Source organism: Syzygium oleosum, unplaced genomic scaffold (genome assembly GCF_021117445.2).
Source record: "Syzygium oleosum isolate NSW1041296 unplaced genomic scaffold, Sole_v2.1 Sole_v2.22, whole genome shotgun sequence".
In the NCBI taxonomy this organism is placed as follows: domain Eukaryota; kingdom Viridiplantae; phylum Streptophyta; class Magnoliopsida; order Myrtales; family Myrtaceae; genus Syzygium; species Syzygium oleosum.
In genome coordinates, this window is record NW_026607506.1 from 6,757,242 (window position 1) to 6,829,330 (window position 72,089).

A 72,089-nucleotide genomic window follows, 5' to 3' on the forward strand; every position below is an offset into this window, starting at 1 on the left:
GGCACCTTGCCCTGTATGCCTCAAGTTCTAGCAATAAGAAGAGTAAGAGGTACAAAAATCATAATCATAAAGAAACACATGGAACCATCAATCATTTTGATAGTCTAGGTCCTAAGAAAGCATCATTCAAGAAAGATGGTAACCGTTGCTTCTTTTGTAAGAAGAAGTGTCACATAAAGAAAGACTGCACAAATATAAAACATGGTTGTCTAAGTGTGAGCATGCAGATAATGATTTTTTGACATTTGTTTGTGAATCCAACCTATCAGAAGCCTTATCTAGTTCATGGTGGCTAGATAGTGGTGCATGTTGTATTTACCATATAGAGATTCATAAACCGGAGAAAGCCAAATCATGGTGAATCAAAGCTCACTGTAAGAAACAACAATAAAGTCGACGTAAAGTTCGTGGGATATGTCATTTTAATTCTAGATTCTGGTTTTATTTTGATGTTAAGAAACACATTTTATATTTTTGGACATGTGTGGCTACTCTTTTGAAATAATGAACAATAAAGTTTCTATGTTTTTTAATTCGAATAAGGTTGGGTGCTACAATATGTCTAATGGATTATATATATTGTGTTTAACTCCTAATGATATTTATGTCGCTTATATAGCTGAAAAGGTTATTTCCAAAAGACCTTTACCTAAGGAACATTCTTATGCATTGTGGCATAAACGACTTTGTCATATCTTTAGGGAAAGAGTGGAAAGGCTGAGAAAAGCTAACATCCTGCCTACTCTTAAAAGTGACCTAAAAACTTGCGTAGACTATTATAGGGGTATGATGAGTAAGATAAAGAAAAAAACTGTAGTCCGTAGTTCTGGCCAGTTGGAGGTCATCCACATTGATATTAGTGGACCCTACACGACAACTTTGTGTAGAAATTTGTATTTCATCACATTTATTGACAACTATTACTGATATTGTTATTTGTATTTGATTAAGAAAAAGTTTGAGTCTCTTGACAAGTTCAAGATTTTTCGAACTGAAGTCGAGAAACAGTTGGAAAAAATCATAAATGTTGTCATTATGGAAGACATGGTGATGCTGGACATCTTAAAGGGCCATTTGCCAAATATTCAGAGGATTTTGGGATAGTAGCTCAGATTACTATGCTTGGGAGTCCTGAACAAAATGGTGTGACTGAAAGACGCAATCACACTCTTATGGAAATGATGATGAGTATGATTAGTAAGACCAATTCACTTAATTATGTGGGGTGAAGCTTTGAAAACAACCCTTCACATTCTAAACCGTATGTCTACCAAAGCTGTTCCATTAACTCCTTTTGAGTTATGGACTGGACATAGACCTAGCTTGAACCATCTTAAGGTTTGGGGATCTCCTGCAGAAGTGAGGTTATATAATCTAAAGTTAAGTTTGTTAGACTCCAAAACTATTCAGTGTTACTTCGTATCTTACCTAAAACTCAAAAGGGTGTCGATTTTAGAATTCCAATGAAGGCACAAGAATTGTGAAATCACAGAAAGTGAAATTTCTAGAGTTTGATTTGGCCGAAGAAGATAGCTGCTCACAGACTATTAAGGATAATAGTATGGTGTGGACCATTGTCTTTTTCTATACCTATACAGACGATTGCGGAGCCTCCTATACCATAGACTGAGCCTGTTGAGGTCCATTTTCCTATGGTTGAGGCAGCTCCTGACGGAGTTTCTCAAGCCCTTCAAGTGTAGAATGAGGTTGTAGTAGCTCCACTCAGGAAATCCATTAGGCAAAGATAATCAGCTATACCACCAGACTATATAGTTTATCTAGAAGAGCATGACTATGATATCGGCTGTGTAGTTGATCTAGTGACTTATGCGGATGCTGTTTCTTGACCTCAATCAGATTTGTGGTTGAATACGATGAAAGATGAGATGCAGTATGTGAAACATAATGGTGTTTGTGAGCTTGTTGAATTGCCTAAAGGTCACAAGCCCATCGGCTGCAAATAGGTGTACAAGACTAAAAGGGCCTCCAAAGGAAAAATTGAGAAGTTTAAAGCCAGACTGATAGTTAAGGGTTTTGCTTAGAGAGAATGAGTAGACTCTGAGGCAACATTTTCTCTAGTCTCTTCTAAAGATTTTTTAGAAAAGATCACCGCATTGGTAGCTCATTCTGATGTGAAGTTACACTAGATAGATATTAAAACTATATTTCTGAATGGAGACCTTGATGAGGAGGTCTATATGGTGCAACCCAAAGACTTTGCAGCAGATGATTTAGGTCAGCTTTTATGTATACTTAAAAAGTTAATTTATAGCCTCAAGTAAGTTTCCAGACAATGGTACTTACAATTTCATAGTATTGTCACTTCATTCAATTTTGTTGAGAACAAAGTGTATCAGTGTATATACTTGCAAGGTCTATGGGAGGAAATTTATTTTTCTCGTACTCAATGTAGACGATATATTACTTGCGAGCAGTGATCTTGGATTATTGCATTAGACAAAGCGGATGTTGTCGAAGAATTTTGACATGAGAAACCTTGGTGACACGTTTTTTTGTCCTTGGCTAGGGATTGTTCTCACCGTGTACTTGGTTTGTCTTAGAGGGCATATGTTGATCGTATTTTGGAAAGATTCAGGATGCAGCATTGCAAGCCAGGAATTGTTCCCTATCATTAAGGGGTCATAAACTGAGTCTATCATAGTGTTCTCATTCAGATTTTGAGAAAGCCCAAATGAAGGATGCACGTTATATTAGTACACTTAGAAGTATCACATATGCTCAAGTCTACACCAGAATAGACATTGATTTTGCAACAGGACTTCTAGGTAGATATCGGTAAAATTCAGGACACAATCACTGGGTTACTACCAAGAAGATTTTGAGGTACTTAAAGTGGATAAGAGACTATATGTTGATTTATAAACATGTTCAGAACTTGCAGCTAGTAGGGTGTTCGGATGCAAACTTTGCTGGTGTTAGGATGACATGAAGTCAACAATAGGAAACATTTATATGTTAGCAGGAGGTGCGGTATCATGGAAAAGCGAGAAATATAAATCTGTGTCATCCTCTACCATGCAAGCGGAGTTTATAGCATGCTTTTTGGCCGCTACTCAGGCTATTTGGCTCTGAAACCTCATTAGAGAGCTAACCATATTTGATTTTGTAGATAGACCTATGCAGTTGTATTATGATAGTAACTCTGCAGTGTAACAAGAGACGTCTCAAGGGGTCCAAGCATATAGCGGTCAAGTTTTTTTACCATAAATGAAACAATTCAGAATGGTGATCGAGCAATAGAGCATATTTTCATAGATGATATGGTTGCAGATCAATTAACTAAAGGTCTTTGCCCTTATGTGTTTGAACGACATGTCATTGACATGGGCTTGGGAGTATCATGGGATGTTATTGTTTAGTGAGAGCTGTTTTTTTTTTTCGCTATAATAAAGTTTACATTTGTGTTTGTTACGTTTTGTGACATTTTGATATGTATCAACTCTTTTGCATTCAATAAATTGTTTATAAATGTATTGTTGTCATGTTGAAACAATGAAAATCTTAAGTTATGTGTAAATCTTGAGTAAAGGCTGGGGGCATTCAATTATTAGCCTTAAGGATATGTCTTATTGCACATAAAGTAAAGTTGACTATAATAAGACATGTAGGTTCATTGGAACCATAAATATATTTTCTGGTGACACATCAGGTTTTGTGACACTAAATGAGAGAATGTGGACATGATAAAGGAGACGACACACAAGGTATTACTCTATATAAGGTGTTATCCATTTACCACACTATCATATTGAATCCATATCAATATAGTTAAAAGCACTTGTAATCATGGAAGGCTCTGTGTGTATCCATGATTTGGTGTTTGGGACTTTATGAGATCAGATTGACTGTTAAGAGTAATCTCTAGACCAATATAAAGGTGTGCACATACAATATAGTTTTAATTAATATAGCCCAAGTGGGAGAATGTAACAACTTTTCTAATGTGGGCTACATTAATTAATATTGATAATTACCATTTTATGGGGTTTATCTAATAAAGTAAGATATAAAGATTCTTAATTAGTCTAATATGGGTTTGCCTAGTGTAGGCCAAGTATAGCCTGGCCTGTAATGAAAGGGCTTGTGGCTGAAAATTTTATAAAAAGTGCCCAAGTCTCTCCTCTAATCCTGATGCACAAATTACCTCACATAAGGAATAATTCCTGAACGTTAATTGTGAGGGGCAGTCTCATTGAACTAGTGATATAGAAGGTAATAGAGGAGAAGTACTTGTGCTTAGGATCGTTACTTTTCCGCATTAAGAACGATGAATTTCAAATCGAGTGCACAAATCCCTTTTCTTAATCCTAACTATGGATCTTGGGATGCCGTTTTGATGGCTTACAATATGTTCTTCAAGGTCCTTCCCGGTTCTGCTAGTTTGAATAGTTTCTTACCCTTGAAGAAGATTCGGACCTTCTTATCCAAAAAGTAGAGGCACTCAACCTTGCTTTCGCTTCATTAATAGTAGGAGCCGATTTTACTCACGATCCTTCCAATCCTTATGTTTCATGCTGAAATCGCATATTCACTTTCTACTATCTTGTCCTTTCAAGTATATTGACGACTCTAGTTCTACTCAAATGTTCACCTTCTATAGTCCATCTAAGTCTTCTCCAACTCCTCGTTTTACGACTTGTTCACCTGCTACTCAAGTCCATCTAGCTTTTGGACACCTTCTATGTCCAACACCTTGTTCGTCCTAGCTTTTGATGATCCTATCGAACTTCATCCGCATATTGGCTTGTGCATCTATCAACTGGTTCTACACCATTAATGCAAGTATTAGTATGCTTTTACCGTTTGTCAACTTCAAAACAATACATGCTATTGTGCTTTTCATTTGGAGAGCGAGGCGGGATGCCACATATATGCCAAAGTGCATAAATTGAAGACTAGTTAATGGCCGTGGTGCCCATCAACTAACATCGTTTTCTTTCTCATATTTTTTTGGGAAAATTCCAAATAAAAGTCTGAAGTGCCATCAATTTCTCAAATAAAAGCCTGAAGTGGATCTTATTTCAAATAAGAACATGAAGTGGCCAAATCGTTTTAAGAAGGGCCTAAAGTGGATCTTGTTTTAAATAAGGGTCTGAAGTGGCCATATCAATATCAAAGAAAGGCAAAACCTAGCTAGTCAAACGGCATTTTCGTCCTTTACTTTTTAGAATTTTTCTCTTTTTTTTTCTTTCTTTTTTCTTTCTTTTTTCTTATTCCCACTTCCCTTCTTTGGCCTCAGGCGAGGGCTGCCCTCGCCGAATCTAATGCAGGTGAAGGCGACGTTAGGCGAGGGTCACCTTCGCATGGGCTGGCAAGGCCAGACGAGAGTTGCCCTCACTGGATTTAGCGCAAGTGAGGGTAGCTCTCACTCGCGCCCAGGCGAGGGCGGCCCTCGCTTGAGGTCAGCAACCTCCGCCCGCCATCACTGGCCGGGGAGGGAAGAGGAAAAAAAAAAAGGAAAGTTAAAAAAAATTTACAAAATATACTTATAATTTTTTTACCAAAATACCCCTACCGGAATAGTCACCTATTGGCCGGCTAGCCAAAAGTCTTTATTTGAGACAATTTGACCACTTCATGGTCTTATTTAAAACAAGATCCACTTCAGGCCCTCATTTGAGAAAATGAAGGCACTTCATGCCCTTATTTGAAATTTTCCATTTTTTTTTTATGGAAAGACTATATTGTGCGAAATGTGAAAAAGTTCAGAGACTAAAGTGAACAAAAGAAATGTTCAAGAACGACATTGAACGTCGGCGAAAAGTTTATATGCTACCACGGTATTATCACAGACAGAATACTCGTAGGGTGGATGAGAGAGAATGCCCTAGGTACGTAAAGGTTTCTTGCTTTTGTTTGCAACCACATGCTAGGATAGACTAAGGGGAGGGTTACCGAGAGAGTCGTACCGAGGAAACTCGCACAAATGGAGAATCAAAAAAGTCGACATGTTACCCTGAGAGGATGCTTTTGAGGTGAGAAAACTCTATCAGAGATCTCCAGAATCTAACACCGATCTTATAGTTTTGCATTATTTGTAGCGGTGAAGATGACTGCACGGTATCATATTATGCAAACAAACAAGATATAGACAAAAATTGAGGGCCACCATAAGCTATAATTGACACCTACATCTACCAAAGCAATAGCAAGATTTGAACCCATTTCATGCACTTTATCGTTTTTGTCCGGACAGTTAATTATTATGCTTCAAAAGTTATTGACTACAAACTTGTCAAAGTTATATAAATTAAGGAAATGGTTAATACCACGAAAAATCACAAATTGATATACTTGTGACAAATTTACTTCAAACTAATTTTTTGACCATAAAAAATCTCAAACCGTTACACCCGTGACAAATTTACCCTTCGTTAGTTTCCGTTAAATTTTACTGTCAAATTACTTTGTTAAATGACGTATGATAGTTGACGGATGTACCAGTTTTAGGTTCATAGGTGTACTTGTTTGTATTTTTTGTGGTATTAATCCAATTTAATGGAAACTAATGGAGGGTAAATTTGTTATAAATGTACCAGTTTTTGATTTTTTTGTGGTCAAAAAATTAATTTGAGGTAAATTTGTCACATATGTACTAATTTGGGATTTTTTGTGATCGAAAAATTAGTTTGGGGTAAACTTGTCACAGGTGTATCAATTTGGGGTTTTTCGTGGTATTAACCTTTAAGGAAAATAATGATATATGGGGAAAAATTACTTATTTTTAGTTTTCATGAATTACAAACTCGAGAGAAAGTTACGATACTTGAGGCAAGTTTACTAAGGACAAGAAAATAGAAACTTACGATGAAAAGTAGGCCCTTCAAGGTTTGGAGAACATGAAGTAATTAATTATGTCTGAAGAAAGGTTACTATAACTATCATTTACAGGAGATACGAGAAATTATCATTCTTGAGGACAGTCGCTGATTATCGATACTATCAGCGACTAGAAGTTTGATGAAATTTACTCTACTATTCGATAATAACTAAAGTAAGTGCTAGAAGTTTCGTTTTACAGACCTTATAGATAAATTGTGACCCAATAAAAATAAATTACTAACTATAGGTGCAGCAGAAATTACAAGGAATTCGAGTGAATGACTGAGTGTAAGAGTAAATAATGTGATATTTTATCCCCTTTTTTTGGGCAAGGGCATAGGTGAAGTACTCAGCGTTTACGATTTCGCCCAATAATAAAAATCGTTGGCATTATGGTCCTCAATATAGTGACCCGACATAAGTTTTAGGCATAGACAATAATTTCACATGAATTATTGTGAGATCCGTATGTATGTATGTGACAATGTTCCATTTCCCCTAGGGGAAATATGTCTTCTGTCACCTCATTTCGGGGCAAAAGTCCCTCTTCATCGTGTCCCAAATGAAGGTGTTGTCTTTGTGAAATCAACTCCTTTGTGGCATCCGATGTGTACATCTCTTCGTCTCCTTGTTTGTTCTTTTCTATGTAAGGCCAGCTTTGAACAGCAATAGCCGGACCCGCAGTTGCACGGTGAGCCCCGAATTGAATTAGAATGACGCGACGCGACACGACCGTTGTTGTTCTCTGTTGCAATAATTGGAACACAGTTAAATTGTTGTAAGGACAACGGAAATAAACGGAATTAACAAAGATTTTATAGAGCAAGAGTGTTTGGAAGTGATATGTGAGTGCAAATTGAGCAATCGTAAAGAATGAAAGGAAGGGGGCTAATTTATAGAGTAAATAAAGTATTTGTGTCTTGATAAGTGATCGATCATGACCCAACGGAAACTTTAATTTTTTTTTTATGTCATTTACGGCCTCGATCGGTCAAATTAGGTCACTGGATCAGTGATGTGACTAGATTTTAGGGCTCCAAAAATCCTTGGCCACATGGGCCCAACACTTGGATACGGCCTTCAAAACAAATTTTGGGTCTCGGTCGGCCTATCAGAGCTGTCGCGTCGCGCTTTTCGTACCCTAAATGCACTATGAGGTATTTTCGTTCATTTCTAATGATTAGATGCTATATTAAATGAACGAGGGTCTCTCCCTGACCATACCTCACGAGACAGTGGGTACTTGTTATTTTGTTTTCTATTTAGTCTATGTTTTGTTTTGGAGTTGCCACTAGTCCTTATAGGTCGACTAGAAACATAATCGAGGTATGGGAGAATTACCCCGATTTCTATGAAACAGAGATTACATGGGTAAGGGGACTTGGTTACGCTAACAATTCCGACATCGAGATCCCTAACGCCCTTTCGGTATCTAAAAAGATCCGAAGTGTCTAAACGTGTCATGCGAGTTCACAAGGCCTATTCACTAATTCTAACCATTCTAATTGGAGATAAATCAATCAATAAGGAAATGCGCAATCATTTCAAATCACAAATGGCAATCCTAAAATGGTCTCTAAAATGAAAATCAATCAAAACACCCAAACCCTAGTGAAGCCCTAAAGGCTTGTTCATTCAAAGGATTATGTTATTTTTTAGGATTTTTTTAGGGGTTAAGACCCAAGGGAAGGGGCTAAAGTCCCTTTTAGGGTTTTTTAGGGGTTAAAATCCCTTTTTATCTCTAAACTAAGGAGCCTTCAAAAATACCACTTGAGCACCTCAAAAAATTTAAATTTCACTCAAAGTAGGTGGCCACAGATATTCTAGGTCATTTTGTGAATTTTTGGAAATTTTTATTTTTTAGATTTTTTTTTGAAAATTTTTTATTGAATTTCTCACATTCCCAAAATCCAATTTTTTTAACTTTCTGAAAAAAATTTATGAATTTTTTCGGAATTTTTTCAATTTTTATAGATTTTTTGGATTTTTCAAATTTTTATGAATTTTCTAAATTTTTCAGAATTTTTCAAATTTTTTATGAATTTTCTGGGATTTTCTGATTTTTCTAAAATTTGTATGAAATTTCCTTAATTTTCTGGAATTTTTCTGAAATTTCCTAATTTTCTGAATTTTCTGGATTTTTCTAAAATTTCCTATTTTTCTGATTTTTTCTGATTTTTTTTCTAATTTTCTGAATTTTCTGGGATTTTTTGAAATTTTCTGATTTTTTTTATTTATTTCGCAGGCAAACCAGACCGAACCAATTTAGACCGGTCCAACTTTAGATTGGTCCGACCAAGTCGGATCGGCCTGACTAGTGCCGATGGCGCTCCAGCAGGGATGGTACCAAAACGGCACCATTTCTGCCCTTCTTCATTGGGAGATTGTATCAAACACCTTGTGTGCATTACCATCTATGCCATCCCACTCTCACCGTCACTTTGGCTGCCACTCCGATGACTTTCCGGTCACATTCCGACTACCCTAAACGGTCCTCAACCTTCTCCTAATGGCCCTTTAACCATCCGTACCTATTGGATCATTACTAAACCTCCCCTAGCCATTGATTCACAAGCTGAAACATCATCACCTAAAACAGAGATCATTACCTAAAACTACACTAACATAGCCTATTCTACAACTAAATCAAACCAATGAGCATTCTATTGATTCCAAATCATTCAAACATGAATTCAAACTTAAAAATGATCAAAACGAACTAACTTGGATAAGCTTTTGCCACGGGAGAATGCAATGCGATGATTTATTGGCACCGGCAAGGGAACATTGATGGCCGACTCAATGCAGATCCAAAATCATCGATCCAAAACACACAAATCAAACAAGAAATGGATTAGAGACACAAAGGAGGAACTAATAAGCATCATAAAACCGAACAAGTTTAAAAATCACAAACGAATCAACTCTGAAAGTCCCTTCGGCATTTTGACAAACAAGTAATGTGCATGTGGGAAGCGTTTTTACCTTCGTCGTTGGGGAGCAAAATTGAATTTCTGAACCACGAACAAGTGATGATCTCGTCCCTTGGCACTTTTTCTACCAGCTCACAATCTTGGATTTGTTGAGAAAGTCCTAGATTGGGTAATCTAGGCTACTTTTCACCCGTTCACGATCAGCCTCCTCATTGGAACTTGGAGGGGAAGTCACGGTCAACAGCCAATTCACCGGCGCTCCTCCGGTTAGGGCGGCGCCGAACACTCGATTGCAGGACTTCTACCCTCTCCCTTTCACTGTCTCTCTCTTGTTTTCTCTCTAGCTCCTCTTTCTCCCTCTTGGGAATTTTCTCGAACGCGTTGTGTGCACGAACTCAACTTTTTTTCTGTTTTTCTCCACCTTCCCGAGGCCGTTCCGGGCACTAACCGACTCCCCAGTCGGTTAGATCAGTTGGGGAAGGATAGTTGGAGGCCCCCGGCTGTCTAACCATCCCCAGCACGTGCTGGAATGGGGGGCGGGCCAAACAAGTTTCCAAACTCCTCTTCCGTGCGTGCCCAGACCGGGTGAAGAAGAAGGCCAATCTAGGCCGGGTCGAGTCGGATCCGACCGACCCGAAAGACTCGAATTGGTCTAATTTTACAAATTTGACCTAATTTTGTCCCAATTTCATGATTTTAACCCCAAATTTAGACTCCTTGATACATTTTACCCTATAATATGGATTCAATTTGAATTTTTATTTCAATTAGGCCAAAAATCCCTAAATTTGAATTTGGTTCAATTAGGTTTTTGTTCAATTAAGTGTCCAAATGACCTAATTAGTCAAAATTGAGGCAAAAATTGAATTATCCATGCTCAATTAACCCTAGGGAAGGTATGGGCCTTGATTGAAAATTTTAAATTGAATGCAATCCCCAATTTGGGTCTTAAAATCCCTAATTTTCAATTAATTTTGGGGCTTTTTGATATTTTCATCAAATTATGAAATTGGACTGACCAATGTGCAATTAAAGGTCCCAAAATCAATTATTGTGGAGACACTATAGCCCAAAAATTACTAGAAAGCATTTAATTGGATTTTTGGTTCAATTAGAATATGAAATTGCCCAAACTTGGGGAAAACATATTCCCAATTGAAATTTTGTAAAATTGACATTGTAGGGATAAAATTGGAATTAAAATAAAACTAATCAATATTTTTGTGGAATTTTTTAATTCCATTTGGTATTTTTTTATTTTATTCCTATTTTTATTAAAATAAATTGAGGAAAAATTAAAGAAAAATCTAAAAAAATATATTTTTTGTTTAGAAATAGGTTCCTAAGCATGGCCAAGGTTTCTAATCCTAATTTTGTAATTTTTAGGTAAATTTGAAAAAATGAGTCAAAAATCAGATGTCAACAAGAGCCCATGGGACTTGACACAATCCGCTAGTCTGAGTGTCGAACCGTGCCATGCCCGGGTCGACACAACCTGCTGCCCAACCCTACACGGAGGCGACCGTTTCATGCTTTTTAAATCGAAAAAATGGGTTTCCTGTGGGTCCACATAGATCCCTTTTACTTAGATGATCCAAATCCATCTCAATGTATATATTAGGTTTACCGAATAATTTTCCGGTGCAGAGGTACATCGGCGAGAATGGGGTTAACTAAAGGAAGACCCTTTTCATGCTTTTAAATTCACTCCAATAGAAGTCCAGGACGATTAGCATGCTTAGGGTGGTTGATGTAGGTCGGACTAAATTAGGGTTTGCATCGCCAAACCAAACTAAACCGAAATTCTGTCCTTCTCTGGCCTAAGATCGCTTCGCAAATCGGACCGAATCTTTTTAGGCCGATGCAATTTGGTAACCCATTTTTGCCATTATTTTACTCAACCATGTTAATTTGATTGTTTGATGTGCTATATTAAATCACAAAAGCAAGAGATATGCTTTTAAAATTCTAAACTTTAGTCCATCTAGGAGAATAAGGAAAAACTAGCTCTCTTCCTTGATCACGTACCTAGTTTTTCTGAATTTAATTTGGAATAGATGTATTTTTCTTTATTAGGCTGAATTTTGCAATTTTTAAAATAAATTTCTCTACTTTGTTTAAGTGTGATGGCCGAATAAAAGACTTGACTGTTCAAGCAATAAAAGACTGAATAAAAGAATTTTGCCCGTGGGACGAAAATACCTTGACTTTTAAAATGATCCAAAAAAATTCAACGAAAAATTGACGATGTGTGTACTTATGCGAATATTTATCCCGCTCGTAAGGTTTCACGTGTTCTTTCTCATGGCTTAGGTTATTTCAAATTGAGCCCGGACAATAATTCTCATTCCACTATACAATAATTTGTTCCAAGGGGTGTCAAACGGGTTGGTCGGATCGGGTTTGGGTCGGGTCGAAAATGGTCCAACCTATATTGATCCATTTAACCCGTTTTGACCCATATTCATGTAGTATAAATTTAATAACCCATACCCGACTCGTATTCTAAAAGACTTTAAAATCCAATTTAGAAAAAAACTTGTTTCTTATAACGTTTATATTGCTAAAATGCTTCAATTGAATATAAAATAAGTGAAATTTTTTTATAATTTTAAAAAATAATTTTTTTATATTTTTATATATCTTTATTTTCTTTTTATTTTTATTTTTTAAAAATGAAAATTTTAATTTTTTTCCTTTTTCTTTTTTTTTTCTTTTTCCTTCTTCTTCGGCCGGCCGTCGGCGACCAACCGCAGGTGAGCTCGTCTAGATCGGCAAGCTACGAGCTCAAGCTCGACGATCCGACCGAGCTCGAGCTCGTCCGGCGAGCTCGAGCTCGTCTAGATCGACGAGCTTGAGCTCATCAGATTCCGAGGAGCTCAAGGCTCGTCCGGCGAGCTTCGAGCTTACCGATCTGGACGAGCCTCAAGCTCGCCGGAATCTAGCGAGCTCGAAGCTTGCTTGTGGCCGGCGACCGGCCGGAGAAGAAGGAAATAGAAAAAGAAAAAAATGAAAAGAAAATAAATATTTTAAAAAATTCTATTTAAAAAAATTATTTTTTTAAATGACACTTAAGCTATTTAGCCTACAAGGTTACAAGTTAATAACTTAAATGTGTCAAATATGGGTTGAATATGGGTTTAACAAACCCATATTCAATCCATATTTGACCCATATAAACTTGGGCTTTAATATTGCAAACCTATTTTGACCTGTTTTCAAAATTTCAAATGACCCATATTCAACCTGAGCCCACTAAAAATGAGTTAAAAAATGGGTTTCTGACCCATATTGCCACCTCCCAAGGATACTCACATAGTATCATATGCATGCATCATATTGAGGGTCTTTAAAATCTATTCTAATTTCGAAATGACATCAGGGTGTATTTGTTTCACTGAAAATTTCATAGCAAAAGGAAAACATTTTCCATAGAAACCATTTTCAAGAAATATAGTTAGTTTTCATTTATTTTGTGGTTTAGGAAAAATGATTTCCTTCTTGTTAGAATGGATAGTCATTTTCTTTCAATCTAAACTTATTATTTTTAGTATATGAAAAACGTGTTCCGTAAATTAATTTGTTTTTCCATCCAAAAACCGGAATGTCGATGAACAATTTCTCGAAAAGAGTTTTCTTTCAAACCAACAGACTGAAAACGGATATCTTTTTCAACATATAATGGACCAGCGATCATTAGGAAGTTGATTTTCTTCTGCCCTTTTTTGTGGTATGAACCTAGATTTCTTACTCCTGTGCTGTGCTTCGGGGATTGAGCCCTGCAAGAGTGAGGACAAACCGAAAAGAACATCCGCGCATAATCATGCACATGTTGATAAGATTAGGTGCCTGATCCCCGTATCTGCTTTACTTTAATTCGTGATTTGTTTGGTGATGGTCGGAGCATGGAGGATCATGGTTTGCTGCTTAATGCCATGTCCGGTACATGTGGAAATTTGGATTACTCAAGGAATAACTGTCTTTGTACTAAACTTTTCATGTCCGGATAGAAACTCCAATCTGGAAACTGGATTTTGCAAGAAGGGTTCGATTTTACTATACTCATAGTCAGCCAGTGTGTCGGAGGGAGGAAGAAAGAAAAAAGGAATCTACTTTTATGAAAATGTCCTTAGTCATGGCTTGGAAAGTGTCACGTGAATCGAACATGTTCATCGAAAATTGATGAAGATTTGGTCGGCCGGTAAAAATCAGGGTCTTATTTGAAACTAAGTTGGTTACTTCATAGCTTTATTCGAGACGAAATCCACTCTGAATACTCTTTGAGAAACAGCTCCACTCCGGACCCTTAATTGAAATTTTGCCTAATTATAAACCAAGAAATGTGTGTTTTGTTACCTATGCGTTTTTCTATCGAGTTATCTAGTAAAGATTAGGATTTTAGTATTTTCTCTCTCCCTCTCTCTTGCAAATCCTATAATATTTACATCCCAAGCATATGCGCAACCATATTTACACTATTCTAAAAGAGCAAGTCAATCACGTTTCAAGATTTGATGCGACTAAAAGTCCATGAATATCAAATGCACAATGTGGTATTCTCTCTCTTTTTCATCAGCCTACAAAGAGAAATGAGTGAATATATATATTTTGGTAAGGTAAGAGAAATGAGTGAATATATTCATATTTGAATAATATCACATTTTGCTAGATTATTTTATTCATATGGTCAGTATGGAAAACAAAATATAAGAGTGAAAATGATTACCATAAAAGTGAAAATGAAAAAGAAGCTAACTTTAGTTGGGGATTTTCTTTGATATTGTTTAAAATAAAGATGGAATTGGAAGGAGGTGACATAAAAGGGAAAAGAAATACACAAAAGGGACAAACTTCAAATATATATATATACTTTAATCTGGACAGATAATCAAGATAAATTCAAGTCTGTACCTATCAACACATTTAGTTGGATTAATTGTCAAACTCAAGCCGGTGGATTATGACTAAAATATAGTTGGACCAATGTTAAACTCAGTAAATAACAAGTTATAACTAGAATATTAATAGCTCTGCAGCACATTAATTATCCGATATGAAACTCTTTTCCTATTCCTCTCACAAACATCAACACAATAAAAAAATTTGACGTCCTTATTAGTTATTTTACCTCGTCACCAACATAGCTAGAAAGGGAGGCTTCATTACATAAGAAATAAAATTTAACTTTTTTAATTTTATTATTATTTTCCCCTAAATCCGTGTACTTCTTTACTTTTAGGTAAGCATGCCACTTCTTTGTCTTACAATTTGTTTTTGTGGGTCAAGGCGTTCTTGCAAGATATAGGGTAAGCATGCTCAATAAAAAATTTCAATTTTTAAACATTGTGCGTTTTTTTTTACACGAACGACATCTATCACCATTGATTTGGATGGTTGGTCAAATTATCAGATTATAACTACTCAATCAATAGTATTTTCGTAAATAAAAACTTGCGATTTGACTAATCTCTACGGATGCACGCAAAGCGTGGCCCCTAAAGGTTAATATGAGTAGGTGATGCTATGACACATGATCTGCTGGATTCAAATCAAGCGTTTAACCAACGAAGATAAGTTGTCTTAAAAATGATTATGCAAGTGTACCTTTATAATAAAACTCCAACGGATAGATAATCTACAAACACAAGCACTGTTTCCTCGGATACCCTTTTTTATTTTCTTGGTTTTGGCCATCTCGGATACCTATTTCGACATGACCATTTCACACCAAATCTGCTGGTCAAACGGTGGAGATTCATGGAGACCAACCAGGCGAAACCCTAGGGACTCTGCTTAATAAAGTTAAAGCACTTTCATTAGTTTAATGTATAAATCACCTACTTCGTTAAACTCAACAGTCAAATCTCATTGCAGGCCGCAGGTAATAATACATGGAGCTGAATTCTAGAAGATAGAAGCCAAAGATTGGTCCAATCACCTTGAAAAGCTATTTTAATCCCTTTTTAAGGTCTTTTTAACTTGTCTTAACCCTATACTTTGTCTGGGGGAATCCAACCGCGCCCTGTTCACAGTGCGCATGAAAAGCGTGCCTAGCAGTCAGCCTGTTGGCATGAAAAGAAGAGAATCTTGAATATTTTATCTTCGCCTTGATCATGATAAACCGTGCTCTCGTTGATCATGTTTTGATATATAACTTTTTGGTGTAAAATCAAGAAAAGTGAGTGAACTAGAAATTCATTTTCCATGTAATTTTAATTACTCAACAAGTATCTACTCTTAGGCACAATCCCATTTCATGTCATTGGCGGTTCGTTTTGGCATGCTCGAGCCGTGTTTGTAGTTCGTGTCTACTTGTGTTAGCATAAAACATCATTTTTATCCTAGTAAAAGCCAATTAATTGGTCATGATATAAAAAAAAAAAACGTGTTAATTCGTGTGCACAATAGGAATTTTTCCGTATCGATAAGGTGTCCGAGATTCTTTGAATTAATAAAACGTTGGGGCCAACTTATTAGGTCGTGTCAGAAGGATTTTCTCTCTGTAATTCGTGTTTTGCATGTGAGATGTCTTTATTATGCAAACATTTTCAGTTTTTCATATCATGGATGACAAGAGGTTCCACGTCTTCATCACTAATGAAAATTATCTGTGAGGATGGATGGAAAGCCCAAACCAAAAGGAAAAACTTGAGAAGGTCCAGCTGCATCCAAGCCCAAATGAATCAACTCAGGAGTCATTAATTAAATTAGAATATTATACTCAAATTACACAACCCTTTAATATTACGGGCCCAGAGGAAAATTGATAGATACAGCCCAGTTTTTACTTATTCACAAAAACTCTTAATTTATTATATGTCCATTGATATATTTTTTGGTCCATTTAAATTAGAAAAACTTTATAAACCTACATCTTTAACGTGTACATTTTTTTTATTTTCTCATATACCATATTAACTCAATAAATTTTCACATAATAACTCATAATATTCCATAAAAGAGAGACATTTTTTGTATGATATATTCCTACTTATTTATTAAGAAATGTAAAAGTGTACCAAAAGTCATAACTTTAATCTACTATTTGTGTATTTTTTAGCCTTAAGTAGCAGAATGTTCCAATAAATTTAAAAATGACATATATTTGAACGATTAATTGTGCTGATTCTTAAGGCTAGCCTTCTTTAAATTAGATTAAAACGTCCAAACCAAAATATAGCGATGTGCCTCCACAATTTTCAACACTTAGAGATTGGTTTGATGTTTCGGCCCAGAGAAAAGTCCAAAGTTTCAATTACATCGAACCGGGCTAGAAGCCTACGAGCCTCTCTCTTCGTAGGCAGCATTTCTTCATATGGAGCATCAGCATCATCTTAGAAAGACGAGTCATCCACGCACTAAGGAAGAGATTGCCAAGAAATTACTTCTTTGTGACTAACTAGATCGGTATTACACTTAAAGAAAATTAACCTAAAACATATATCTAATTAGGAGTAAACGTGGCAAAAATGTAAGAGTAACCAATGTCGCGCCGCGCTTTTTTTCGGGGGGCTTTCGGGGGTTTGCGCGCTAAGGAGGTATTTCCATACAAGGGTCTCTCCCAGACCATACCTCACGTGACAGTGGATGGTAATTTTCCTATTTGATCTAAGTTTTCGATTTTGGAGTCGCCACTAGTCATTATTGGTAGGTAGACTAGAAACCTAATCGGGGTACGGGAGAAATACCACAATTCTACGAACCATAGATTCTGAGTACGGAAACTTGATTACGCTAATGATCCCAAATTGAGATCTCTAACGCCCTTTCGGTACCTAAGAACGATACGGTGTCTAACGTGTCATGCAAGTTTCCGAGGCTTACCCACTAATCTTATTCATTCTAATCGCAGGGAAAATCAATCAAGAATTAAATGCATAATCAAGGCCAATCAAACCAAACAATCCTAAATTGTCTCTAAAAATGAAAATCAATCAAAACATCCAAACCTTAGTGAAGCTCTAAAGGCTTGTTCATTTCATGATTTGCGTATTTTTTAGGGTTTTAGGGTTTTTTAGGGATTATAACCCCTGAATTTGAGGTTTTCTAAAAATGCCACTTGGACACTAAAAAAAAAATCAAATTTCACTTTCTAAAGTTGGCCACAGTGTTTTTGAACCATTCTGTGAATTTTTGAATTTTTTGATTTTTTTTTTGGAAATAGAATTTCTGAGAATTTCATTAACTGAGAATTGATTTATATAATTTTCAGAAAATTTTTATGAATTTTCGAATTTTCCAATTTTTTTAGATTTTCTGAATTTTTTTACATTTTTTATTTGTATTTTCTGAATTTTTTTGAATTTTATGAACTTTCTAAAATTTTTGAATTTTTACAAAATTTCTGAAAATTTTTATTTTTCTATGAATTTTCCGAAATTTTTTATGTTTTCCAAATTTTTTCTGAATTTTTATTTATTTTGTTGATTTTTTTTGAATTTTTTGAATTTTTTAAATTTTTTAATGATTTTTTAAATTTTTTTAGATTTTTTTATTGATTTTTTTTATTTTTTAATTTTTATTTGAATTTTCCCGCTGGGATGGTGAACCGGACCGGCCCGGTTCAACCCGGTTCGGTTTGGCCGAATCGGGTTTCGCCGGCGCCGGCGTCGATCACCTCCTCCGGTGGGCACGACGCCAGAAACGGCGCCGTTTTGCCCTTTGTTCTCTGAGGCATTTGGTCGAGCGATTGTTGGGCATGATTTTATATTGAACATTTTCGAGGCCGCCGATTTGAGCTCGTCGCCGACGAGCCTCCGGCAACCTTTTGATTGATTTTCTGATTCTGTGTTTCCCTCTCATCACCATCTATCAACTTCATCTTACAAACTTGTCATTGGATCATCGCCGGCCGGCGAAAAACCGATCGGAAAATGCCAGTCTGCTACTGACCTAAACCATACTCATCAGAAGTTTTAAATCTCAACTTTACTCGCCCTAATCGTCTAAATCGTTCAAAACTATTAACAAAACATCAAACAAGGATCAAGGAAGACTGATTTGGGTGGCCTAAGGCCACGGCGATACTCCGGCGATGCCTCCTGAACTCCGGCGATGCTTCCCGAACTCCGGCGAGGTGGTTTAATGGGCAACCGAGACATTTTATGCATGTTTTCCAATCAAAAATGCAATCAAACAAAGCAAAACACGATTAAAACACGTTTTAGACACCTAATATAATAAAATCATAGAGAAACATGCACGAACAAACCAAAACATTTTTCTGGAATTCTGTAAAAACGTGATCACGAGCGATGTTTACCTACTTCGTTCGAGATTGAAATGTTGTCCTCGGGCTAATCAGTCACTGTGGAAGTCTTCCTTGACACTTGAGCTTCGAGACGATGGCTTTGGACTCGCCGAAGAGACCTTGGATGCTTCTGCCGAGACCGATTTGTAGGCGTTCGTGATCAGCTCCAACTCTGGTTCGCCGGTGAGGAAACTCACCGACGAGACCGATTTACCAATGCTTTTCCGACTGGAAAAGCACTGATCGCTCGGCCTCAGGGAGTTTCTATCCACTTCTCTCGCTAGTTTTTTCTCTTTCACGTCCGTTCTCTCTCTTTTTTCTCTCTGGCATTTCACCGAGCACCCTCCTTTCAATGATCAGTTTTTTCTCTTGTTTTTATTGCTCAATTTCCCGCCCAAAGTTTGTTATTTACCGGCCTTGAATCGGTTAGATCGAATCTCCAATGTCAGCTGGTGATTATCCAGCTGGATTTGGAGTTTAACACGTGCTTAATCGTTCTAGGTAAGTCGGTAAAGTCACGGGTTTGAATCGTTTTTTTTTCTGGGTTTAGAACTTTCTGGGTGAGTTGGGTGAAGAAGAAGACCAACCCGGGTCGGGTCGGGTTGACCCGGTCGACCCGGCGGACCCGAGTTGGTCTAAATTCGCAAATTAAGCTCGATTTTGACCCAATTTTTAAAATTGAATCCTTATCACATTTTGAACCCAAATATGTGATTCTCCCCAATTTTTGTCATAATCATGTCCAAGATTTTCAAATTTTTATACTCGGGTTGGTGAGGTTTTATTCAATTCAATGCCTTAATGACCTGATTAGGCAAAATTAGTGCCAAAATTGAATTACCCACATCAGATTAACCCTAGAAATGATAGTCTCATGGTTCGACAATTTCGAATTGGACACGATTCCCAATTTGGGCTCAAAATTCGTAATTTTCAATTGAATTTTGGGGTTTTCTGATTTATTTAACAAATTGTGCAATTGGAGCAACCATCATGCAATTCAAGGTTCCAGAATCATTTGTTGTGAAGACACTATGACTTAAAAATGACTAGAAAAGATTTAATTGCATTATTGGTTCAATTCGGGTTTGATTTTGCCCAATTTTGGAAAAAAACACATACCCGATTGAGATTTTTTTCAAAATTGATGATGCATTAATAAAATTGGATTTAAAATAAAACTAATGACTATTTTTATGGAATTTTCTGATTCCATTTGCTATTTTTCTTTATTTTTTCACTTATTTTGACTAAAAGAAATTAAAGAAAAATACAGGAAAATGCAAAAAAATTTATTTTTGGTTTAGAAATAGGTTTCTAGGCTTGGCCAAGGTTCCTAATCCTAATTTTAAGATTTTTTGAAAATAGGAAAAAAAAATGAGCTAAAAATCAAGTGTCAACAACCAATAGCAAGTGAATTTTCACCTTGTGCAAGGCCTAAAAACAGAGGTTCAAGTCGAGAAATGTTAGGTGGCTCCAGCCTCTAGCATGACAAGTGATTCGATCGATTCTAGAAAATGAAATCAGAAATTGAATTGGTTCCTAATTTCTTTTGTCAAAAGAAAATTTCATTTATTTGTTAGGATCAAATATGAGAGGAACATAGCTTTCAAGAAAATCAAATCCCGAAGAGCTACAAAAAAGAAAAAACAAATCCCAAAAAACAAAAAGAAAAAAAGAAAAAACAAATCCCAAAAAACAAAAAGAATAGACAGTATTCTATAAGCTTGCTCTCATCCCAAAATAATAGATCTGTCACAACATCAAAAAACAATTGGGGGCTAATCATTGGAGTCATCAATGATAGGCAAACGACGAGACCTTTCCTCCAGAAACTATAACTTGCAGTGCTCTTCTAGTTTCGGCATCCGTAACACCATCACCATACGGAGACGCGACAGCAACAACATGTTGATGGATGCAAAGTTGCTTGGTGCATCGGGTGTATTTGTCTTCAAGTGGGAGATTGTTGGAGGATGAAGCCAAATATTGTTATTAAGGGCTTTTTTGTCTTTTCTATTAATTTTGCTTTTAGGTTAAAAGCTACGCTTTATATATCAGCTATTGATAGAAGTTAGCCGTCAAGCGTTGAGAAGAAAATAGAGAGAAAAGAAAAGAGAGAAGAAAAAAGTGAGTTTTTTTTCTTTGTGAGTGTTCTCAATCTCTTTGTGCTTCGATCTTGAGAGAATATCATAATTGTATTCCTACTTTCTTCGAAATCTAGTGGATTCGCAGAGTGCCTCTGCGCGGAGACGTAGCCCAAGTTTGGGTGAACTTTAATAACAAATTTTCTGGTGTGTTCTTTCGATTCTGTTCTTTTATTATTATATTCTGCTAGTGAGGATCGTTTGTTTGGGTTATTTTCTGGAATTGGTGCACGATTCCCAACATGTGCAACCCCAATTTTCAACACTTACAGATTGGTTTGATGTTTCGGCCCAGAGAAAGTCCAAAGTCTCAATTAGATCGAACTGGGGTAAAAGCCTACGAGCCTCCCTTCATATGCGGCATTTCTTCATATGGAGCATCAGCATCATCTTAGGATTCTATTAGTAATACACATTACGACAATTATACGGTAAGAAATACGGATGGGTATGTATCATCATTTTTCTCAAAAGTATGTGTCGAAAGGTTAGGTGTCATTGTTATAGAATTTGAAAAACTGACAAGACAACTTAAATTTCAAGAAATTATTAAAAGTATCGTTTCTAATATTCTAAATTTGTCACTAGCTTTGTCCCGTTCAATGAGAAATCAAAAGATATCATGCTTATTTATGTTAACTTGATACCATAACATCATATTTTTTTCTAATATAAATTTCAGTTGACATGTTACATCATCAATCAACTAATGGAAAACTACTAAATAAGTTACATATGCGTTTTATACGCTTATAAGTCAGTTTTACTTTTACAAAACAAGTACTTTACCCTAAGTTCATAATACATGTGGGCAACGAAAGTCTTATCGAACACGCCTGTAGGTGCATTATATGCAAAAGCATGAGTATTTTGTGGTAAGGTGGTTTGATAATCCTTTAATCTTTTTTAGCGTGTTGCATCAAATGTTATCATTTGTCAATTTTGCACACCTGATATACCTCAACCTACTTGGTTCTATCAAAGACAAGTGATCCACGCACATATGATGAGATTGCCAAGAAATTACTTCCTTGTGAGTAACTAGACCGTTAACTATGACAAAATTAACCTAAAACATCCAATCTGATTAGGAGTAAATGTGCCAAAAATTTAAGAAAAACCAATGGTAGGTGATTTTTCACTTTTTGCAAGGTCTAAAAAAAAGGTTCAATTTGAGATGCACATGTGAGTTGAGTTAGAGAAGTTACATATCGGAGAATTGGTGTGATATGTAGAACTTAATATATCATAGTTGGCCCATAGCTCACTGGCTTAAACTTTTAAGTAAGTGTGGGTTCAACTGGATATGTTGACTTGCTTGAACCTGGACTCTCCCTTGGCGATCTCTTCAAGCGAAGGTATCGGACTTTTGCTGCGCACTCCCAAAAAATGGTATCATAGTCGATGGTAGATTAGTGGTCCCCTCAATCTGTTTTCATGTTTAGTGAATATCTCGATAATGAATCCGGTGTTCAACGCGGTTTTCAGGCGATGGGCATTGTCACATAGTAGCGCGGTCCCGATGGCAGCCTTCATGGTTCGATCTAGAGAAAGAGACCGAGGATAAAGGTAGGCATTCTTGGAGATCCAAGTTGAGATATGTTAATGCAAAATAATACATAATTAAGGGAAGCAGACCTAACACTGAGCTCACACGTAAGGGAGGAGATTGTTGAGAAGCATGTGAGTTATGTTAGAAAAGTCTCACATCGGAGAATTGGTGTGGTGTAAAGCAATTAATATATCATAGTTAGCCCATAACTCATTAACTTAAATTTCTGAGTAAATGTGAATCTAACTGAATATGCTGATGGGCTTAGACTTGGGCTCTCCTTTAGCGATCTTCTCGAGTGAAAGTATTGACTTCTACTTTCCGCTCCCAACAAGCTCCAGCCTCAAGCATGACAAGTGATTCGATCAAGTCTAGAAAATGAAATCAAAAATTGAATCGGTTACTTTTTTTATTTTTGATCAAAAGAGAATTACATTCATTTGTCAAGATCAAACATGAGAAGAATACAGCTTCCAAGTAAAGCAAATCCCAAAGAGTTGCAAAACAAAGCGAAACCTAGAAAACAAAAGAGTATCGCTCACATTCTATAAGCAAGCTCTCATCCCAAAAGACTAGATTTGTCACAGCATCAAAAAATAATCGGCGACTGATCACTGGAGTCGTCAGTGATGAGCACACCTGAGATTTTCCCCTCTGGAAACTATAGCTATGTGCACCTAATTTCAGCGCCCTCAACACCATCGCCATATGGAGACAATAACAATAGCAACATATGGTGACATCCAAATACTAAAGCTGTTGTCCAACTTCCGAAAAGCGATGAATGATGGGTGGATTTCAGCCTAATTCGAATAAATTTATTATGAAAAAACCAAAAAGAAAGAAAGAAAGTTGAAGCATCAATCTCCTACTTTAGAGGCTTTAAGCTCCAAGGAATAAAATCGAGAACATTTGATTCCCACTTTCACTAGTCTCACTATGTCAAGTAGCCATCACTCTTTTCTTGAGCTCCGTTTACTCCAAAAATGAATATTTCGAAAAATATTTTCCTAAAACTCAATCACTTTTATCGCTTAAAATAATTAATCAATAAATAAATATATTTATTATCAACAATAATTTATAACTAAGTATTTTCATAAATAATAAAAATATTTTTTATTTATTCATTTTTCTAAGCAAGCAAGACTCATTTTTCGCAAAATAAATGAACCTCGATGCATGTCAAGGTTAAAAAACAAACCCATAAAACCTAGGTCTCAAGCCGCTAATTGAGACATGCTTTTTCCTTTTCGGGGCACGACAGTCAGGGGGTCATGTCGTGTGATTTCCTATGAATTTTTTTTTCTGGTCAAATCCTAGGAGCAAGTTTTTTTTTGGTCAAAATCCTAGGAACAAGTTACAACCTTGTCTTTTTCTCTTCTTTTTTCCTGTCATTTTCAAGGAATACTTTCTTTATTTATTCGCGGTGGACCGATACTGTTGTGTTCGTCCAACAAAAAGGAGGAAAATTTTCTTTATTGGGCGTACGCTGTCTCTATTTCTTTAGGCATCTGTCCTCCTTTTCTGCTTCTGAATATTTCCTCTTTGCTAGATACGTGTCTTGGAGTGCTTTGTTCTTTAGATTATAACTTTTTCAAATTTTTAGGGTGAGAAATCGGAATTTTGTTTAATTTTGGACTAGAGTTGAACCCCTTTGATGCACGAGACATCCCAAGAAATGATAAATAAGATAATAAATTTATAACGTCTCTAAAATTCACATATTTTAAATATGTCTTGCAATTTTGGGAATAAAGTTTTCTTTTGAATTATTGTTCAACTACAAATCTTACTCTCTTTTTTTTTTTGATAACCCAGGGAACCCCCGCACGGCCGACAGCCGGGAAGTAAACCCTGGGGGCGACACGTGCTAGCCACCACACACGTGCACCGGTTAAGTTACCCTGCGGCGTCCGGGATTTGAACACTCAACCTTTTGCGAGAGGAAGAGTGCCCTTTCCAACAGCGCCACCCAGGCGGGTGGTCTACAAATCTTACTTTTGACATCCTTTTATCATAAACTAGCGATTCACTTCAAATAAGGATAAAAAAAGATATTCTTGAGTTTTAATCTAGTCATTATGAAAATTGAACTAAACTTTCAACCAAAAAATATTGCACCGGATAAGGTTATCCATATTCTAATATAAAAATAAAATAAAATTCACAACTATGCTAGTACTTTTCAAACTCTTATTTTCTAATTTTTCCATCATATATACATTTTAACTAAATTTTACTTTTAAAAACTTACATGCTGCCTCTTGAGCGTTTAACCTTAAGCATTTTCCTTTTGTTTAACTTTATAAAGGAATTTCTTTCTTAGTAATTAAACACAAATATGGGTCCAACACATTCATAGAAATAACACAAGTGATAACATTCTAAGAGATCATAATTGACAACAGTTATATGTTAAATTGATTAAAGTAATAAACGTAAAAATACCGATACGGTAATAAAACACATAGCTCAAGGTATGTCCACACAAAGCGCACGCTTTTTAATTGATTAATGACTAGACAAGAAACATTTATCTCTCAATATGACTATATATAATTCGTATAAGTATGAATACATGACCGTTGAGAAGATTAAATCTTTTATTTTAAGTGAAATACTAATGTGATAATTCACTTTTGGTGTGTTTTGAAAGATTAATTCACAAAGTTAAATTTGAAATACTTCGCCAGCTAAAATCATTTCAATGATACTCTTTATTATTTTCTCTCAATCGGCAAGAAAAAACATTATTATTTCACTTTTCATTCAATTTATTATGCGGTGCTCTTTCTTGTATGTAATGATAATAAAATATTAATTAAGTCAATTATGTTGAATTCTTTCGCCCCCTCTCCATTAAAACTCTTGAAGAATTTTAAGCATGTGTCATGCTAAGTGCTAATTGAAGAATTTTAGAGGAGTTAAACGGGGATAACAAAATACAAGCCGAAGGACTAAATTGTATGAACTTTCTATGACTCTTAAAATTGAAGGGGCAAAGTGAAACTTCCCATGGAGTTTGAACCTTTCTTTTTAACCTATATTTACATAGTCTTCATCCGGACTTCGAGATGTTAAAATAAGAAAGTATTTCAATCCTGAAAAATAAATACCGAGGAGGGATTGGGGGTATACAGGTAGACCGGTCGCCGGATTGTTAAACAAAGTGTTGTAGCCTGCGCAAGTGAAAACAACCATCTTTGGTGAGGTAAACCTAACCAAACACCAAGGATCCAAGGTCGCCCCGGTAAGGTTAAGAACTACATTGTATTATCTTTTCGAAGTCTGGAGTTTAATTTCATAGTCACGAGAGAATCTAATAATAACAAAACTTTAAATCACATGCTTCATCAGTTGCAGCTCAAGAACTTCTCATATGGTTCCATATGTCTATTAATTTCTTCTGTGAAGATGCAAGACTTATTAGATCGTTCATAAAAAAATAGAGAGGCTCACATAGTGTCCGGATTATGGAAACAGATGTTACATGGTATTTAGTCATGATCCATAAAAAAAATTAAAATAAATAATTCATCACTTTATATAAGAAATCCCAGCCTAATCCGGCGATTTCACATAATATCTTTTTCTGTTTTTTTGTTTGTTTTAAACTTCTTTTGTTTTTGATCTTTTGGGGGCATCAGATGGCCAAATACTATGAACACAGTCCAGGAAACATAGCAAATGAAAAGTCTCTGGATTAGTCAAAGGCCCATCATTTGAGATGCCATGATTGGCTTATCAGCACGCCTCTCTCTCTCTCTCTCTCTCTCTCTCTGATACAAACAATATGATGAGTCCAACATGATTAAATATTTATGCAAAATTTAACCCCACCATCAATTGGAAATAAAAAGTACAAATTCTGTGTCACAAAATTCAACCGAAAAATTTGATCTCATAAGAGAAGTAAAGCCACGTGTATACAAAACCATATGAACGAACAAAAATAAATCGGGATGAAATTAGCTCCGATACCATTTATGTTAAATGGGTCCCAACCCAAAAACATAAGACCTTACAAGTGAGGAGATACGTTTGTTTCCCGAAAAATAAACAAATCGAAAAATATTTTTTTAGAAATGATTCATTATATCGCTTATAAATATGAATAAAAGCAAAAAATTTCATCGTGTACAAAAGTTTTTAGATATAAATTATTTTCGATAATAAAAAAATTTATTGACTAATTATTTTAAGCACTATAAACGATTATATCTAAAAAAATTTAAATAATTTATTTTTCGTGAAATAAATGTAACTTAAATAGCATACAATATTTAAGGCCCAATTCAAAAAAAAAAACCCCAAACTTTACACTTTGTCCCAATTATACCCTGAACTTTTTTTTGTCTCAAGAAAAACCTCAAACTTTTCTCTGAGTTCCAAATCTACCCTACCGTTATAACTCCGTCCAATTAACGTCAGAAAAAAAAAAAAAAAAAAAAAACAGAACAGCAGCTGCGGCGTGGCCAAGCCTTCGCCGGTGGCCGCCGAGAATGAGCGGCGGCCTCGCTCGGGCCTTCCCGAAGGCCGGCGACCCTCGCCGCCCCGGCGAGTCGCCGGCGAGGGCTGTGCCCCGATCTGGGGGCGGGGCGCGACCTCGCCCCGGATCGAGGCGGAGGCCTCGCCGGCGATCTCGCCCGGCCGGCTGAGGGTCGCCGACCCAGAGCGAGGCCTCGCCCGGGCCTCCCGAAGGCGGCGACCTCGCCGGCGGATTGCGTGCCTCCCAACGGGGCGAGGTCGTGCCCTCCCCCAGATCGGGGCCCGCAGCCCTCGCGGCGACTCGCCCGGGCCGCGAGGAGGTCGCCGCCTTCGGGAAGGCCCAGCGAGAGGCCGCCGCTCCTTCCCTATGGCCGTGGCGACGGCCACCTGGCGAAGGCTGCTCGCCACGCCGCACCGCCTTTCTTTTTTTTTTTTTTTTTTTTTCTCGACTTTAATTGGACAGAGTTATAACGGTAGGGTAGATTTGGGACTCGGAGAAAAGTTTGAGATTTTTCTTGAGACAAAAAAAAGTTCAGGGTATAATCGGGACAAAATGTAAAATTTGGGGTTTTTTTTGGAATTAGGTCCAATATTTAATATGCAAGCAAAGTGAATACTCTAGTATCTTGACCATTTCAGCTGCAGGTCAAGAAAGAAAGCTTTAGCGTAGAGGAAAGAGAAGAGGGAAAAGTCAAAGAAAGGTTTTCATCATTTGTGAGCACGAGGACGATGTCTGACAGACTGACACCCCACTTTTTTTCCCGCATAAAGCACCTCCCTCTTTTTTAAATTTGTTGCTCAGAAACAATAATGACCTGAAAGTCATGTTGAATCCCTTTTTATTTTATTTTATTTTATTTTTATAAATATATTCCATTTGGGTGAAAAAAATCCGGTTTCTCATTCAAACTTTTGAACTGCTCCGTTTGAAAAGAAGATGGAAGGCGCGTTATTTTACTCTTCACCAAAGCAAATATTCTTTTCTGCTAAAAATTTTAAGATATATATTTAAATTTTATTTAATTATAATAAAAAAATTATCATATTTATATGTTTGAAATGTATCGGGTTTTTCAGATTTAAAAAGTTAAAGTATTTGCACCGCAAGATTGCATACAATGAAAGTATTTCATGTGATTTTAGGTTTTACGTACAGAAATAAAGTAAAAAACAAAAGTTTATTTAGCCACGTATTACGTCTAGAGATTATGGCTAGGAGAAAATTAAAATATTCTTTTTCGATAAGTAAAGTTTGAATGACATAAGGCTGAAAATAGATAGATAATTATGAAGCTCAAGATATTAACTCCAAAGGGCTAGAGAACTTTCATATAGGTCTACATATGAATAGGATACAGACTAGGTTAATTAGTTTGCAAGACGCTCTAGTTATGTAATTTCAAGCTCAACTTAATCAAAAACTCGAGCTATTTAAACTCATCTTCACAGAAAATTGGAATTAAATTTGAGAAATTAACAAGTTACATTCTGTAAAATAGTTCATAAGTAAATAACATGTCCATATCCTGTCTTTAGAAAACAACAATCCATTTCAACCTCAGATTTTGCACAACCAAACCTTCAAGCCCATTTAGGGAAAATTGAGTTCGTCCTGATTAAGAAGAACTCGAACCTAGCTTGGCTCAATTCAGGTTTTGATTCTCACTTTAGAACTACCATTTGATCCAAGAACTAGACTAACCGAGTTAGTTCCGGGGCTAAAAACGGACCACCCAATCGGTTGTAGTATGGAGCCGCTCCTTATATTGGTCTAAAAATAACACATTTACCTTAGCCATTGGATCCTATCCTCTTTAGATCTTGTGTCCTTATAATCGAGCCTCTAGTTAGTTATGTCCCTCTTATACTTACTATAAATTTTGAAACTAAAAGAAAAAGATAATAATACGAAAAGAATGATCTATTTTAGATAAAATCAGAATTTGATCGATTCAATTCCCAATTTCAAGCTCCCTTGAGTTGATCCTCTCGGACACATTACATGTGAAGTATATCCATTCAGAAGATGCACGATCCTCTTTAACTTTTACGTACGGTAACATCGATTCCATTAGTCTCGACTCACAAATGTGGCTTCCTAATGATAATGGAAGACTATATGAACAATCGATCTACCCAAAAGAGACTTCCAGTCTTCAAAATGAACGAGAAAGCATCAATTTCTTTTCGACAAAAGAACAGAAAAGAGCACAAGAAAAGGGCATCAGGCGAAACAGTGCACAGTGGCTGCCCTTTCGAAAAAAACAAAAAACAAAACACAAAAATTTCCCTTGGTTTCACGTGGTTTGCTGCCACCACGCAAGTGCACGAAGGCTTTTTTTTCCCCTTATTTTCTCGATAATTAAAATATGCTTGTGCCAATTATTCACATTAGCTGTTCATGGAGAATCACAATCATTCACTCCGAAAATTTCCCAAATTTCCCATTAATCAATCAATAAATTGCATAATTTACAAAATTAAAGACAAAAGATCCATATCAATAGCTTCTCGGACCTCATCTTCGCTTGATTCAGCTCGAATTGCAGCTTCTATCGTGCCTCGCCGGACATTGCCTCCGCTCCGGTGCGAACTCGGGACGACTAGGTGGGACGCGGTCTATCTCCACTCGTTTCTTTGCCATCTCCATTAGGAATTCTCATCCGGAGCAACTCTTTCGCATCCGACCCCCCTCTCTCGATCTCGACCCGAATATAATCACATTACAATTATTCCCCCAAAATTAAGGGGAAATAAAAGAGAAAAAAAATATCAAAGTTTCTTAGAGAAAAAAAAAAAGTGTAAACCCCCAACCTCAGCCACCTTTACTCGGTCAACTCGTGTTCCAAACCGGAGCGGGGATATCCTTGCTCGGACCAAGTCGAACCCGGGCCGGAGCTGCCGCATTCCGCTTCGCCGCCATTTCCGAGCACCAGAGCTCGAGGAATGCTCGGCATACAAGTCGTGTTTACTCGAACCGATTTGCGATATCATACGCGACCTGCGATCGCCCGTCGTCCCTGCATGAGCGCCGAGACGACGACGAGGCGATCGTTCGTGGCATCGGTCCCTCGTAAACGCTTTGTATGTCCCTAGCGGGGGATTCACCAGATGGTCTTCTCGGCGAGCCCGTGGAGCAGCGGCCGGGACTCGGGCCAGAAGTCGAGGCGGCCGGCGTGGCAGTAGTGCCGCTGGAAGTCCTCGAGGTTGGCGGACCGGGCGTGGCAGTCGGGCCGGGAGACGAAGCGGAGGACCTCCTCGAAGAAGGACTCGTCGCAGGGGATGGTGAGGGGCCCGTGGTTGGCGAACCCGTACTCCTCCTCCGCCTGGACGAGGAGCTTCCGGAAGATGGGGTGGTTCAGGTGCGTCGCCCGCACCACGAACCGCCGGCACCCCTCCCCCACGCACACTACCACGTGACCCGCCGGCACATCGGACGGGACGCGGGCCCCCCCTCCGATGGCGGTGGCTGCGGAGGACGCCCGCGCCTTGCTCCGCCACCGCCGCAGCATCTGCCGCAGCCTCACGATGTGGCGGATCTTGCTGCATTTCCCGATTCCGGCCGACATTTTCTCCCCCGGAAAGTGATGGAAAGTTCTCTGGTTTTCCCGGGAATCTCGTCTGCAGGAAGGTCTTGCTTCTGGGTCGTCTTCTTCTTCTTCTTCTTCGTCGTCGTCGGATCTGGTTAACGTCGGAGTGATTAGAGAGAGAAATTCGATGAGGGTTTCGTGGAGTGAGAGCGGGAGGGCGTTTTATAAGGGTGGGATTCCGGAATTGCCCTCGAGCTTTGCGGGAAATTACGAGATTCTATGTGGGGTCGGGCCAGTGTCGAAGGGCAGTGATTGGACAGATTATGGGTGGGATTTTGCTTTGGACTAGGACTTCGATTGTTCGTATGCGCATGGAGGAGGTTAAAAAATGATGTGATTTGGTGAGAGGAACACGGTTAATTGCTCCACATTGAATGTGGATTCTATTGTTACTTTGAGAATTCTTCTTGCTATAACGGGAAGAAAATCTACCACGCCTCTTGCTTTTTAGTCACAATCGCAAAGCTTCTGATTTTCGGGTCTCGAATTATTCTGTTCATTAATCTTGTGAGATTTTATAAAATCGCTGCTAATTGTTCGAAAAGTAAGCTATTAAATGAAGGTGTAATTTGATATTTAAATATTCAAACACTGTCCATTATGCTTAGTCGGGACTTTGACTTATTATTGAGCGTGAAAATATATAATAGGGGGGTAAATAAGAGGTTTGGAAAAAAATTTAAACACAAGACCTCCTGCTCTAATATTATGTATCACTATTTGGACAACCCAATGGAAGAAATAACAAAGGTGAAACATGATATGGAGTCAACACATTAGACGAGCTCGGTTGGAACTATTCTGCAATTGACTCCATATCAATTGGGTGGTTTAACGGTTAAATATTGTAACAAATCTCAAAGGCACAATGGAGAGCAAGCATGAGCGTGTGTGGTCTGGTATCGAACTGTAATATCTTACGAAAGAGTCTATGTGGATTCACAATATGAAGACATCAAGAGAATTCGGGGATTTGACTTAGAAAACCAACGATAGAGATTTTCTTCCCCTCCTCAACAAGCGCAAACAAGTCCATGCTTTAGCTATTCACTCGGGGCTCTCGCTCACGTGTTATCTAACTCACGAGATTAGTAGGGTATTTTCATGGGTTATGAGAATTACATTTCCAAAATCGGTTGGCATACCTAATGTAATTTATGCCCTAGGTAGCTTATCATGCAAGAATATCTGCCGTTGGTGGATGTGAATTGGCCGGTTAATCGAGTACATTCATGATCGATAGCGTTGAAAAATCTACATTGGAGTAAATCCACCTACCAAGGACAATAGTTGACCCGACGACCCAAGAGTAATGGTGACGTGACACGTTGGTCGCCACAAAATGTTGGGCGATATGATTTTTTACCTGGTTAATTAGTTGAATTCTCCTGCCCTTCTCTTCTATATTTAGTTCAGATTTCATAATCAGGGTTGAGAAAGTTGGTAACATCTTTAGGTTGATGATGAGTCCTCCTTTTAAGAGAATATAAAGATATTCCCAAAACTAGGGTATGTTAACAAGTTTTCGTTAGCACAGATACAATCTTAGACCTGATTACTAAAAGGGACTGTCAATTCGAACCGTCTTAACATTCGTATAATAATGATTGTGAGTAAATATTTTTCATATATTTTAATTGGTTCTTTAAATTGTCTTTCATATTCCCTTCAACCTTTCATATTTCGGACCATATATAGTGTAGAATAGTTTAATTCCTCGAGGAAAAAAAGAGTTAACATCTTAAAAACTAGAGAATTTCCTTAATTGGATGCTTAACAAGTGCGTATTCTTTAACGAATTGCCTTGATAAAGTACACCTTTTATTATAAGAATTTTGTTAGTAAGTGCCCTTAGGACACTAGTTAAATAACAGATTAAGAAAATTATGTAATTTCCAATGCACTAAGGCTGCGCATGGCAATCATTCTGTGCCCATAATCTGATTCTGGGCAGAAATGATTTTTTTTTATTTTGTGCCCGGAAACAATTTCTAAGCATTTGAAGGCGTTTGGTAACTGTCCAAAATTTTTGTTCTTAGAATAGAAAAAGAACAGAAATGCATTTGATAACTACACAAAATTTCTTTTTATTAATAATATTTTGAATTTTTTAATATTTATTTCTTTTTTTTTCTTTCTTTCCCCTTCTTTCTTGGCCATGGCCGGCCGCCAGCGCCGGCGATCGGCCACAGGCCAGGGCCAGCGAGGGCGTCATGGCCCTCGCTGCCACCCTCGCCGGTGATGACGGTGAGGTTGGCCTCGCCTTGGCTGGGTGAGGCCGCGAGCCGCCCTCGCCCAAGCGGCGAGGGCCACGACGCCCTTGTTGGCCCTAGCCTGTGGCCGGTCGCCGACGGCCAGCAGCCGGTGGCCGACGGCCAGCAGCCGGTGGCTGGTAGGTGGCGGGGCCGAAAAGCAACAACAACCAAAAGAAAAGAAAAAAACCAAGAAGAATCAGTTCTGAAAAAAAATTGTTCCAGAATCAAGAAGCTACTTTTATTCCCAGAATCAGTTTGAGAACAGAAATCCGTTTGTTAAATTTTTTGAACCCGGGCACAATTTTGTTCCCAAACTGATTCTGGGAATAAAAGAACAGAATCAATCACTATTTAGCAAGTTGCCAAACAGGTCCTAAGAGTCCTCGAGCTATGCACAATTATGGCTTTAAAAAATGGATCATTCCAAATCAAGTATACTCAACGAGTACCTACGAGGCACTCATTAATTGCAACCCCTGTTGTAATAACTAAAATGCAATTTGTCCGAGGTGTTGCTCCGTCGAAACATTTTGAAAAATTTTAGGATTTTGTGGCACGAAAGTGTACCCCATACGGTAATTTTGGAATCCCTGCAATCGTCATCCTTGAAAAGTGCGTGCGCTGCCTCAAAAAATAACCTATCTATCCTTGCAATTTTTGCTTCGACGCAAGAGATCATTTCGTAAATTAAGTGTACTCCGTCAAGCCAATTATTTCTTAAGAATGCTCAGAACCATTTTTTGTAATCCTACTAAAAAAACACAAATTTTCATGTAGCTCATACACTGTGGCATCTCACAACTATTTATCTTTTTTTTTTAAAAAAAAATCATCAAAAACCCTAAATTATGTTTACTGTGATACATTTATCCTTCTCTTTTTCTATGACATAAAGAACCTCAAAATATACACACTATGACACATTTATTCTCAACTTTTTCTTATGACATCAAAAATCCTAAACTTGTACTTATGTGACATATTTATCATCCGTCAAGGCTCCTTCAGATGATATTCTAGCCAAAGCGACATCATTTTTATTTCACTTAATCCACGTGGGCGCCGTGTTTACACCGTTTGCCATCTGTCTTCCATGTAGGCATATTCATTGACGGAAGGTAAGTGCATCACACATGTACAAAGATGAAAGTTTTAGTATCACAATTGATATAGTTTGAATTTTTGGGAGGGTTTTTTCTCCTTTCTTTTTTGAAAAAAAAAAAGGAGTGGTAACATATTTGGTGTTCGTTAATGCGCCTCCAACTGTTTGTGCCCTAAAACTACCTGTCTCAACTTCCCACTCTCGGGAAAGGAAGCGCCCGGAGAAGCAGCCGACTATACGTTGAACAAACGACACCGCTGAACACTAGGAAGGATAAGGTCACTTTTATTGACCCCAAAATCATTTAATTAAAAAACAAAACCCCAAAAATAAAATGAATAAATAAATAAATAAATAAAGTTCTATGAACATTTGCTAAATATTTAAATCAGCCGTCAAGGCCTACCTAATCTTAAAAGGGAACAATCAGATAAGAAAACAACAGATTTTGCGCTGTCCTTCCTTGAGGAATTGCCTTTTCTTTATCGCACGGAGTGTGGGAAATTGAAGCTGGAACAAAAACTTAATAAAGAAAAAAGAGAAAGAATAACCCACCACATGCATTGTTGGAATTAGGGTTTTGAAGTGGTTGAGTTGATCTACTCACTTACCCACTAGAATAGTTAACAAGACAACCCAAAAAACAAAAATTGCTAAAACTATTCTTTTATGTATTGATTCTTGTATATAATTTTGGACCGCGATCGCGGTCCAATTTTGTCGGTGAGGGTGAAGGCTCGATTCTTATTAGATGGGATTTTGTACGAATTAGAAACTCCCATATGAAGTTACCTGTTGAGAGTAATCCTTCGTTCCGTCGATGCTCGATGCGATCTCTCAATCCACATCATCAGGATGATCTGCCTATGTTCCTAGAGATAAGTCGTGCCAAAAGTATATTGTTAAAGAATGATGCACAAGATATATTCGGTACAGCCACATGAAGATGGGACATTATGTATTGTTATAATACAAAGTACGCTACAAGCGATACTCTAATATCGATAGTTCAAGTTGGATTAGAGTAAGAGGTTTTGGTTTTAATTTCTTACACCCGTTTTCACGCATTCATGCGCTCCTTTCTTTGTATGCCCCATCTTTCAACAATTGTTCACTCACAGCGACGCAACAGGGTTTACGCTGCATTACCATCAAATCCGTCGTCGCAGGAGGAGGAGTGTGTAGCATGAAATATACTTTACATCTCAACAACGCTATGACCTCCCAAGTAACTGTCGTATTCCAATCAATAAGAAAGTGCTACACGACATACTCATACATCCCAAGTACAGACATAGAAATTTCCTAGTTTCCACGATTTAAAAAGTTTCATGTCGTTTTTTAGGAATATTGTAGCTAATCATTTCTTTATATTTCCCAACTGAAGATGCTTCTGTTTCCTAGAGAGAGAGAGAGAGAGAGAGAGAGAGAGAGAGAAGAAACAAATTTTAGAAAATATTCTTCAGCTTCGCCAAATCTGACCATACCCCATGTGCAGGGATGCCCCATCTCTCTCTTTTTTTAAAGCCCCAAAACAAAATGCCAAAAATTGTTCCCTCCTAACTACAATACTGTCCTACCATAGAGAATCCTACCCAATCAAAGTTCAGTTAATATTTTTACTAATTTCCCTTTTTTTTCCTAATTAGATGAACAGGCATAGGACTTGTGGCACTTAGAAAGGACATCAATCATCAATCATTTTTCATTATTCCCCTACCTTAAAGATCTCCTAGGTCTAATGTCACTACTGTGGAAGAGCATGCTATGGTCAAGATGGGCCAATCACTTCGGGCGGGTCCACGTGCACGTTAGCGACATTGGGGTTCATGTTCATTCCCCTCCCTTGGAAGGGTCAACATAGCATTAGATACCCCACAATTTTTTTTAGGATTTCAAGAGCTCAAAGTAAGTCCAAAGATTGAAAAGAAAACAACAAATAAATAGTAACATAGTAAGTTCCTGTTAGAAACTTCCCCTTCAATTATAACTCAAGTTCAATGCACTTGTGTCTTCATCGCCCGCACTTTGTTTCATTGTATTCATCAACAGACAACATATTTCTTGCTTTGTTGCTATATTGAGATAGTGTTGTAGGAAAGTCTGGGGGAAAAATATGCAGAATTGAGGAGGGCAGTTCCTCATATATTTGAACTGCAGACATTGTCATTTTCAATAGTTTCATTTTTTTTATTCATAAGAGTTTCTCATATAAACTGAAATAAGAACCATGTGTGATGATGGCACTTCATCATGCATATGTTCTAATGTGATGGTCCCATTGATGGTCTCGTATTAATGTGTCTCTCACATTTGATGCCATTGTAAATGCTTGTGCAAGTCTATATCGTGCATAAAAAAAACTTTAGTGGTTAGATGTGTCAAGTTGGATCTTGGACAGTAAGCCGAAATAATCGAGAAAAAGATATGGTGAGTATGTTACGATTTTCACTGAATTTTGTATACTAAAGTAATTAGGCAATTTCTCTATTGGGTACTAAGCCATTCTTTTTGTGTATGCGTGGATTTCAATTATCTCCCTTGAGCATAGAAAAATGCCAAGTGAAAATATTTGTCAAATCGGACGTGGAAAAGGACGTGAATGTTTAGGCTTAAAGTTGAGCTAAATAGAAATATATATTAAAAAAATTAGAAAACAAAAGCATGTGGATTTTTTTTATTCAGTTTCATATTCTTTGAATGGTATCTTCGTTTAATCTTAATGGCTAAGTTAAAATTCCTTAGCATCTCTTCTTATCCTTTTGTTATATTATATTTGAGTTCTAAGAATGAAAGTAAAAGTTTTCGTACAATAACTAATCGATTATGGTTTGTGTGTTAAAGAAAAAGCTTATGAACTTCACTCTTTTGTGTCTCTTTCCAATTTAACTAGATTTAGATAAAATTGTTTTCATTTTCATTTTATTCTAAAAGGATTTGTTTTAAACAGCATTAGCTATGTTTGAATAAGTGGTTTCAAAAAATGAAAATAAAAACAAATAGAATTTAAATATTTTGTTTTATCAAAGCTTTACCGAATTATATAAACTATGCCATTTGTTTCATTCTTAGTTACTGTACATTCAATGTACTCTATGGATAGAGGATTGTATTTGGTTGAACTACCACATCATTTAATTGCATCTTTCCATGATATAGAGAAAATCACCAAAAAAAAAAAGTCCTAAGTCTATTATATTTGTGCCAATTTAATTCTAAACATTTTAATTGTGTCAATTTTTTTTGTTTGTTCTATCTCTATCTTTATCTCTCCTCACTCTCTGACTTTTGCTTTGCCTATTATAAAGTGCGAGAGTCCATTTAGCAAATTTTGGCTGAAAATCGTTGATGTAGACGCTGGCTATCCTAAGCGGCACGATCGGGCGGTGCTGACATGGACATTTTTGAATAATTTTTTGAATTTTTTTAGGTTTTTTTCTTTGTCCTTTTCTTTGCTTTACTTTTTTTTTAACTGAGGGCCAGCAAGGGTTGCCAACCATAAGTGAGGGCTGAACGCCCCTGCTACGGGTCAAAGAGGGGCCACGCGCACTTGCTTTGGCCAGCGAGGTCGTCGCATCCCTCTCCCAAGCCCTCATCGGCCACAACGACGGTATCACGACCCTTGCTAGATCTGGGCAAGGGCATTACAACCCTCACCTAGTGGCTGGTGAGGGCGTTTCAACTCTCGCGTAGAACCAGGAGGGCTGCTACACCCTCACCCAGTGTTGATGAAGGTGGGTAGGCAACCCTACCGGCCCTCGGTCTAAAAAAAAGAAAAGAAAAGAATAATAAAAATTTTAAAAATTTTAAAATATTATTAAAAAAATATCAACATCAGCGTTGCTTGTGCCAGTAGGATGACCGGCATCTACATCATCAATTTTTGATCGAAATTGATCGGATGGATTCAATTGACAAAATGTAAAAATGTTTAGAACTCAATTGGCACAATTAAAATGTTTATAACTGAATTAGTACAAGTGTAATAGATTTAGAATAGAAAATAAAAAATTAATAAAATATTTGAAAAAATATTTAAAAAGTAAATAAAAATGTCAACATTAGTGCTCGTTGTGTCACATAAAACGGCCGGCATCCACGTCAGTAATCTGGCCTAAATTGGCCGGATGGACTCAACTGATACCGTTAGATAAATGTTTAGGATTAAATTAATCCAATTAAAAGGTTTAGAACTGAATTGGTATCAATGCAATAAGTTTTTAACTTTTTTTATGCTTTCCCCCTTCATAAGAACACTTAGAGATAGTAATGGGGCCGGGACCCCACACCCCAGATGCCTTGCTCCATCCTTGCTCGCCCCACGTGGGACAATTTTGCTAACCCTTTTCCTACCCCCACATAGCAATGCGGGGCTTCGGCCTCGGTCCTGTCCAGTTTGCCCCATGTATGAGTTAGTTCTTCAAAAAAGTAAAAAAATAATAAATCAACTGGTATTAACACATCATTCTTCCTTTTGGATTAATCACACCACAATAATCCCAAACACATATTTTTATTTTAAGCATTATAAGTTAGACAAAATATTAATAAAAGTAGGACAGCACACCAAATTTGGGAATATTATCATGTCAAAGAAAAACACAACAACTAAATAACATTATTGAAAATGAAATAAATGATTTTTCAGGCGGAACGGGCGAGGTGGGATTGTGGGAGATCTCATTCTCCAGCCTAGTGTCTCGTGTTGTGTCCCGTGAACTACAGCGGGACGGGGCAATATTGCCATTTCCATAGCCAATGAATTAAAAGCTGTAAAACATTCTTAGTTATTTGACAAATGCGCCACAACACTTGTTAGTAAATTCCTTTAAAAAAAAAGTTTCACGTTGCAATTATACTGATGCCATGTTATAATAAGTTATTACTTATAAAAAAACGTTATAAGTTAATCATAATGGGATCATTTGTTTGAACGTCGTGCCTTGAAACAACTTTGACATTTGTGAAATTGGAAATTTAATTATTTTCGAGAAGTTAAGTGATGCTTTTTTTTTAAGAATTGGACCGCATATAAAGTATTTTCATTGTTCAGCTCATTAATGAGAATGACGTGATGCTCTCTTGGGAAGAGGTACCTTAGAAATGAAGTAGAACCTAGCAGATCCAAGTGAGCCAAGTGTGAGAACTATTTTTGTTTGAGTAATTTTTGGTAAATTAAAAAGCCTTAGTTAATGATATTACTGGCACTTGCTATGAGGCATATTTGGAAAATCGAGATATGAATTATGAATTGAAATTTCAAATTCACAAGTCGTAAATCGGAAAATGAATCGAATTGTAAGGTACATTAAAATATAAAAGTTTTTTGACGTAAAAACATATATAGTAATGCAAAAATGCAAGATAACAAGCGTTGGGGCTTACTTGTAACTTTGCGAAGTCCGGGAGCTACTGCGTGGTAGTGCCCAAGTTCAACAAGGCTTTTTAGCATTTATTCAAACTTTTGAGCAAAAATCATGATTAAATTCAAAGCTGACTTAATTCGAGTACATGTTAGTCGTAGGATAAGATGTCGTAGCACATCATTCTTTGTCAATACTATTATATTTGAACATAAATATAAAGTTTATTTTCCATATCACTTAAAATGTATATGCAAATTACAAATTTTCATTTATGTTAATAAATATAATATGCACAGTGATTTAGGATAAAACCTACTTTGTTTGATATGCATATGTAACAAAGTATAAATCGATAATATTGAAAGATATTTATCGCACCGGTAGATTTGCTGGTGAATCGATAGATTCACCTACTATTCAATATCTTATGAATTCGCTTAATAGATACATGTACGTATCATTTGGATTTCTAATCGTAAGATACAAATTGGCAATTTTAAGATACTAATAACTATGCTCCAATGGCATTTGATATGAAATTAAAGATAGAAGAGCAACTTTCGAAGCCAATTAAAGAACTTTGAAATATTAAAAATATATTTTCCTTATAAAGTGTCATAAATTAAAGCACAACCTTCAAAGTATAATTAGTACTTCTCTTTAGGGGGCACTTTTACCAAAGGCTCCTATTAAAGAGTTTCCCTTTTTAATTGATCATTTACGAACATTTTGCAGTTCCAATGCATTATTCCCTCTTGTCCTATGTATAATCGGAACTTTAAAAATTAAAAATTCTATTTTATGTTCTTTTAACAAGTGTCTTGGAGACAGTATTTAAAAAAAAACTCATACTCAAAAGAAACCGTTAGAAAGCACCCTTAAAGCACTTGTTTAGTTATGTTACACATGCTTGAGAAGTGGACATTTGAAGAGAATAAATTTATTAAAATACGTGCTTTTTCAATTTTTCAAACCTCACCAAACTGAGTTCTTATTACTTTTACTATTACGGTAATATCCAAAGTCACTCGTTAACAAAATTTTTATTAGGCATGATATAATAATTGACAAATTAAATAATGTATTTCGAAGTTTAAATGAGTATCTAAATAATCGAGAAATATCTAACATTTAATCGAAATTTAATTCATAACTTAAAATTTTGATTCTGCAAATCAACCTCGATATGCCCAACAATATAGACTTTTTTATTTAGTTGGGAGTAGTGAAAACTGTCGACGGCAGTAATTTTTTCTGGTGTAAATAAATGCCTATTTTTTTCTTTTAGAAAAAAATAAAATAAATGCCCTTTTTTTAAGTTGTATTGAATTGAATGGTGTCGGCTCGCTCCCCTTTCTTTTCTGGTAAAGACAGTTAGGATTTCGAATAAACAATTTTATCTGTCCTTTTTTTCTTTAAAAGCAAAAATTAGAAGCTGGAAAGTGAATATGAGAACAACTCCTCACACGTAAGCTCATGTACTATGTTGTACTTTAAATATTCAACAGGCTCTTTTTTTTTTTATTCCGAAAGACAAGTCCTCATAATTTTTATTTTATTCTTTTGGATTGATTGCACAATTTCGTGACCCTAGAAATGGAAATATATATTTATTGGCTTGATCTTTTCTTTTTGTTGGACCAATTTGTGAGAAAGTTACTCCAAATTTTCTTGAATTTCTTCGTCAGTCTTTTATTTACATCCAACTTTGAAGAATTTCATGTGTGATGTTTAAATGTTGTTGTTCTTGACAAGTAATGATTTCTTTAAAGAATTGCTACGTCTTTTAAAAGAAGGGTAAGCATTAGTTACTGCTTGCCAAGTGTTGTCACGTTACCTGTTTAATGGTGTTTCCTGTGCACTTACAGACCCAATCACACATAATAATTATGCAAAAAGCACCCTAAACCCTAAAATTTCCCCCAATTTCTCTCTCCCGCCGGCAATCACAGCACTCCTCCACCACTGCCCTTGCCTTCTTGTCATCGTCCCACCTCCACTTCAACCCGAAAGGCAACTCCCGCCGACGCTTGTCTCTCCCTTTGTTGTCTATAACTTGTATCTCTATTAGCTATTGTCCGTGGCCCCTGAGATCAAGGACCTTGAGCTCTAGCCCTAGATAGGTGAGCTTTGCCGTGGGGTCAAGCTTGATCCCACCATCACGGAGCCTGGTTTGTCTACGGCAATGAAAGATGGAGGAGGTGTTACGGGTTAGCCGATGTGTGGTGGATCTCATCGAACGGTCGTACACTTGTAGACCTCTGGTACCGTGGGTCCGATCACGTGTTAGAGAGAGAGAGAGGAGTGTGAGGTCCAAATGGGAAAAACAAGGAATACGAAAAGGAAACAATGTGTGGTCAAGTGCAAAGTCCATAGTAAAGACACCAATGACAAGCGTCACCTAGCGAGTAGCAGCCAAATTACTCGTCGATGATAATGGTGGCTACTAGGATGTTCAGAAGAATTACTTATGAAAAGGGTTACTTCCATTATAAGATTTCCTGTCTACAGTTCACATGCTTAACAACTTTTTTGAAAGCAGACCCTTCTAAAACTCACAAAAATAATAGTTCTACCAGCACTTTGATTTCTGCTTTGTAAGACATTGGATCATGTCTGTTCACGGACACATATGGATATAGCATATTGATTGGTTTTTAAGGTGGATGGAGGACGTGTGTCCTCCAAACATTATGCAGCTATTCCTTTTGTTTTTCTAGCCGTATTTTGTACTAACCTATCCAAAAGTTCTTTTTTTTTTTGGTGTGTGTACTTAATAGGAGGGTTGCATAGGGGCCGACCAGTCGTGCGTTAAACATTATCATTCTCTGTCCCTAGCAAAACAAAACATTGATCACTTTTAGTGTATTACCCATTAGTTGGCATATGAAAAGCCAAAGGCACGCGGTACTTCATCAATTATCAAGCGACACACTCATATTATATTAAGAACAATAAAACTAACTTGCCCAAAAGCTCATTCTCTCTTTTAGCAGCATCAAACTTTACTTTGGATAAAAAAAAAAAGCATCGAACTTTACTAATCATTCATGTTTACATGAGACTTTGGTTTCAACAAAAGGCCTCCTTGCCACGTCCCATTTGCAACACTGACCTCTCTCTCTCTCTCTCTGCAAAAGTTAAATTTGTCTAATTTTTTTTTATCAGATGGATTGGTTGGATACCTCAGTTCTTAACCATATGCTACATCTGTATATATTTGCAGTTGGTCGCCATTTTCTTTTGCTCTTCTTGTTGAAAAATTTTCTTTCTCTTCTTTTTTTCAATTTAAAACACGATGGTGTGTTTTTTGGTTAGGCGACATGAATTTTATGGTAAATACTAACAATTAAAAAAATATGACGCATCACACTGTTTTCGCTGTTCGGTTCGGTTCAAGAGTATTTTTATTAAAAAAAAACGGTTCACAAACCGAACCGGACGATTTTGTGCTTTTTGATTTGGTTCCAACTTTTTTGAAACCAAACTGAACCACAAAAGCATATTGTATATTCTATTGATTTTTTTTTTAAATTTTTGTATCATTTATCCATGAAGTAGCTTGTTTTTTAAAAGGGTTAATATCACGAAAAACCCCAAACTGGCACAGCTGTGACAATTTTACCCCGAACTAATTTTTTGACAACCAAAAACTCCAAACTTGTGCACCTGTGATAAATTTACCCCAAAATATTTTGTTGACCATCAAAAACCCCATACTGATACACTTATGACAATTTTATCCAAAACTAATTTTTTGACCTCCAAAAAACCCCAAACTAGTACACCTGTTACAATTTTACCCTAAACCAATTTTTTGACCACTAAAAACCCCAAACTGGTACATTTATGACAAATTTACCCTTCGTTGTGTCCGTTCAATTGGATTAATATCATGAAAAATCATAAATTGATAAACTTGTGACAAACAGAGGGGTAAAACCCCAAACTGATACACCCGTCAATTACCACATGTCATCAAACTTAGCAATTTGATAGTAAAATTTAACGAAAACTAACGGAGGGTAAATTTGTCACAGGTGTACCAGTTTGGAATTTTTTGTGATCAAAAAATAATTCAAGGTAAAATTGTCACGAGTGTACCAGCGTGGAGTTTTTGGTGGTTAAAAAAATAGTTCGGGGTAAAATTATCACAGGTGTACCAGTTTGGGATTTTTTGTGGTCAAAAAATTAGTTTTGGGTAAATTTATCACGGGTATACCAGTTTGGAGTTTTTCGTGGTATTAACCCTTTTTAAAATTTAAAGTGGGTTTGATTTTAATTATGTGTGAATTTATGAATTGTTGTGAGTGTAGACTTTGATTTTTGCATGAAATCAATGTTCCTTCTGATCTAGTTTAGAGAGTTTAACCTCATGAAATCACAAAAAATGAAGAGGAAAAAGAAGAAAGAAAAAAAATGGTTTGGTTTGATTTGATTCCTAAGTACAATATGATTTGGTTTGGTTTGACGCATAAATCACATCAAATCGCACTTTGCTCACCTCCACACCTAATAGTTTAATTTATTTAAGTGAATTTTTTAATGTAGTGTCGAAACCCTCTTCCACATTATTTATGTCCAATTTAACTTCATTTTGCGTGTCTTATTTATTTCATTTCTCGCTCTTCTATTTTTTTTATACAAATCAAATTGTCCTTCTATTCTACATATTCCGATTTGTACTTGTTATATTTCGTTGGTCCGCCCATGATGTATGTGTCCAAGGGACACCATTTGCTCTAATAAGAAGTGTGTCTAAGAGACACATTTTGAAGAGGTGCGATGAGAGTTTCTTAAGGGAAGTTAAGATAACTTCCTCAGAAGATGAACGATATACAAGAGATAATTAGAACTCTCTCTCTCTCTCTCGACGTATAAGGATTCCGTATCTACTTTGAGAAGACAATCGGCATTAACGCTGTGGAACAAGAATACTTTCCCTGTGATTGTATTCGGACCAACGTGAAGTAGATTCGTTCATCGTTTGCTGGTGATTCAACGTGCGATCCTGGAAATTTTGTTCGTAATGCATCGAACAGGTAAGTCGATTCTCCCGACACTCGCTTCTAACATTGGTATCAGAGCCAGGTTATGATCTCTGCCTTGTTTTCCTGTTGATTTTTTTCCGCTTGCTGTTTGATATGGAGATCATGATGATGAACTTCATACTGTCTGCATGTTCATTGCTCAGGAATTGCAAGATGAATCATCGAACATGAATTGAAACGAAGAACGAGTTTGAAGGTTACGGGTGACCGTTTTGTTCGGATGATTTTCGAAAAAAAATTTACAGTGAAAATAATTTTTTATTATATAGAATTGAAGAACTCGTCGAGACGAGCAGAACGGTGGGTCGAACGCCGCCGGAAGACGTCGGACGCGCCTACACGCGCGGCAAGAAGCCGCGGACCGTGGGAGCCACGCGCCCAAAGCGCTGGCAATACCAGCGCGTGATAGACACGCGCGCGTCGCCAATCGGTGCGTGCTGACGTCTTCGATGACGTCAGCAAAACTGTCGGTAACCGACATGCTGATGTCATTGATGACGTCATCACGCCGGCGTATCGATCCCCGGCGACTGGTCGACCCGACCCTACCCGCGCCCCGACCCGACCCATGACCGGTCAACGGTCAACCGGTCGGACGGGTCAACGATCGAACCGGGTGAGCCGGTCAAACCGGTCACCGATCGAACCGGTTAGACCGGTCGGACCAGTCACCGATCGAACCGGTTAGACCGGTTGGACCGGCTCAATAACCCGTATTGGGCAGGCGCGTGCACCACACGCGCCGCGCACTTAGGTGGCGCGTGTGGGCTTGTACGAGGTCCGATCGGGCTGTGGTTGGTACCGTTGTGTTCGTATTGAAATTCTCTACATTGTGGTATAGTTATTTTATATTTTTGAAGCTTTTAAAGGTATGAAAATGCATACGAAACCCTAAATACGTGTATTTTTGGGTTATTATTGCATTTTACTTGTATTTCCCTATGGTTTTGGAAATACAGAAGCCGGCTTACATGTAAATGACCACATAAAGATTATGTAGAGCATGGTTCAATGATGGCATGTTTATATGGTTTGACGTGCTTGCAACTTCCTAATTTTGAGCATACTAAAACAATGGCTGGAGATCTTTATATTTTCATTACGTCATGAATTCCGCTATTAATTATATTTGTTACATGAATGTTCTATTTGTTGATTTACATCATGCCATGCTATATGATTCATTATTTTAAATATTTTTTGTGAATTATCTTTTCTAGTGGAAGTTCGTAGGTTGGTAGAATTAGAAGAAATTCTCACCTAGAACTTAAAATTTGCACAAATTAAACAAGTTAATGATAGTAGAACAATCGTACGCCGAAACTGATTGGGAACATCGTGAACTTTCATTTTGGTGTCTTTTGTTGAATTATCATTAATTTAGTTTGTCTTTGCTGCAAATTAATATATGTGTGTTTATGTGGAAAATGTGCTAGTATTGATTCTGCGTTTATTATGTCAATGTGTAGTAGATAGTGATTATAGCTTCGGCATCCAAGACCATTGTGGCTGACCTTAATAAGGGTGAGAAGCTGAACGGTGACAATTATGATATTTGGCACCGAAAAGTTCAATATATCCTTGAGGAGTAAGAGGTTTTGGAAACCCTCAACCACACCATGGATGAACCTGAGCATGGAACTTCTGCTCAACACAAAAGAGATCAAGAAGCTTTTCAAGCTTGGAAAAAGAAAAATAGCATTGCTCGCATCACGTTGCTGAGTTGTATACAAGATGATCTCATGTGTGAGTTTGAAAGTCATGACAAAGCTCAAGCAATGTGGGTTGCTTTGAAAGATAAGTTTGGGGGTACGTCTGCCACTAAGTTGAGGAGGCTCACCATCAAATTTGACTCATACCGGAAGCACTCAAATCTATCGATGAGGCAGTATCTTCGGGAGATGTCAATCATGATACGTGAGCTGAAGTCGGCAGGTATACCTTAACTGACGAACAGCAAGTTCAGGCTGTTATAAGGTCTCTTCCCGATAGCTGGGAACATATGAAAATCAATATGACGCACAATGAGAATATCGTCACTTTTGACGATATTGCACGTCATTTGGAATTAGAAGATGAGCGCCTAGAGGCTGCAAAATCCTCTACCCATGCTTATGTTGCTGAATCAGGTTCGGGCAGAGCTTCGAGCTTTAAGCGCAAGAGGAACCATAAATTCAACAACAAAGGAAAAGAGACTGATCATGCACCCAAGAGAGCCAAGACCTTCCGACGCAAGAAGCGCGGCGGGAAGAAGGACAAGGCCAAGATGATGTGCTACAATTGTGGTAAACTGGGCCACTTCGCTCGTGAATGCACTGAGCCGAAAAAGGTACCACATTACTCCATTACTTTGAGTAATGCTTTTGTTTCTAGCACTGTAATGCTTGCTGAATCTCATCCAATGTGGACTGTAGACTCAGGAGCAACAGACCACGTAGCTAGAGACCGAGGAGCATTTGTAGAGTATCGTCGGATACAGCCTGGAAGAAGATGGATATATGTTGGAAATAACTCAAGAGTTGAAGTGAAGGGTATCGGCACATGTAAATTAACATTTCGTGGTGGTCGAAACCTATTCCTACATGATGTCCTCTATGCTCCAGATATTCGGCGAAACTTGGTCTCTGTAGTTGTTCTTCTTAGCTTAGGTTATGTATTTAATTTTCATGGTGATTGTGTTGACATTTTGTTTGGAATAGTTTATTATGGTTCTGGTTATGTATTGAATGGTTTTATGGTGTTAGACATTGACTATGATGTGTACAAAGTTAATGTTGATGGTTATTTTTCTTTAATTGCATCTTCTAGTAATGTGGAGATTGATGCAAGTACTTGGCATGCTAGACTGGCATTGGGTTACAAAGAATGAAACGATTAGCAAGAGAAGGCCTTTTGGGGTCACTCGCTAATGTAGAACTATCCGTATGTGAACATTGTTTAACGGGAAAAACAACTAGAAAACCATTTGGTAAAGGAACCAGAGCTGAACTTCCATTGCAACTTATATATTCTGACATTTGTGGTCCATTAAATGTGAGGGCAAGGCATGGAGCCTCATATTTCATCACTTTTATATATGACTTTACGCGTTTCGGTTATGTTTTTCTAATCTCCCATAAGTCCGAAGTAGTGGATTGTTTTATGCGGTTTATAGCTTTGGTAGAGAATCAGTTGAACAAAACAATAAAGGCATTGAGAACCGATCGCGGACGTGAGTATCTATATGAGCAATTCAAGGCTCTTTGTGATGAAAAGGGAATTGTAAGACAATTGACTATTCCTGGTACTCCGCAACAAAATGGGGTTGCAGAAAGAAGGAATAGAACCCTATTAAAAATGGTTAGGTCTATGATGGCGCAGGCAAATCTATCTGTCTCATATTGGGGAGATGCGTTATTGACTGCTGCCTATATACTTAATCGTGTGCCCTCTAAGTCAGTTGCTTCCACCCCCTATGAATTGTGGACTGGTAGGAAACCAGACTTAAGTAATCTACGACCTTGGGGATGTGCATCATATGTTCATGATTCTTCCCATAAATATGGCAAATTAGGCCATAGAGGAAAGAATTGTATCTTTATTAGATACTCTGAACACTCCAAAGGATACGTGTTCATAGGTGAACAAGCTGATGGAAGTGTGACTGAAATGGAGTCACGAGATGTCACGTTCTTGGAGAACGATTTTCCTAGTAGAGGTGAGATCGATAAGGACTTCCAATTACATGAGATGGAAGATCCCGATAACACACCCACTAATGTTATTGAGGGAAATACAGATTTACCTCAACATATAAACCTAGTGGGAGTGTAGCGTCGCCTGGCGATCTGAATTCTCAAGAAGTTCAGTTGCGTAAAAGCAATCGTAAAAATATTCCCCGTCGTCGATTTGAGATTGAAGGGGAAGCATTTATGATTGCTCCACAAAACGATGCGGAGCCTAAAACAGTTCAAGAGGCTCTCTCATCTCCTGACAAGGAAGAATGGAGAAAAGCTTTGGAAGACGAAATTGAGTCTATGAGGACAAACCACGTCTGGGACTTGGTTGATCTACCATCTGATCGCAAGACTATTGGAAACAAATGGGTTCTCAAGATTAAGCGAAGGGCGGATGGATCCATTGAAAAATATAAGGCTCGCCTTGTGGCGAAAGGCTATACTCAATAAGAGGGTATAGACTATGAGGAAACTTTTTCACCAGTTGTAAGGTTTGCCTCCATACACCTTATCCTAGCCATTGTTGCACATTTGGACCTAGAATTATACCAAATGGATGTAAAGATAGCATTTCTCAATGGAGAACTAGATGGAAAAATCTATATGAAGCAACCGATAGGTTTCATTGCTGAAGGTCAAGAGCGTAAAGTTTGCAAACTTCATCGCTCAATTTATGGACTGAAGCAATCGTCTAGACAGTGGTATTTTCGTTTTCATTGAGCCATAACTTCTTTTGGGTTCATGATGATCAAAGAGCATCACTGTGTGTATATCAAACGGTCCGAGGATAAATTTATGATTTTATCTCTTTATGTGGACGATACTCTATTGGCTGGGAATGACAAGGGTTTGGTTATAACCATAAAAGAGTGGTTGTCTTCTAATTTTGAAATGAAGGATATGGGAGAAGCTGCATATATATTGGGAGTTAAGATTGAAAGAGATCGATCAAAGAAACTCCTTGCTATGTCACAAGAGTCTTATATAATAAAGATTCTTGAACGCTTCAATATGCAGCACTGTAATCCCATTGATACCCCTGTCATGCAAGGCAAAGGCCTGAGTACTAAAATGTGTTCTAAGACTCCAGACGAAAAGAAAGAAATGGTAACTGTTCCTTATGCTAGTGCTGTCGGAAGTTTGATGTATGCTATGATGTGTACTCGACCCGACATATGTCATGCCGTGGGGTTAGTGATCCGATATCAATCAAATCCTGATCAAGCACACTGGAAAGCAGTTAAGAGGATCCTGAGATACTTGAAAGGCACTATGGACTATCGACTTTGCTATCAAGGGAGTGATCTACGCTTATTAGGATACTCTGATGCTGATTGGGGAGGAGACCTAGATGAGCGTAAATCGACGTCTGGATATGCGTTCTTGCTTAATGATGGTGCAATTTCTTGGAATAGCAAGAAATAGACATGCATAGCTTTATCTACGATGGAGGCAGAATTTATTGCATGTTCTGCTGTAGTGCAAGAAGCAGTATGGCTAAAACGTTTCTTGAAAAATTTAGCCATTGTCACTGATGTCCCAAGACCAGTGACAGTATATTGCAATAGTCAAACAGCCATTACCTATGTGAAAGATCCCAAGTACCATGGTAGGACGAAGCATATTGACATAAATAATAACTTCATTAGAGATATAATAGCGCAGAAGGAAGTAGTCCTGCAATATATTTCAACCAACAGGATGGTTGCTGATCCATTTACGAAGGCTGTTCCAAGAGACGTGTTCTTGACCCACAGGATGTCTCTAGGATTATGTAGAATGTGATTATGATATGTAATATTGTTGAGGATCACTGGATTATGTGTGTATATGTATTGTACTTGTTTGTTAATGAATTGATGTTTTATCAATTAGTACAATGTTATGAGACTAGCACAAATACACATATATTATTGAAAGGTATGTCACCAGGCAATGATTGGCTCACTCACACGAGCAATCACCTCAAACGCTATAGTAAGCGGGCTGAGATGAGACGAAATGTACTATAAATGCTAGAAGAGCAGTTTAGTACATAAAACGATTTAATGTCGCCTTGATTGGAATCAAGATGAGGTATGTTATTCGTATGTGAGAAGACCGACCATGATAGTCCCACAATCATGTATGCCTAAAGCTAGCCGGATGCGAGTACTAAATTGGGCACTGTGGAAAGCGAGCTGATATAGCACTCGGGTTAAACATGAGTACGTGAGAAGCATGTGACTATGTTTAGGCTAAGATTCGTATAGTGATTATGATTAATAAATGACATACGCTCTTATAGAAAGAGAAATCCACTATAGCATGTAATTCATACTACATGTGCTTTATTTGATCAATAAGGGAGATGAGTACAATAATCCCTATTTATTCATCGTGTGAGTCCTTAAAGTAATTTATAATTTACCTTACTTTGTGCCCTATATTACTTCTGACTATGTTCTCAAAATAGAAGATCAATGTTGCTACTTTAGCATGTTACCGGCGGTCATGAATAGATATGGCTTTATGGGACGTGTCTAGGAAAGCAGTTGTTCCGAAATGGAAAAAGATGCGAAGGAAGACTATTGTTGTTTTACATCTATCACATGTGTTTACTGGTCGACCAATTATTTCGCCTTCAATGGCTTTCGGAAATAATTGTAAATACATGGTGTTCTTGAGAAAAGTCAAGTATAACCTTTAAGGGATAGGTATATTTGGACTGATGTAACAAAATATGTCTGAGGCACTGTGAGACATCAATTGTTTATTTATTTTTGGGGTTGTAGCCGTTATGTTGTCCCTAACAGGTGCATAATTAGAGCTCCCAAGTGCAGGTGTACTCACTGGTCGCACGGCTTTCTTGCCAGTATAAATTGTTTCTAAGGTAGATGAATGTTGAATGCCTTATGTTCTTGATAGAGCATCATCAAGCCCATCATGTGCGAGTGGGAGATGTTATATTTCGTCGGTCCGCCCATGATGTGTGTGTCCAAGGGACACCATTTGCTCTAATAAGAAGTGTGTCTGAGTGACACCTTTTGAAGAGGTGCGATGAGAGTTTCTTAAGGGAAGTTAAGATAACTTCATCAGAAGATGAACGATATACAAGAGATAATTAGAACTCTCTCTCTCTCTCGACATATAAGGATTCCGTATTTACTTTGAGAAGACAATCGGCATTAACGCTTTGGAACAAGAATACTTTCCCCGTGATTGTATTCGGACCAACGTGAAGTAGATTTGTTCATCGTTTGCTGGTGATTCAACGTGCGATCCTGGAAATTTTGTTCGTAGTGCATCGAACAGGTAAGTTGATTCTCCCGACACTCACTTCTAACAGTACTTCATGGGCAAGAATTTTAACTTATGATATTTCATATCGCGTGCTGTTTCTTATTATTACGTTTATTGTTTTTCTATTCCATATGGAAGACAATTGTCCCACTATTCTATACATTCTTATTGGAAGATGAGTTCCAAAACTTGTCATGATAATGCATTTAAATTCTAAAATTTTCATTTCGTGCATTTAAGTCTGAAAACTCATCACTGTCATCAAACTCTAGTCATTCTATTAGCTCTATCAGGTCATAGTGGCTGAAAATACCACATTGCTTAAAAACGATGGAGTTAATGAAAGGAGCCAAGTGCATTGAAATTGCAAGTTTTTGGACTTACATGCATGAAATCAAATTTTTAGAATTTAAATGCCTTATCGTGACAAATATTAGAACTTGTCCGAAAATTACTGCCATTATTCTTTGTGCTTACTGTGCAAGCTTTTAGTTATCTAATTTTTGACGCAAATATTGTAGAAGGTCGCAAACCGTAATTTTGATGCTTCATGACTTCCAATTCTAAGGGCATTTGTTTTATTTAGCTCCATTGTTTTAGTCCGGTTGAATTCAGTTTGCTGTTCAATTTTTGGTTGATTTTGATTTTGTTATTGCGTTAGGCCAAGTTTAATTGTCTTGTAGAATATTAAAGTCAATTCTGATCCAAATCCATGGAAATTAGGTACCTATCAATTGTTCTGGCCTCGAGGAGTGACCAGCACTTGCATATTAAGAATTTTAAGCTAAGCTCATATTTTATGAGGGAAATCCAAGTTGCAAAACAAAAATAAGAAGCATTTGACGAAGTTGATTAAATAACCTCTCAGACTATTCAATTGGGCATGTGTATGTTGGCAATGAACATCTCTTTTCATGTGTCTATAATTTATGGTGAGCATACTTTTACTGCTCGTCGGGCCCTCTGGACTGATCTTGTTCAGACAAGTATGACTCTTGCTGATGAGCCTTGGCTAGTGGCTGGTGACTTCAATGCCATTCGGGACCACTCGGATAGAATGGGCAGCTCCAATGCTTGGATCCCAGCTTTTGATGAACTTGCATTGTGTTTAGATCAAGCTGGATTGGATGATCTTAGATATGTTGGCCATCGCTTTACTTGGTCGACATTTTCTGGTGCATCCCGTAAATAGAGAAAGATTGATAGAGTTCTTGGCAATGATAAGTGGAGTAGCACCTTCTCCTATTCGGAGGCTTCCTTTTTGGCTCCAGGAGTGTCCGATCACACTCCAATGATCGTTCGGATTATGATTCCATCTCCGTCCAGGAAGCCCTTCAAGTTTTTTAATTATTGGGTGTCTCACCCTTCCTTTCGGTCTATTGTTTCGCAGACATGGGAATCCCGGATCACTGGAACTCCTATGTTCATCTTGTGCCGCAAGCTGAAGATACTCAAAGTAAGACTCAAACAGCTTAATACGGACTCGTTTTCAGATATTTCGGGCCGCACTGCACAGGCAAGAGTGGCTTTGTCCGTAACTCAAGATGCTCTGGTTATTGACCCCTTAAACCTGTCCCTAGCTGAGTTGGAGAAGGATCAGCTTCAGGAATTCGCGGCCCTTAGGCTCCAGGATGAATCGTTCTTTAAACAAAAATCCAGGATCAAATGGCTGAAGGAAGGTGATAGGAATACCAAGTATTTCCACCATTGTGTCAACAGAAGACATATCCTTAACCGTATAATCTCGGTTTCAGATGACAATGGAGCTACCCTTACTGATCCAACTCTTGTCCACAATCATATTGTTAATCACTTCCAGGATTTACTTGCTCCCAGCTCTTCGTGTGAGCTGCCTTCTTCCTTGGATATCCAGGAAGTGATTGGTCGGTCGCTCACTAAGGACTAGGTACAGTTTCTTACCCAGCAGGTCACTGAATTGGAAATCAAAAACACATTCTTCTCCCTTCCTAAGGGCAAAGCCCCGGGACCGGATGGGTTTAATGTGGAATTCTTTCTAGAATCTTGGGAAATAGTTGGACCTTCGGTCATATTGGCGATTAATGATTTTTTCATTTCTGGCTCCTTTCTTAAGGAGACCAATGCCACCATCCTTACACTGGTGCCTAAGGTTCCCAATGCTTCGGCCTTGAATGACTTTAGGCCTATTGCTTGTTGCAATACGATTTACAAGTGCATTACCAAGATACTGGCTAACAGAATTGCATCGATTTTGCCTTCGATAATTAGCCCTCCGCAGAATGCGTTCGTTAAAAAACGGAGAATAGGGGACAACATACTTATTGCCCAAGAGTTGTTTGCCGGATTCCATCACCAACCTTATTCGCCCAAGTGTGCTATCAAGGTAGATTTTCAAAAGGCATACGATACTGTTGACTGGGGTTTCTTGCAGCGAACCTTACAAGTATTTGGATTTCCCCGAGTGTTTATCAAGCTCCTAATGGAGTGTGTAACCACCCCGAAGTTCTCGGTTGCCATCAATGGGACTCTCAATGGTTTCTTCTCTAGTGGTAGAGGCATACGCCAAGGGGACCCCATATCTCCTTACTTATTTACACTAGTCATGGAAGTATTCACTGGCATTCTCAATGCTCAAACTCAGCTCCCAGGCTTCAAATTTTTCTGGCGGTGTAAGGCAACCAGACTTATGCATTTATTTTTTGCTGATGATGTCCTCTTGTTCGCGGAAGCAAACCTGGTATCGACCGCACTTCTGAAGGACGCCCTTGACCAGTTCTCTCGGTGGTCGGGTCTCCAGCCGAATGTCAACAAGAGCGAAATCTTCTTCTCGGGAGGGACACCCCAATTGCGGGACCAAATACTGCAATCTTTCGGTTACCACGAAGGTACATTACCTTTTCGATATCTTGGTGTTCCTATATCTGCCTCTAGGTTGAGTAAGGCCGATTGTACATTGCTTGTCAATTCCATTACGGCTCGCTCTCGATCCTGGGCCCATCGGTTTCTCTCTTTTGTGGGACGCCTACAGCTGATTAAATCTGTTCTCCACGCCATACATGTTTTTTTGGCTTCCATTTTCACCCTCCCCCGTTCGGTCATAGCGAGGATAGAACTGATTCTCAGACAGTTCCTTTGGAAAGGTCCTGATTTAGGGGTTGGTGGGGCCAAGGTATCCTGGAGTCGGGTATGCCTTCCCAAGCAAGAAGGCAGATTGGGCATTCGTAGGCTCATTGATTGCAATCAAGCGGCTATGCTCAAACATATTTGGATCCTCTTCACGGACAAAGAATCCCTATGGTGTAAATGGATTCACTCAAATTTCCTCAAATCAAAGAATTTCTGGGTTGTGTCCAAACCGACATTTTGCTCCTGGACGTGGAAAAAGATACTGGATTTACGCCAGACATTCCAATCGCAATTCAAATGGCGAATAGGTAATGGCAAGACCGCTTCTTTCTAGTTTGATTCTTGGCATCTAAAAGGCCACTTCATTTGATCTTCTCGGATAGGGATATTTTCTATTCAGGTATCCCACGCTCGGCCTCGGTTTGTGAGTTCCTTTCTTCGGATTGGCACCATTCGAATGTATTGCAATCATTCAACTCTTGGGCATCTCCTCTCCCAATACTTAATACTGATACACCAGACCACTTTGTCTGGCTCGGACATTCGTCTGGTATTTTCTCTATTACCTCGGCTTGGGAATTGGTTCGGGCAAGAGGACAAGCGATTTTCTGGGACACCTTCATCTGGGGCTGTCATATTGTACCGCGCCATGGTTTTTTGATGTGGTTGATGACCCTTAATAGGCTTCCCACGCAGGTATTCCTTCTGAACTATCATAGAATATCTGAAGGTCTATGCACCTTCTGTCGCATTAGACCTGATTCGGTTGACCATATGTTCTTTGGATGCAATGTTACGGACTCCCTAGCGCAATATTGAGCTTCTAATTGTCATCTTTCATGGTGTAATGGGTCCTGGAAAGAGAACCTCCGATGGGGTATGCGTTTCATTGGTGGAGATAGCTTTTATCACCGTATCTCTCGATTTGCTCTTGGGGCATTGTGCCATCTCATTTGGGTTGAACGGAATAATATCCTTTTCAGAAATAGCACCCTTTTTATGCCTGCTCTCCGCAATCATCTTGCCAAGGTAGTTAGAGACAAAGGCCTTTCTCTCAAGCCGGTTCAAGACAATCCTCGGAACAGAAGGATTCAAGCCGGTTGGGGCATATCTCGATTCTATATTCAGTGACCCTCTTTTGTAGTCTTTGTTGGTGTTTTATGTTGGCTGCCGGGTAGCCTTCTCTGTATAGCGCTTCTTGTGCTTCCTTTGTTTGCCGCAACACCTTTCTACCTGTCGGGACACCTTTGTCTCTTCAGGTACGAGGTTTTTGTGTTCGGCCTCACTTGCTGTAAAATGCGCGTTGAAAAGTTATATACTACTTACTTTAACCAAAAAAAAAAAAAAAGGAAAATAAGGTGGGATTTGGGGAGATTGTGCCGCGGATGAGCGCCACGTGTCACCACTAGAGCAACCTCCAAAGGAATTTTCTTTACATATATAGGTACATACATGGACATATATACAAGTAGATTTTGAATTAGAGCTAGTTATGATTTAATCATTACTAATGATTAGCCGCTTTATCAACTTATATAAGTGGTTGCGTCTCCCTCAAAAAAATTTAAGACCAATCATTTGTGGAAGAGAACCTTTTTTTTTTTGGTCGAAATTGGAAGAGAACTTGCGGAGCTGTATTTCGTAGCTTGACCTCTCTTAAATTAGCTTTTCTCATAAATATTTGACTGTTGATCGACAGCTTAATCTGGGATTAAGTAGATGATTAAGTAGATGTCCAAAGGTATGTACCTAATCAAGCGTCAACATCGGTATAGCTGTTGCTTGTTGGGTGAATCTGTAATTTTTTTTAAGAGAACTAGTTCATAATTCCGTACGCATGATCTCTACTTCATTGCCAAGAACTCCGTGAACTGACAACAGAAGGGTAGGAAAAAAGGAGGAGGAGGAATTAGGTGGACTACTGTTTGAAGGAATAAATCTGAAAGGGACAAATGAGTGAAGTTTTGTTTATTGTTCAAGGTGTCATTAGATAGGAACCCTTTTGCCAGAAGAGGATAAATAATGAGGAGCGAATCTTTTCTTCATCTTAGCAGTTAATAGAAGCCGTGAAATCAAATCTTTATTATAGAAAATTAACCATCTTATTTCATTTCGGTTAATATTGAAAACTACCTCAAGCAAACATGAGTCGTATTCTAACATCCCTTCAAATTCAAAGTGATTCCAAAGAGACTGACTAAAGTCTGGATAAGACACTAAAACGTTGCGAGAGGAGGGGCCTTTGTAAGGCCATCCGTGCTTTGACCAACAAAAGAGACCTGGACAAGATCAATAGTTCCACAAAGGAGATGTTGTCGAGTAAAGTGACGTTCATCCTCGATATGTTTGGGCGCTAATGAAAAACTACATTTCGAGCAATCTGAATCATGACTCTATTATTGCTCTGAATGATAGCAGCTGATTTTTTAGGGAATTGCCATATCTTTCAAAAGCCCACGCAGCCATGCGAGGTCGGCACCGATATTAGCCAAAACGTGATGCGCAAATTTGGTACTACACCATGAGTTATTGGTTTGCTTCTTACTTAGCCAAGAAATCAAAAGACCACCAAGAAAGATACAAAATCTTATTGTAGAAGTACAATCATTGACATCCCCACCATAGTCCGCATCTGAGTAGGTGTGTAACTTCAGGCTAGAGTTAGAAGAATAATGAACAATATGCAGCACGACAACATAGTGAATAGAATGTGTAGCAGATACAAATTGACTCATTATATGAATCGCGAAGGCAATGTAAAGACGGGTAACCACGAAACCAAAGTCATTGATATTATCATGTATTCAGTGAGCTCTGATCCTCGGGTGCTCTATACTTTTCTTTCCTTATCCTCTCCTTCGACGTCTTTTTAAGTCCATGTTCCTTTCTACTCAATGCTATCTCCTGCCAAAGATACAGATAATTTCTTTCGACCTAACAAAATTTTTATTGTCAATGCAAATCACGTAAGGAAAATGAAGCGTACCTACATGCTCAAGCATTCCGCAAGAAGCCCTTTGAATTTCCGGATTTTAAAAATACCAGTTACTGGAAATCAGACAGCTGTGCCTATACGTTCCTTTTCGCTTTGGTATCAACCGACGCTATCTTTCTTCAACAAGAATCAGCCAAAATTACAAATATTCTAAAAAACATATTAATATAATAACTACGATTTTTTCCCTTAGATTTATATATTTAGCCCACAAAAGTCCAATTCCATGCGGCTAAAAGGCGGAGGCAGTACAGATGGAGGTGCACTCACGTACTACACACTTTGTAACCATCTCTCACGTAATGGGGTGGGAGATTCCTAGTTAATCAATATGAGAAATTTTCCCTTTTATTATTATTTCGAAGTTCCAACAAAAAAAATGATTGCAAAAGAGAAGAGCACTTGGGCTGTAATGATGTCAACGCACGTCCATAATGTTAAAAAAAAAAAAGAAAAAAAAAGGGAAATTGGGCGGTGGATGAATGGAATCTAAATCGAAATCTAAAGGGTTCGCGGATAAAATTTCTGGCTGTCTTGATTGGTACACGCCCACAGGTTCTTCGTACGTGACAATATGACAGAGAGATAACAAATGCGATTTCAGGATCGGTCGGCAGTGCATGCATGGATGAGGAGGTCCCAATCTTTTATGACCTTTAGTAGAGTTATTTGTCTGACGACTCTGATCCGTCTCTCGATATGGTGAAAACGAAAACAGCTAAGCTTGCCTAAAAACATCTATAACTTTCTAAGTGATTGAGCCAATAATGGGTGAATTAGATGCGTGCGCAAGAAGACTATATGAGATACCAAGACATTTACTTCTCTCGCAACAGACCGTGCTCAATCCGGCACTCGACTCGAGTGTTCACCTCGCACAGGTTCGATTCCCCCACTTCCCACGAAGAATCAACAAGAAACGAAGTTTTCGAAAGAATGGACTTATACATGCAGGCATGGCAAATGCCCGAGTCCTTTCGCTTCTTGTGTGGTCATGAATCTCATATCATACATTACACTAAAGTTAGATCCGCGTGTCGGCAAATTCACTGAAGGGCAAATCATCACTGACCGCGCCCGACTTTAATCCCAACAAATGTGGGATTTGCGAGAGCCTTCATCCCACAAGGAACGTGAGAATGACGTCTCATAAGCATCTAGGACGACCAACAAAAGAGATGCTCAGACCAAAAAAACAAAAAAACAAAAGAGATATGCTAAGATCACTTGAAATAATTGAGGCCTAATCGACCCAATGGACGTGATTACGGGGCATCATGATGCATATGGGCGATCCAAGTGTCGCAATCAAGATCTCTCATGCCTAGTAAGGAGGAATTACAGTTGGTGGGGATGTTAAGTGCTAATGATTGAAAGTTGTGAATGATTGAAAAAGATTAGGAAGGCCTCCTGCGTCCTCATGAATCCGTCGCTGCACACCAGCTGCAGACGACCCATTCATTCAGACGGTTGACAAATGGCCCATCTTTCCATCTGTTCAGATGGCTAAGTCAGGAAACATAATCGTATTGTCTCCAGAGGCAACACTTGTTTATCCAAGCATTAAGAGACATCAATGATCACACTATTTCTGTTCTTTACGCAGCTTCTAGCAAGTAAAGCTCGTCCCGCTATCTTTACATGTGCAAGGACGATCCTTGCCACATTAACATGCAGAGAGAAAGAGAGAGAGGTGGGTCATACAGCGAAAGGTAGACCGAACAAAGATTCTGGATTAGCTAAGGTCGTGCACATGCACAAAGTGTAAAATGTACGGTTGTGATTCTGGATGCATTGAAAGAGGGCATGGAGCATGTTAGAGGGCCGGACTACAAGGGAAGCTTTTGTTGGCTACTGCTCTGTTTTTTCTCATAAACTAAAAAGCATCGAACAAGAGAACGCACATGGGGCGTTGGATGGGAGTGAGAATCATTCACCAACCTGAAAGCTCCACCTCCTCCCATACCCCCCGGCACAGGTCTTCTTCCTTCACTCACATAACTCATTTATATGACACCACCATGTTCGATGGCAATCGATCAAATAAGGGTCGTGAGAGATATCGTATTCTATCGACCATAAATAATATATAGTCGGGGGGCCCCAGAATCAATAAGGGCACCTATCGAAAGAAACCCCATACCTGATGGTAATTGCGATGGTAATCAGTGATCTTCATCTCCTATTTTTGGGTAAGTAGCCCTCACATCCGGCTGCAGGGCCAATCCATTTCCCGAATTAGAAGTTGATCCCGACATCTTTACAGAATTGTGATAATCCAACCAAACGGGAATGCTTGCTGTTCCTTATCTATGGTTTTTTGTACTCCTTGTCAATGTGAAAGGAAATGAAGCCAGGAAGATCTCCATATAGAGATGTCTCAATTTTCAACAACGTTTTCAGTCCACCTAGATGTAGACAATTGATCACCACACACATATTGTCATCAAGAATTAACATACGCTCACCAAGCCACGAGCTTCCAGTGCTCATGAAAGTGTTCCTCCTTTTTGAACTAGATATTACACTGAGAGTACCCCCTCCACCAGATTAGGACTTTGCAACTTGAATCCAGAAGGACCTGAACCAGCTCATTGGGATAAACTTGCAACGGATATGAAGTGGCACAGAAAAGGTGGGGAAAAACATCTCAAATATAGGCTCAGTAAACAATTAGCTACTTGAATGGGCAAAGCGTAGACCAACAACCAAGAACAATTCACTGGACAAAGAAAAGGTAATCAAAGCCCAACTGCATCTATTGAGATCTAAGATGACACCAAGAATTTTATGCCTAAGGATACACTGGTTTAGATGTGTAAAAAACTGTACCCTGGATTGAATGATCAGAGCTAACATGATATATCGCAGGATGGTTTCACCCAGCTGTAGTCTCCCTTGATCTGAATTCTTTGACCTTCCCACCCGGTCATGGGTGGAGAATCTAGAAATTATGTGTGGGGAATAAATAAGTAAAAACACCTGCAGGAAAAAAAACCATATAAACTCAGCAATAAAGTGTAAAATTCTGGCACATATGGTCTGACAAAGAATAACAAGCGTTGCCATAGAATCACATAAAATTCATAACGACAGTAGAATGAAATTCAAAATATGGTACCATAGATAAACCCATAGAAAGATCCATCCCTCAGATTCATTGTTCAATTGGGGGGAACTTAAACCATCTAATCAGAAAAGGAACCCATGTCCTCAACATCCTCCCAGCCTGCAGTTTGCCATCAAGTTTTACCAATTTTGTGAAATCCATGTCAATGGGCATGTCCTGGGATCAAATCCCAGCGGAAGCAAAAGTCATCATTTGACCATAAAGTAAACTAGGTGGGGTCCACAGGGACTCTAAGAAATTGTAGACACCACCAAAAGCTAGGAAGAGACAAATTCACCTTCAACAGTGCAAGATAGCCACTATTAGATTTAAGCACTTCCTGATACACAATCTTCAACCTCAGATGCTGTCTTATAGACATATTATTTCTGACATCAAGACAAACTTTCCGTGAGATGGAAGAATGAACTCTTAGAGAGGACAACAATATGGCCAAACCAAAGGTGGTCTTCTTTAGTCCAAAAGGACAATGGCTACAAACTAGAATTTTAGCAGAAAGTCATTGAGAAAAATACGGAAAATGGCACACATTTATGCCCGCATTTAAAATTACATCGTACAACCCAGTATGTTTATAAACTAGTTACTGACTGCTGATTTGATTTGCATATTGCACATACATGACATCAACATGATTTTTTACTAATAAAGGAGAGAGTTAGAACGCCAATGACCATAACTCAGAGAGTGCCTCTCCTCCCAAACTACAGAGAGTTAGAACACCAATGACCATAACTCAAAGACAGTGCCTCTTCTCCCGAACTACAGTGCACTAAATCAGCCCCTTCCCATCATTGGGGAAAGACTGAAGGAATAATGGCCAGAGATTGGCTTCGTTTTCCCATCACCATATCATAATAATAAACTTCACTTTTGTCGTCCTATCTATCCTCTTTTAAATGAAGGAGACCCCTAACTTTCTAATAAACTACATGCTGCCAAAGTAAAAAACTTTTATAGCATCAAACTGCGAGAGCTTTCAAAATTTACTTTTCACACCTTATATAAGCTGGCATGAATTATTCATCCATCAAGCTCTAAAATATCCAGCTTTTAGATCACAGGACCATCTCGTGCATCAATAAACACACATTGAAATAACCCAGGGCTAAAAAGTGTTTCTAGGGAACATGTCGGTTACAAAAAATACTAAAGATCCGTTGCCAGTATTGCATTCGAAGCTTATAAAACCCAGCAAGCATAAAGTTTGTTCTACACTACACTCTTTCCACAGCCCAAGAAATAACATCAGCTATTACTTCATATTTCAAACGACACATATCTATCTTAATTGCATAATAACTATCATTGCAGTCCAAATAAATTAGCCAAGAAAGAAACAGAATTATTTGGTCACAACAGAAATTGGAATTACTTCTTGAGACCTCCAGAAAATCACTGTCTTATCTTCTTTCTGACGCAGGACAATGAGTCCTAGAATGAGCCTGACTTTGTTTTTAACAGGTCCTCAAAACAAGAAATTTCTTTCAGAATCACTTCTAATGATTCCTAAGCACCATACTTAAGAGAATATCTGCAACACACAATTCGAAAGCCAAGACTTGCTTAATTTCAATAAAATAATCTTCATCAACTCTATTCTAAAAGGGAGAATTACAATCATACTTATAAACTCTTCTAACAAACCCTACTCCTACTTGAAACAGAAAATCTCTAAACAAGACATATAATTAAAAATAGGAAACCATTAGCAAATGAAATACATTATCCTACCTAAATATAGGAAAACGAAATTTGATAAAATTGCTAAAAACAAATCCTAAAAAAATAGCATGTCGTTTGATCTTGTTGCCAACAGCATTTCCACCGGTTAGAGAGAACTCATCCTCGAGTTTTTAAGTGCCCAATAATTGGAATTATTGCATTCTCCTTAATCATCATGACCTCCAAAACTCAAACCAAGTATCCCATGAGTCTGAGCATACTTCGAGACTTGTTGATCAACATTCTAGTTTGAATGCTTCCACTGAGATGGTTTGATGAAATTAATATCCTTGACTCTTCTTGTGGGATCCTAACAACCCACCTTAATTTGAATTTTATTTTTTTTCAATCAATATGCACTTTGGTTGAACATTGACATGTAACTTGACCTAATTCCAGTAGCATACGTCATTGAATGTATATCATGCTTTGATTCTTAAACATTCTCAATCCTCTCCATGCAATCAAAGAGTATCTTGAGATCTAATGCTTTATCCTCAAGCATTGCTTCTTATAACATTTGAAGATCTTGAAATATACCCATGTATTGCCTTTGCGGAAGGGACCAGTTAGCTTCTAACATAGGCCGATTCTCTTGAGCAGCAAATAGTTTCTTGAAGTGAATAGAGATTTCATCAGGTTGCTTTACAAGTGTTTCTACATTCTACTTTCATGATACTCATTTGATGCAGCTAACAATTTGCAAGATGATATATGTTTAAATGTTGATGTTTTTATCAAGTTTTGGCAAAGATGGGCTTTGCAACTCAAATAAGAGTACTAGAAGGATCAAGATTCTTTAAGCTCAATTAGTAAATTTATCAATAAAGAATCGAGTATTAATAGGATTTTAATGAGTTTCTTTTTCCTAGTTGGGATTGGATTTAGTTTGTCATTTTCCTAGTTGCCGGTGGATATATATGTTTCCTTGTATTAGGATATAGGGTTTCCAAATCTGACTTGGAGTAGAATTTGAGAGAGTATACTTGTGGTTGTAATTCTTTCTTTTGAATAAAGTTGATGATTATTTAAATTTGGCTATTCTTTGCTTTGGGATTCTGGGATGCAAGTCTTCTCTTAGGTGTGATGCTTAAGAAACCCTAGGTGCAACGTGTGAAGCTTAAAGATTTCTTCTTTGTTGTGGGACTCGTCGTTGTACATAAATTTTGGTATCAGAGCTGAAGTTCGTACTATCATGGTGAACAACGCGGAGTTTAACTCCAAGGTTGGCGAGGTGAACTTGAGTTCAATGCATTTGCATAAAGATCATAGGATGCTATGAACAAAATTGATGAACGTTTGAGCAACAAAACAGTAAGATTGACAAGCTCTCTGAGCAGATAAAGAAGCTGTTTGTTGTCCTCGAGAAGAGACCCATGGAAGAAGGGATTTGTCAGACCTCTCGTTATAGGTGAAACATGGATGTGACACTAACAGATTCAAGTAGCAGCAACACTGTAACAATTCAACCAAGGAGGATCAAAGTCGTATGATGCTGCTGGAGATATCACTAAGAAAGTCAAGATTGAAGTTCGGATTTCAAAGATTGGACACAACAGCCTCTTCTGCTTGGTTGGCAACCAGTGGAGAATATTGTGATGATCGAAGAGTGAGATTTGGCAGATGAAACTCATTGGCCTAGCAAAATTCTGATGGAATGGTATTGAAAGTGACATAAGGTAACTTGGGCAACCACCTACAAGCACATGGCAATAGATGAAAGAGAAGATTCGAGAGAGATATATGCCAGCAAACTATCATGACAAATTGTGTGAGAGACTCATGGATCTAAAGCAAGGAAGCATGTTCGTTGCAGAGTATATGAAATAATTGATGAGCTTAATGCTCTAAGTCAAATTGCGGAGGATCCCCATCACACATTGGCTGAATTTATGGCTGGTTTGAGGGCTGATCTCAAGAGGGAGATACATAGACAGCCCATATACAACATAGAGCATGCATCTCAAGTGGCCTTGAATATAGATGAGTACTTAAACTATCCTTCAGCACGAAGTTTTGGCTTTCAAGCCGAGGAGGCATCAAGCAAGAAGCTCAAAAATGCATTCCGTGGTATCACGTCGGAATAAGTTTGGTCCAATGTATCCAAATTATCAACAAACATGGCTAAAACCAAAGAAAAGTTTAAGGTCAATCATAAATCGAGCAAGAATAATGTTGCATTGAGTGTAGAGAGCGGGTCGCATGTCTTATCAATGCCCAAAGAGGAATAATTTGCATATTAGATTCGATGATAAGGGGTCAACCAACGACCAGAAGACGGTGAAGAAGATTTAAACTAGGCCGCTTTCCATGCGGATATAACTGATGAATCCAATTGGTGGACACTTCAAATTCAAGGACGAGTTTTCTCCAACTTGATAGAATATTTAAATATTAAACCACATTTTCATCTAATGACTTAAGCTTTTAGAACAATTGGCAGTAGTCCCACAAAATCTCAAATGGTATTAGAGCAAGAGGTCCTGAGTTTGAATGTTTCCAGACCCTTATTTTGCCTCCCCAATGAAATATTTCCACATTTAATGCTAGGCAAAACTAGACTACGCGTGAGGGGGAGTAATAGAATATCTCAATATTAAACCACACCTTCGTTCGATAGCTTAAACTTTTAGAACAATTGGCAGTGATCCCACAAAATCTCACGGGAGATTGATGCGGCCAATGCAATCATGCAACATGCTATTTGTTCAAATATCAATGTTCTTATCAAGTTTTGGCAAAGATGGACTCTGCAACTTAAAGAAGAGTCCTAGAAGGACAAAGATACTTGTTTTAAGTTTAATTAGTGGAGTTATTAAGTAGGATTTGAGTGTTACTAGGATTTTATTGAGTTTACTTATCCTAGTTGGGATGGATTTTATGTTTCCTTTTCCTAGTTGGTGGTGGATATGTGTATTTCCTAGTTTTCTTAGGACATTACGTTTCCTTATTTGACTTAAAGAAAACTTTGGAGAGTCTATACATATGTTGTCATTCTTTCTTTTTAATAGAGTTGACAATCATTTGAATTTGGCAATTCTTTGCTTTGGGATTTTGTGATGTAATTCTTCTCTCGTGTGTGATGCTTAAGAAATTCTAGGTACGCACTTGTGAAGCCTAAAGATTTAATTCTTTGTTGTGGGACTAGTCATCCTACATCATCATTCCTCATGCAAAGGAATTTAATTCACCAAGTTTTCGGTTCAACTCACTATTGCTCTCCATTTTTTAAGGAAATTATTAATCGACACCTTGAAGGTACCAAAACCAATCTGGGACTAGAGTCCCAATGTAGTAATCCTAATTTATTACGAACCAGAAACAGGAAAGTTCCTCGGGACTTCCTTTCACTAAGCAAATTACCCAGGGTTTCTTAAACAGTAAACTGAAAGAAGAATTGAATCCCACAATTCAAAAGCAATGACTTGCTAGATTTTAATAATCTTCATCAACTTTACTTAAAATAAAAAAGTACAATATGTATAACATATACTAAAACAAGATCTTCATAAGACAAGATCTTCATAGTACTCAAATCCTAATTGAAAAGACTATTAATTTGACTAGAAGAATATAATACATTTAGAACTCTCCTCTTATAATTCGTAAAGCTTCACAACTCTTGGCATCAAGCCAGCTCAACCAGGTCAAGTGTCCTTTTAGAATTTATTATGCATCTAAAAGTTCCATGAACATAAACCTTAAGAAATCATGCAAGAATATCATAAAGTTGAGCTAAACAACCAACAAAGCAGCACAAACTTTTGAAGTAGTGAAAGAAAGAACACTGACAAAATCACAAGCATCACAAACTTCAGGTACATGAGATTACCTGTAAGCAAATGAAACAACCCGCACTTGACAAAAACCCACGTTTAAGACTCTTCTCTTAATCTTCGTTTCTTGGACTTTTTAATTTGGTCATTGCATGAGGAAATTTCATCCCCTCCTCTCACAGCATGCTCCTGCATCTTCATTTCATTCTCGCTCCCCCTTTTCGTACCACTCCTGTGGTATCATTGAATAATTACAGCTTAGATTCTTTAAGAACAACAATTGGTTCAAGGAGGATCCAGTCGTGAAAAATACCTATCTATGAGGGATATTTCGTCAAAAATTTTATCCAACCAATGAATGCTTCCTGTGTTGGTTGGTTTTAGGGAACCACATATGTGCAGTATTTCCTTATCCAAACTGCAAAGAAATGATCCTCAGGCTCTCAAAATACATTTACAATCACAGCATACAATAATTAATGACCCTCATGCTCTCAAAATATACATCACATCATCCATCAAGCAGTAATCCTAATGCTCTCAAAACTGTTCTTTTACAAAGAAAAGTTTATAAAGCACAAAAGCAAACAGACACTCAACATTGTGCCAGTTTCTCCAATAAGAATCTTAACAACCTAAAGAGACGATCACAGTAAAAGTGTTCAAAAGTAAAATACACGGTCCAGACGTCTCTTTCCTTAAGATTGTAATAGCTTCGTATATGGGTTGACACCCCATTGATGCTCCTCAAAGAAATTCGTTTATTTATTCAAAAGAAATAAGTAAACATTTATCAATAGTTCAACAACCTGTACAGAAGCAGAGAATTGCTGAATAGTGAACTAAATCACGCATATAGTGGAAAAGGTTGTCACTCAACTAACAAATTACCAGGTTGAAGTGAAATGTGACAAGTCAAGCTACGTCAAAATAGAGGTTGAAATCAAAGGTAGTTTTTACCATCATTAAATAAACATGGTGGAAACTTAAAAAGTATCAATAAACTCCAAAAAGTGAAACATGTGTTGATCTGATCGAACATGCCATGGATAAGAGATAGTGATTCCAATGGCAGTTTCACTCACATGAAGCATGGGAGTGGGTTAAGATAAAAGTCTCAAAGTTTTTGACGGCTCTCAGACTTCAAAGTTGTGCTTGTTTTTTCTTCAGAAAAAATGTTTTCTACAAGGCACCATCGTATATAGTCAATGAGAGCCTCTTTTTATGGCCAAAGGGAAAAAAGAACTAGAACCTCCTCTCAACATCCTTAGTCAGTTTATGTTAGCTATCTAAATTGTTTCCCGTATGCTATCTCTACAATAAACCTCATCTAATGGTGCTTCCCTCTCAGAAAACTATTGATAAGCTGCTGATTATTAGTCATGGACCAATTTCACTATTCCAATATACTGATGACCACCAGATTCAAGACTATCGTCATTTGTAGTAGCATGAAGCTTGAGATTGTCAAAAGAATGCCTTCAACTAGCAGAAACTACCAAACAGGACTTCCTTAGAGCAGTTTTATGTTGCCATACCAAAACTAATCAGCAGGAGAATTTTATAAAGTATTGTCAAATGCAAATTTCAGAACCACTGTCACCAGTTAGACCGAGGAGTTTTCCCAAGAAACGAGTCTCACGAAATGCGTATATCTTTCAAAAGACAAGCATAAGGGGAATTCTTTCAAAACACAAGACTACTCTAGCTTTGAGGCTATATTACAACACTCAACAAGATAATAGCGCTTTCGGTTCATGATTATTGAATGATAGGATCTATTCATGTTAATATCAATGATATCCAACATTAAGAGCATGTGGGTGCAAAAGAGGGATGCCATGAATTCCGTGACAGGTTCATTATCCCTTTGCTTGATATCCAACATTGAGACCATGTGGGTGCAAAAGAGGGATTGATGTATCAAAAAAGTCTCCTAAGTTCTTTCCATCCCTTCTCACCAATGAGTTCCTTCAAAATATCCATTTTTTAAATCTAGCCACAATATTGTATTTCGCACTGGCTAAAATACTGTTGATGTTTTTTAAGGAAAAAGAAACACCATGGTAGACCTTTAACAATCTTGAAGAAGAAAAATTATGTACATGGCAACAAAATGCCCCTTGAGCAGCATGTTTAGTTTTAAAAAAAAAAAAAAGATACATTTAGAGATCAGTAGTTTAGCGAAGTAAATGCTTCATGCAAAAGACATAAGGAACTATTGTTCATTATCAACCCTAGATGATATAAGACAGCCATTTGGAAAGAAACGTCACCTCTTAACTAAAAAGCGTATCATGGTTCCAACCTTTATAACGTGTCGCCTGTGAGCTTTGCTGTGATATACTTCCTTACCGTGCTTCTGCAAGATATTAGTTGATACAGCCATTATGCTCATCAAAACTGAATGCAAGGCAAAATCACAAATTTCCACCAAAAAAGAACAAAATGATAAGATGTGGGCGATTTTCTTTAGTTTAGCCATGTACTCATTGAATATCTTGCATGCCAGGTAAAGGAGACAACAGTGTGACCCAGTGCAGTTCACAACTTAAGTATAGCAAGCCAGTACAGCTTGTTCCTTTTTTTCACCTAATATGTCTCGATGATTAGAAAGGAAAGGTGATTAAAACGAAAAAAAACAATACATGTTTATCCTCTTCCGGTATAAGATACTGTTACTCATGTACAATGATTTGTGACTAAGTTGACCTGGATAAATTATAAACAATTAGAGCTTTATAACCTCCGCAAGGTAAGGCAAAACCAAAAAGAACATGTACTTGATTGCACTGTCTCTTAAGGCCATCCAATACCACAAAAGATCCAACTAAAATGTACAATTTACACATGATTGGGAGGACTTGGCAACTAAGGTGAAGTTCGCTTAAACTGATGCTTTATAGCCAGTGGAGGTTGACCGCCACTCAAACTAACAGTCTAATTGTAGCTAAATGTTCTCGTAACAATCACCACTACATCATTTAGTCTATTACAAAGGAAGTTGCCACAAAAACCATTAAGTGGAGCCAGTCATCAGAGCAAGTTAGCTTGAAATCATGCATAGTAGAGGCGTTCAGATAGGGTTGTGTTCATCTGATGCAGCACAAAAAGTAAATTAATGAAGGGAAGGGGCATTTCAGAAAAAAGGGTCTCTCTCAACCAAATGAGAAAAATGACTAGAAGACATGCTGAGGACAAAACCATGGAAACCTGTTCACAGTACGAGAAAGATCACATAGCTGAAGCATAACAAGAAAAGGATAAAGGAGCTCCTTACAGTTCTATATTCAAATTCTTCACGAATGTCTTCATCAATTATTACAGCAGATGCAAATCCAAGAACAATAACATGAATGGATTCCGGTGTAAGTTTTACAACCTTCCCCTCTGAAAAATAAAATAAATAGGGAAAATCAATGGCAATACAAAAGGGAGAGACCAATGCACAACATATATTTATTCATGTCAAATAAGAAAACCAAGAGCTACAACCATCTCTCTGGCATTCAGCCTCCCAGACATATAGTGAAGGCATACGGCAGGCAGTGCAATTAAACCAGATTAGCATTGCAATCATTGACGTAGAAAAATCGAATATTTCAAAAACAGAAGATGACGTGAACGGCGAATCTACCCAGCAACATATTGGGCTTGGGAGAAAAAAGCAGCAGCTTTGCCTTGAGTCTCATGCCAGAGTATGGTAGGATATCATGGACAATCTTTGCATTTGTATCGACAATATCGACGTCATAAGCCAATAGTACTCCATCAAAAATCTCACTAAACCTGCAGAAGAAGAGACAATGCTTGGAAATTACAACCCGAGCGACAGAAAAAACCAGCGACGGAAGGCTAGATCATCGAGGGCACGAAACAACAACAACAACAACAAGGCATTATGGATTCCACCACTATAAGCCAAAGGTTGACTGATCTGCACAAAACGGAGGCTGAACACACCGTGCGCTCTCTCTCGAATCAGCAGTTCGAACACGACCATATGACATCCGAAACCCTAAACGATGTCGCGAAACACTTCGTTGAAAGAGAGACCGCGGGAGCTTACTGGAAGAGGTGGGAGCTGAGCTCGCGGAGGATCGCCTGAGACGATCGTTTGCTCCTCGAGGGGTGGATGAACACCACCAAGTCCGCATCCGACACCTTCAGCCCCTCCATTGCGACGGCGAGGATCGAATGCTCGGACCAGGCTCGAGCTTCGCGCTAATGGCGGCAACTGGCAAGCGGCAACGTCTCTCCGCACCGCAAAAACCCTCGTCGTCGAGAGGTTTAACCCGGTGAGTTGACTCAATCCAAGCGAGCGAGTTGGAGGAGCCGCTGACGTGACGCGTCCGATCGTAACGAGCCCGTTGCTCACGGGCCTGTGGGCTTGGGCCTGTAGGATTGGGCCTATGGTCTTGGGCCTCGAGGTGCAGAGGGTAATGGAAAAGCCCAATCCATGGCCTGCGATCATAGCGCAAGAATTAACAAGGAAAAGAAGAGAAGCTGGTCATGCCCCACCCCCCCAATTCGACCCTAGACTCCAACTTTAGGAATTTTCATGGATTTGGACTCCTCGGACATTGGCCTAATTTCCTAAAAAACCCCATAACTTTAGGTTACATTCCAATTCTGTCCCGAACTCTTTATTTGTCAAAAAAAAAAAGCACTTAACTTTCATTTTAGTCTCAAATCTGCCCCCGTAAACACTATCAAAAATCGCTACCGATCTCTTCAAAATTATCAACATTGGAAGGCTACCACGGTTCAATACGATGGTGAGGGTGTAAATGAAAATGTGGGTTCTGATATTGAACCTCTTAAGTGGGGATATTGATAATTTCGAAGAAACTAGTGGTAATTTTTAGAGTCGAGGTAAATTTAGGACTTGAGTGATAGTTGATGATTTCTTTTGAATGGTTGAATTTACACCGTAAGCCGCGAAAACGGCACCTAAAATCTCCTTAACTACAATCTAGAACACAGTAATTGAGAAAAGAGATTTGCGCACCTAATTTAGGATCTATCGTTCTTGATGCGGAATAGCGACGATCTTTAGTGCAAGTTCTTCTCCTCTATTGCTCTCTGTATCACTGGCTCAATGTGGTTGCCCCTCATGAATAGCGTTATGTAACTGCTCCTTATGTGAGGTTATTTGTGCATCTGGGTTAAAGGAGAAACTTGAGCACTATTTATAGATATTTGAGTCATAGGCCCTCTCATCACAGACCGGGTTTTATTTGGCACACACTAACCAGTCTCATATTAGACTAATTAAGAATCTTTATATTTTACATTATTAGACCAATTCTGTAAAACGGTAAATTACAATCTCAATTAATTTAGTCCACGTTAGAAAAACTCTTACACATACTACCATAGTCACTTGTATCATGGCATGAGGGAAAACAAACGCGACAATAATAGGCATTAATTGAAAGGATGATATTGACTTGAGAAGACTATGGACTTTAGACTCCTATGCCAAAGGAAGTTTACAACATATTATGCTCAAAATTGATAAACCAATAGCAACGCCTAATTATGCAGCAACATAACACGACTCCATCAAGTTTTGCTTATGTGATAACATCTCATCGATCGCACACTCCCAAGAAATGTTAATTTCTACAGCAAATGCAAGCTAAAATGGATAGAGCAGGGCCCAAATTCGGGGTCCTATTCCAATGATGGCATTCTTTCTGAGGCATGCTCTAAAAGAGAAAGCAACATATCTATCAAAACTACCCCCCCCCCCCCCTAAAAAAAAGCTGCCAAAA

General features: G+C 38.0%; 2 protein-coding genes and 1 long non-coding RNA gene across 8 annotated transcripts; all 3 read right to left on the reverse strand.

Moving 5' to 3' along the window:
* Positions 1-6,985: 6,985 nt before the first annotated feature.
* On the reverse strand, positions 6,986-10,320 carry LOC130140835 (uncharacterized). The gene is made up of 2 exons (XR_008818845.1): positions 9,568-10,320; positions 6,986-7,588 (listed from the first exon to the last, which is right to left on the reverse strand). It is a non-coding gene; the product is annotated as an uncharacterized LOC130140835 (long non-coding RNA).
* Positions 10,321-29,634: 19,314 nt separating this feature from the next.
* LOC115693117 (auxin-responsive protein SAUR50) lies at positions 29,635-30,939 on the reverse strand. The gene has a single exon (XM_030620089.2). The coding sequence runs from the start codon at positions 30,783-30,785 to the stop codon at positions 30,321-30,323; it is 465 nt and encodes a 154-aa protein (XP_030475949.1). The 5' UTR covers positions 30,786-30,939; the 3' UTR covers positions 29,635-30,320.
* Positions 30,940-59,450: 28,511 nt separating this feature from the next.
* LOC115693123 (uncharacterized) lies at positions 59,451-70,619 on the reverse strand. 6 transcript variants are annotated; one of them, XR_008818841.1, is made up of 10 exons: positions 70,379-70,615; positions 69,947-70,098; positions 69,590-69,699; positions 68,586-68,671; positions 66,623-66,727; positions 66,366-66,541; positions 60,511-60,660; positions 60,147-60,259; positions 59,822-59,891; positions 59,451-59,665 (listed from the first exon to the last, which is right to left on the reverse strand). XR_008818841.1 is itself a non-coding variant. In XM_030620099.2 (7 exons), the coding sequence occupies exons 1-6, from the start codon at positions 70,486-70,488 to the stop codon at positions 66,409-66,411; spliced, it is 696 nt and encodes a 231-aa protein (XP_030475959.1). In that variant the 5' UTR covers positions 70,489-70,615; the 3' UTR covers positions 60,336-60,660; positions 66,366-66,408. The 6 variants fall into 6 exon arrangements, 3 of the variants coding, with proteins under 3 accessions (XP_030475959.1, XP_056177329.1, XP_056177328.1); XR_008818840.1 differs by lacking the exon at positions 59,451-59,665 and having other exon boundaries at positions 59,890-60,259; XR_008818842.1 differs by lacking the exons at positions 59,451-59,665; positions 59,822-59,891; positions 60,147-60,259; positions 60,511-60,660 and adding exons at positions 60,722-60,964; positions 61,086-62,342.
* Between the last annotated feature and the right edge of the window lie 1,470 nt (positions 70,620-72,089).

Coding starts and splice junctions, on each gene's coding strand:
- LOC115693123 (XM_030620099.2), bottom strand. CDS start 70,488: ATGGAGGGGCTGAAGGTGTCGGATGCGGACTTGGTGGTGTTCATCCAC. Junction 69,700..69,946: donor CAAGCCCAATATGTTGCTGG/GTAGATTCGCCG, acceptor TTTATTTTTCAG/AGGGGAAGGTTGTAAAACTT. Junction 66,728..68,585: donor ATACGCTTTTTAGTTAAGAG/GTGACGTTTCTT, acceptor ATTTCTTTGCAG/TTTGGATAAGGAAATACTGC.
- LOC115693117 (XM_030620089.2), bottom strand. CDS start 30,785: ATGTCGGCCGGAATCGGGAAATGCAGCAAGATCCGCCACATCGTGAGG.